The sequence below is a fragment of the Hordeum vulgare genome, chromosome 3H (genome assembly GCF_904849725.1).
Source record: "Hordeum vulgare subsp. vulgare chromosome 3H, MorexV3_pseudomolecules_assembly, whole genome shotgun sequence".
NCBI classification, from domain to species: Eukaryota; Viridiplantae; Streptophyta; class Magnoliopsida; order Poales; family Poaceae; genus Hordeum; species Hordeum vulgare.
In genome coordinates, this window is record NC_058520.1 from 324,247,652 (window position 1) to 324,319,740 (window position 72,089).

Sequence of the window (72,089 nt, forward strand, 5' to 3'; positions counted from 1 at the left end):
AGCTCCTTAATTGTTTGACTACTCATTGATCTTCACTTATATATTTTGTGAGTAGCTTGTTATTTCCTCTAATGCTTAACTTATACCTTTTTAGGGTTGAAATCTTTATGCTCTTGTTCTTCCTTCAAATTTGTTTGAGCATGTCGAAAAGGAAATAGCAATATATGAAACTAGTCCCAAAGTAATAGATATCCAAGAGGGATGTAATACAAACTTTCATGAAGATCATGGGACAAATTAAACTTGATTCTTTGTAATAGTTTTGAAACATGATGATAGTAATATGTGACTCATGTTAGTGAGTAATTATGCTTTAAGTAGGAATATTGGTGTTAAGGTTTGTGATTCCCTATGCATGCACAGAAGTCAATAATTATGCAATGAAGTTACATCTTACTGTGGTGCATTATTCGGTGTTAGTTATGACTCAATGCTCACTTTTGTGAATTTTCATTTCTTGGTTTCATTGCTTCCCAATCTATTTGCTAGCCTTCATTTGTATTAATTAGAAATACTACGTGTGCATCCAAAATCCTTAAACCATGTTTTGCCTCATCAGTCCACCATACGTACCTATATGCGGTATTTCCGTGCCGTTCCAAGAAAATTTCTATGTGCCATCTCTAAATTTTCAAAATAATTTTTAACTTTTGTGTGCCCGTACCGCTCATGAAACGATGGGGAGTATCCAATATTTTTCCGTGCTAGGTGGGTTATTCTCACGATATGTGTTGATTCACAATCATTCACGAGAAAGTGGCTGCTATTCGGGATGCCCATTTCCATGCTCAAAAATCAAATCAAATATAATGAAAAAAACTCCCCCATGAATGTTGTTGGTATGGACGGTACCCGTGGATTCGGCTCGTCGTGGAGTGTGATTGATTGGTGGAGGGAGAGTAAAAACTTTACCATTCTGTTTGGGAACCGCCTATAATGTATCTAGCATGGAAAGACTTGTGAGCTACTTTGTCGTTTTCATTGACAGGAAAAGCATGCTACTCAAAATATTTTTTCTCTCTCAATTCAAACCTTGAGCTCTGGCACTCTACAAATCCCTACTTCCCTCCGTGAAGGGCCTATCTATTTACTTTATGAAATTTTTATTTTTGCTTTGAGTGTCCATCTTCTGTTATAAGCACCAACTAGGGAACACTATGATCGTACTTGAGCATTGGGCATAGCTAATATTTGAGTGTGTTTCGTGAATGGATCAATGAATGAGCATGATGGGCTAGGGATAACTTTCTTTAGTGTTGATATTTTGAACATGGTTGCGTGATGACATGCTTGAGTATTGAAGTCATTATGTTAAAACTACTATTGCTTTGAATCACTTACAAGTCCAAATGTGCATGCTATACAAAGAAGAAAAGAATTTGATGAACATGTTACGCAACATTCCACATCAAAAATTCTGTTTTTATCATTTACCTACTCGACGACGAGCGGGAATTAAGCTTGGGGATGCTGATACGTCTCCAACGTATCTAGAATTTTTGCTTGTTCCATGTTGTTATATTATCATTCTTGGATGTTTTACAATCATTTTACTACAACTTTATATTATTTTTTGGGACTAATGTATTAATAGTTGCAAAATTGCACATGTTCTTGTTTCACACTTTGATTTGTAGGAATTAATTAGAAATTGTCAAAAAAACGCAAAAGGAGCCTTGTTGGAGGACTTTGAATCTCCTGAAATATGTCCATAAACAGTTTTAAGAGGTCGTCAAATTGACCCCCGACGACGGAGTCAAATGGAAAAAATAAAATGATAAAAGCGGGGGGAATTTTGTGGCAACAAATATGCACTACAAATTTGTCCAAAACGGAGTTCATATGCTATCTCGAGACCCATTTTACTGAAGGAAAATATGTGATTACGGTATCACGAGAATTGTTGACGTGATTGAGTCCAACTCTTAACATATCTGATATATTCGACCAAGACACGACTTTCGAGACTCATGAGTTCTGTGAGGAACCTTTAGGAAGGTTCTAGAGGTGCCTGAGAACCATTGGATCAACGGTCCATCCATCGGAGGGCCATAGAGCACCACAGAGGCTCATATAAGGAGAGAAAAACCCTAATTTTGGTAGAGCCACCAAGAGCCACGAATTTGCCTCTCCCTTGGAAGCCGCCAAGAAGGGGAGAGGCTCCTCCATTGCAGCACCAAGACTAAGGAAGAAGGAGGGGCAAGGGGCCGCCGGTCGTGGCCGGTGTCGTGGCCGCCATCACCTCCATCACTTCGGGGTTGCACCTCTCCATCGACAAATTTCTCTTTCTCACTATGATAATATGTGAGTAATCCTCCTCGTGGCTGAGGGTATGTACTAGTAGCTATGTGTTAAATCTCTCTCTATCTCATGTTCTTGAGATGGCACGATCTTGATGTATCACGAGCTTTATTAATATAGATGAATCATATGGAGTTTTCTTCTCTCTATCTTCTTGTGATGAATTGAGTTTTCCCTTTGAAGTTTTCTTATCGGATTGGGTCTTCAAGGATTTGAGAACACTTGACGTATGTATTGTGACGGGATATCTGTGGTGACAATGGGATGTTCTACTGATCCACTTGATGTTTGTTTTGGTGATGAACTTGCGGGTTCCGTGACCTTCGGAATCTATGCATAGGGGTTGGCACATGTTTACGTCTTGACTTTTCGGTAGAAACTTTGGGGCACTGTTTGAAGTTCTTTGTGTTGGATTTAACATGATGAATCTAGAATTATGTGATGCATACCGTATAAGCATGTCCATGGGTAGTTGTGGTGACATTGGAGTATCTAGGTGACATGGTTTTGGTTGATGTGTATTTTAAGGTGTTATTTTAGTATGAACTCTAGGGATGTTCGTGACACTTATATGGATAGCTCATAAGATTGATTAGAAAATATAACTTTGAGGTGGTTTCGTACCCTACAACAATTTCTTCGTTTGTTCTCCGCTATTTGTGACTTTGGAGTGAACTCTTTGTCGCACGTGAGGGATTTATATATGATTCAACTATGTTAGTATTGTTGAGAGAACTTGCACTAGTGAAAGTATGGACCCTAGGCCTTGTTTCCAAGCATTTATATAACGTTTTTCTCGTTGTTTACTATTTGTTACCTTACTGTTTTCATATTTTCAGATTACAAAAACCTATATCTACCATCCATATTACACTTGTATCACCATCCCTTCGCCGAACTAGTGCACCTATAAAATTTACCGTTGTATCGGGTGTGTTGGGGACACAAGAGACTCTTTTTTATTTGATTGCGGGGTTGTTTGAGAGGGACCATCTTCATCCTACGCCTCCCACGGATAAACCTTAGGTCATCCACTTGAGGGAAATTTCGTACTGTCCTACAAAACTCTGCGTTTGGAGGCCCAACACGAGTCTACAAGAAGAAGGTTGTGTAGAAGACATCGCGCCCTGCCGTGGCATCCGCACCGCCGGCGCCTCCCCGGCCTCGTCCCCTCATTGGCTCCCTCTCCTCTACAGCTAGACCGAGCCGGCCACGACATCGCTAGCGCCCCGCGAAGTCCCCGTCGCCGTAGGCTGCCACAATTCCCCCACGCCTACTGCAACCCCTCTGCACGTCGTGGGGGATCCCCCATCTCCTTCCCCCCTTAGCCGCGCCCCCTGCCACCACGCTACCGCATCCCCAGCCACGCCTAGCTCGCCGGCGCGGCTGGTTCATACCCGTGCTTCCCCCCGCTCGCGTTCCCCGCGCACACGCGCGTGCTCGCCGCGCTCATCGCAGCCCCGCGAGCCCCTGCCTGCGCCCAGCTCCGCCCACCGCTAGCACCTTCGGCCGCCGCTCACCACCACCATCACCGTCATCGACCCCCTCGCTGGTCACGGTCGCCGGTGGCCGGTGGCCTCACCCTTGGCCGGTTCGGTTAGTGGGGATTAGGCCCCCACTAACCCCCCCCCTCCCTCCGTGTGAAACTGGCAGTGGTGGCCCATGCCCTTAAACATTTTATAAAAATGTTTACATAAATAAACATGTAAATAGATAATTGGCTAAATTAATTAATTAATTAATTCACTTAATTAAGTTTAATTAGATTAATTAACCCGTATTAAGTTAATCGGTACGACAAGTGGGCCCAATCCAATTAGACTAATTATATTGGATTAATTAATTGTGATAATTAATTTAGCCTAAACAGTCACTTATAGGTGGGTGCCATCCACGTTATTAATCTGTTTAAATTAGGTTAAAACTTAATTAAAATGTGTCTAAGACAGGTGGGGCCCACTAGTCAGTTTTGACCAGTCAACCCAATGTTGACTGCTAATGTCAGCATGCCATCATGCTGATGTCATAAATGTTTATTGAATTAAAATAATCTATTTGAAATCCTTGATAATAATAAACTTTAAAAATTAATGTAAAATAATTCGTAATCCGGATGGAAATATTTTGTACATGAAAGTTGATGAGTAAAACGGAACGTACCCGTATACGTTGTCCGTTCGTTTGTCACGCGTCCCTAGCATAGCAAATATGGAACTTTTCCATCGTTTCGTTTGTCCGATAATAGCCAGAGACCCGAGAAATATCATGAGATATTTTCCCGATCCGTCCATGACGTATAGTACCGCGTTAGCTCATGCCTAGCGCTGTCTTTAGCCATGTCATACTTTGTGATGCATTTGATTGCTCTGTTATTGATTGTGTTTATCCTACGTTACTTCATTTCCGGTAGACCCCGAGACCGATGATGATCCGGTGATCGACTACTCTCTGGTCGAGGATCCGTTTTTGTTTTGAGAGCAACCAAGCAAGTAAACCCCCCTTAATCATTTCTAAATCGCCTATTTCTTTCTCCCTCATGCTTGCATTAGATTTTGCTACTATTATAGTTGGCTCCTACATCTGATGCATAGCCTGTTTTTTATGAACTGTTACCTTATTGTACCTATATCTAAACCATTAGTCCAGTTGCCCCTGCTTTTTCATCAAGTCTCGATCATCTGATCGACGATCCAAGACCCGTCACAGCACCCACACCCCCTTAGTTGTACGACACTGCGGAGCTACTATCTAGTATCGAGGGTGACACCTCGATACGTACTCCGGATGTTAGCTCTGTAGTGTAGTTGACCGGCGGTGGTTCTTGGAGGGTGATTCCTCCTTCACCACCTTCAATAAACGACTCTGTCGTACAACCCATCAAGCATGCACCATCGATGGTGATTCCTCCTAGGCCACCTTGACGGTTACATCGTTTGTAATCCATCGAGGGTGATAACTCGCATCCCTCTGATGTTACAGCCACACAGCTACTTGACCTTGTTACTGGGTACTTGATGAATGGTTTGTTGCGGGTGGATTCCCGCGTGGATGTGACGATGTGTAAATTAAAATGCCAATGCATTTGGGTATTTGATGTGGGTTGGTTGTAGACCTTTTCGCACTCACCGTCCACGTGGGAGAAGTTTTGGGTACTCGACGTCGTGGTATCACCCGAAGCTCTTTAGACGTCAGCATTGGAGCGGCGCGTGCCCGAGTAGTCTGGATAAGCATCGTTCTTGTATAAGAGGTGTCAGGACTGACATCGGCCGCCCACACAACGTGCAGGAACACAAAGGGTGATGGGCCTATGAACCTTGTGCGTTTAGGATTTAGACCGGCGGGCTCGCCTCTTTGTTGAGCCTAGGTAAGGCTGCTATGTGTTTATCTTCCGAGGCCGGGCATGACCCTAGAAAATGTGTCCGGCCAGAGTTTATCAAGCGTGACGAGTAAGATGGTGCACCCCTGCAGGGATGAAAATTAACTATTCGAATAGTCGTGTCCACGGTTACAGGACGACTTGGAGTTGTGCCCCGATCTTATACAACTACAACTGTTACTTAACTGGAATATTTGCTTCGGGATTGCTTCCTGGTAGGGAGTCGAGGAAGAATCTCTGGGTGTGACCTTAATTAATATTGCTGCAACAATATGACTATATTTTTGTGCTACTTCCTCTACTCTCGTCTATTGCTGCAAGACCGCCGAAGATGCTAGTCTTTGATAGGACTTGTCCTCTCTCTCTATTATCGCATTGTTGTAGTCAGTCCACATATAACCCCCTTTCCTTTGATACTGATGCATAGTTAACATAGTTCTGATGTCAGTCTTGTGAGTACTTTGGATGAGTGTTCACCGTTGCTTTGTTCCCCCTTTCCCCTTGATCTGATTGCTGCGACCAAATGATGGAGCCTAGGAGATGGCGTTTTCTGCCGATGACGACTGCTACCCTGGATGTCTTCTACTACGTGGAGGGCGATGGCGACCAGGACTAGTTTAGGAGGTTCCCAGGCAGGAGGCCTCGCCTCGTTCGATCGTTGTATATTTTATGCTAGCCTTCTCTAAGGCATTATCATGTTTCATGTGTGTACTCAGATATTTGTTGCTTCCGCTGACTCGTGCGTTTTTCGAGCTTCTGTATTTTAGCCCTCAAGGCCCCTGGCTTGTAATATGAAGCTTGTATGTTTTTATTTGTGTCTAGAGGTGTGTTGTTATATCTTCACGTGAGTCCTTGAGCTTGATCGTATGCATTTGCGTGTATGATTAGCGTACGATCAAATCGAGGGCGTCACGCATCATGAACATTCCCGAGAAACCATCGTAGACTTGTCAGTGTGGCGTTTCCATCTTTCAAATCCTTACCAAAAGTCTAACAAAATTCGTGGGTCACAGAAATGACCATTTAGATTCTTTATTCAAATGAAAGAGACCATGGCATTTCTAACCGAACCCCTACAAATAGTGGAGTGTAGGGTGGAGGAAACCCTTAGTGGAGTATATTTACTCCACTAAGTTTAGTCTCGACCTAGCCGATCCCCTATATTTAACAGGGTAAGCTTATATTTTTTCTAAACTTTGCAATTGTAGTATACATTGCAACTACATATTAGCACACATATAGAAACTAATTATAAACTTGAATGTTCAAAAAATCACAAATATAGTTTACAAACTGGATTCATAGTCTAGAAGCCGGATTATCCAAATTTGAACACGCTGAATGGTCCAAGTGTAGCAAATATCATGTGATAGAACAACTAGGACTTTAGCGAATGATGCTCAATAAGATCTTGTTGGAGATGTGCACGAACTTGTCGGTTCTCGATCTTGTGATGCTCCTCAAGAGATGTCAGAATCCTATTCGTATCATACTTTAGCTCAATCGGAGTCTCGTTGATGATGTACCAAAAGTTCTCAGACATAACCCTCTCATCTTCAATGATCATGTTATGCAATATTATGCAACAAGTCATGGTCCACCATATAACCTTGGAGATCCACTACTCGGTAGGGCCATGGACAATTGTAAAGCGCTTCTCAAGCACACCGAAGGCTCTCCCAACATCTTTCCTAACAACTTCTTGACACTGGTCAAAGTGAATGTTTTTGTTAGCTTTTGGGGGCAGAATTATTTTGACCAAGGTGGCATGTGATGGATAGATGTCATCCGCAAGGTCGTAACCCGTCGAGTAGTTGTGCTCTTTGACCGAGTAGTTGCAAGGAGGGGTTTCATCTGTAATAAGCCTAGAAAATGGTGGTGCTCTCGACAGCACATTCAAGTCACTGCGAGAGCGAGACAAACCAAAGAATGAAGGCCCTATCCAAAGATTTTTTGATGCAAGTGCCTCAAGTATGATCGTTGGATTGTCGGTGTGGCCTTTGCACTGACCCTTCCACTCCTCATGACAATTCTTCCGTGTCGAGTGCATATAGTCAAGTGATCCAAGCATCCCTGACCATCCTCTTGCTTCACTATCAGTCATCAGCCTCTCGGTGTCCTCCTTGGTCGGTGCTCTCAAGTATTTCGGGCGAAAGATATCGATCACTTGTTATGTGAACCTTCGATCAGCGTCCAAGCTTGTGGTTTCACAAATGCGGACTTGGTCATCAATTGCATAGGCTGAACATCCAAATGCCAAGACTTGAACAATCGCAATGCAATTCGTCAGAAGGCTTGCACTTATCTCTCCACATGCATTTCTCCGAAGCTTGAACGAGTCATCGTATCTATCAACGGGTTTGGTAATGGTGAGGAAAAGACTTGTGTGCATCCGAAAGCATCGGCGAAAGTACTTCTCCGAATAGGTTGGCCTTGGATCAAAGTAGTCCCCCGTGATCTTGGCATGTCCCTCGCTTTATAACAATGATATGTATGTGGCCAAGCCATGATCCTCTCCTAGGTCGTCGAACATCATCATTGAAAATTATGCCTAAAATACTGTCAAAGTCATCATCGTCTCCTTCCTCTTCGAATGTCGACGAGTCCTTTAAGACCATATCCCTCAACCATTTCATCTACAATACATAAAAAACTCACCTAGGCAATTCGCCAAACAGTTGCAGTGCGGTGATGGTGCACCAGCCAGACGGTGTCATTTGGACCAAACCGGCGGGCGGCGACGCGAGCAAATGACCTATGGTGGTGTGCAAGCAAGGTGAGATACGACAACCGACAGAAAAAATATGTTACAAAGCAATTCGACGAATCAACAATGCCGACACCAACGGCGTTTCACCTTGATTCCGGTGACAGGGGCCGAAACAGGCTCGACGTCGGGCAAAAGGCGACGGGGGTGATGGAGGCAACAAGGTAGCGGTGGGGCCAATGGGCGGTCGCAAGTAGGCGCGCCAGCAAAGATTGAGGGGGAGGGGTGACGGGAGGGAGAAGCCCGGCTTTTTACTCACCCATCAATGGATTATATTTTGAAAAAAGGTTATGACCGAAGTATATTTTTTTCTCCTTACATCGGATTGGAGATCGATTAGATACGCATTACTGGAATAAAACAAACTTTTCACTCTTTAGTGCACGATAGGAGATCGGTTATAAATGCCCTGGCATACTTGATATCATGGTGAATGGTCTAGCCGCTTATGTGTTGGGAGTCGTTGATCGTGTTGGTACTCTCCTTGTTGCGTGCTCTTCTTCCGACGAAAAGTTCAGAATTGATCGTTTTGGGGGTAACAGTAAGGATCAGTTATATTATCCTTTATCATAACTGTGAAAGAAACAATGCGTTGTAGCCACGAAGCTTTGGTGGTGTCAAGGAGTTCATACCGTAAAGAAGATTTTTAGAACATCCCTCTTTTAGAACATCTCTAGCAGATCATTTATATCATGAACCTTTATACTATGTTTACAGTTCGCGATTGTCTTTGGATATAAACGTCTTCAGATATAAACAAAAAACAGCCGTGACACATTAAAATCGAATATGAACTCTTGAAATTAAAAAACGCACATTCGTGCGTGAAATTAAACTAGTTCATAATAGTCGATCATCTTCAAAAGTCATACAAACTACAAACTGTAAAAATAATATTTGAAGACCCGCGTCATCATAACCCGAATGTATAAAATTTGGCTCACCGAACGATTGCGGTAGCGACGCTGCGGCGTCAGAGGAGTTCAATCCTCGTTGTCGGAGACGAGGTCAACGTAGAACTCATAGTGTTGCTTAGCTATGAGCCACCACTCTTCTTGGTTTGCGGTGAACTCATGCGCCGTCGCAGGCTCGTGCTCGAGGAAGATCTTGTTGATGTCGGTGTCCCGTCATTGCCGCTCCTCCTCCTCCTCCCGCTAGAGCGTGAGACGAGGGCCGCCACAATGGCGTCCGCCTACGTCGGGGGGGAACTAATCCTCCGACCCGTTCATGCCTCGCCACTCCGGCTCCGTCTCCCTCTTCAGCGCCCGGAGCGTCGGGAGATCCGCTGGCTCTCTTTTGAGTGGTGTGAGCGGCATCCGCATGCTCGAGGCACCGGCAGAGGAGCCGAAGGACAACCCACGATAGAGGAGCCGGAGGAAAGTCCATGGTGGAGGAGCACCTGCCTGCGGTCGTACTCCTCCGTCTCATGACGGAGGAGCGACGACAGCGGCTTGTGTATCTATTTGTGGCGTGCTTCCTCGCTGCATCGGATGTGACACACTGCTGTCGCTCGGGGTCGTCGCCACCGTCCACACGGCGGCTCGAGCTCCACATACCGCGCCACATGGTGGAGTGCGGCGGTGAACAATTGAGATGGAAGAGGGGGATTGCGACGACCGTGGGATAGGGTTTTGCCCCTTAAGTCAGCACAACCCATAGTTATACCGTGCTAGGGGGGTTTCTCGGCCATTGTAAAACTTTATAGGTCGGGGCGACTACGGGCTCTAGTCTCGCCAAAAATGAGCCAAACTTGTATAATCACTCACTTATTACAAGATGACCCTTTATACGGGTTTGCTAGAGTTTCTCTTAGGAGCAACTTGAACTGGGCGACCTATTTCATCCGTGCGTGTTTGTTTGGGTTGTCGTGGGACCAAAACTAGGCCCAACACGGGGACCCAAACGCAAACGCGTCTGTTTTTCGTTCACCCGTGAACCATTCCAGGCCCAAATTTGGGCCGCATTTGCGTAGGCGCGGACAAGAGACGGACGCACATGATGCCCGCCCTTCTCCTCCTCCTAGCTTGCCAGTCGGTGGCACAGGGCCACCATTTCCCCCCAGTACCCCAAAAAAACTCTCGCCCGCTCGCCCACGCGCCATGGACGACGATGCGCCGACCCTCGACGTCGCCGCGAGGTTTGCCTCCCTTGCCTTTACCGGCACCCTCTCTGACAAAGTAGTCAAGTCCTGCGGCGCCCGTAAAGACCCGGCGTCGACCAAGAAGAACAAGGTGCTAACATACAAGGAGTGCTTCGTCCAGTCGTCGAGGTGGAAGTACCGCCGACATGCGCAAGTAGCCAGTATCGACACCGCGGTCACGTCCGCCCTCGCCTACACCGCAGGAGCAAGAGGCTGACACCGTGAAGACTAGCCACCTCGTTCGTGAGGCCACAAGGCAGGCCCTGCTTATGATAGGGTTAAGGCCACGCCAGCAAGGGCTCGTCGCTGCAACTGTGCCCGCGGACACTACCGGCTCGTTGCCTGTTCGTCCCTCATGACCGGACTCGTCGCGCATGTCGACCACGTCATAGGCGCGCAACTTCGACTCCCACCACATGCAAGCCTCCCGTTTGTCCAACTCTACATGCTCCGATTCGCCGCAGGTGGTCGCGAGTGCCACGCCAGCGCCCATGGCCATCGATCTCAACGCGACACCTGTGGGCGATGGATCATACTCTGGGGTGGGGCGCACGGTAACGGTAGCGCGAGATCCTAGCCGACGCCATAGGGAACACCCGCAACCTGTTCGACAAAATGTCGGATGCGGACGACGAGGCTAGCCGCTTGTTCATGGAGATCATCATCTTGAAAGGTGGTGGCGGTGGCATTCCCTTTGATCTCGATGAGACACAAAGACAAGATGGCCGAGCCTCCTTCATGGATGGCCACGAGGGCATGTGCAGCATGTTTGGTGAGGACAATGGAGGCACGACCCACCCCTTCATGGAGGACTAACTCGGCATGGGCAGCTCTTTCCAGCTAGAGCACGAGTTCCCGAAAGACTATGGCGTATACAAAGAGTATGATAAACTAGACATAGATGGGGAGCCATTGTTTTCCAAGCAAGAGCTCACCACCCAAGCCAATGCAAACAAGAAGCGATAGAGAAAGCGGACCAAAGTATACACAAAGAATGAGTACAAACTCCTTTGTGAATGTTGGAGAAACATTGGCCAAGATCCCAAGATAGGCTTCAAGAAAAAGGCTTCGATATTTTTGCAAAGAGTGCATCGCGAGTTCCACAAACGCAAGAAGTTTAAGCCATACCAAATTGAGAGCAAGCGTGGTTTCGTTTCATTCGGCAAGCGTTGGAGGGCGATACAACAAGAGTGCAACAAGTTTTGTGCCATCCTTGAGAGCATCGAGGCCCGTCCCATGAGTGGCTTGAGCATCAAAGACATGGTATGCCGACATGCTTGTTCATTTTATTGCTCATTTGATTGTCCCGTAGCTAATACACTTCCTTGTATGCTTGCCGACAAGATTCCTCATATGCTTTCTTGACCATTTCTAGTCCTTCCAAGCTTTGTAAGCATTCAAGACCCAATATGAGGGCAAGTCCTTCAACCTCACCCATTGTTGGATGATCATCAACAGAGAAGAGAAGTTCAAGACACAATACGCCACCATCAAGGCGCGTGGAGGGAATGCAGCCGTTGAAGATCATGGTGAGAGGGAGAAGTCGTGGTCGTGGGGGAAGACCAACTTCAAGAAAGAGGACAAGTGTGAGCCGACGTCCCCTGCCTTGCAAGCTACTTTGCAAGGCATGATCACCAACAAGGATTCAACAAAGGAGAAGCACCGATAAGACAAAGAGGAGCAAATTAGGGCCTTCATGGAGATACAAAAGAAGAAACTCGCGTTTGAGGTAGAGAAGCAAACGAAGATGGTCAAGATAGAGGCCACCAAAGTCGCCGCCAAAGCAAGAGAAGTCGGGCTCGCTTGCATGACCAATGGGGTGGAGATCATGAAGGTCGACTTGAGCATGGTCTCTCCAAAAAAGCGGTCTTGGTTCGAAAAAATACAGACCCACATGCTCAACCTCGATGATGAGTCATCTATGGCCAACAACATCATGTTTTTAATACCCGCAAGTGTGTCGGCATGACTACGGCCAAGATGGCGTGGTAGAACTACAATCTTATTTTGTGTGTTGGCAAGTACATCCATCATGAACTGTGTACTTTTTTCAAGGCTGACATATATGCCGGCCGCTGGCATATTATCGATGTGAACTCTTAAAGATGGCATGACAGCATGCATGATCTATGGTCGAGGATCTTAAAAAAAACTATTTTGTACGAACGAAAAATGGGTCGCTCCATTGAACACACGACCAACTAATATGCATAAGAGCCTTGAAATAGGCTTTCATCCGACTTTATAAATAGAACAACGATCCATACAACCCGCACATAAGTTCACCCACACGTAGGAGCTGGGGCGACGACATAGTATGGCCTAAAAAAGTAAAATAAATGAGAAAAAAGCCATCTAGTAGCGTTAAAGCCTTGGTCCTACATGGAAGCCAGACGCCGCGCCGTACCGAGAAGAGCGTCAACCATACCATCGAGGAGCGTCCGGTCGCGCTGTCTAGAGAGTGGATGTCAATGTTGCATAAAAGCCAAGAATTTAAAGAAGAAATCAGACGTTTGCCTCGGAAAAATCCGCTCTATCACCAATTTGCATAAGAGAGCGGATAAATTAATTTAATCAAATAAAAAACAAACAAAACGCGTCCATTTGTATCGATTGGTTGAAGTTGGTCTAAGGAAGGCATGTCATTCGATCCTTCCGAAAGATGATACTACTACTCGTACCGCTGGTGTATTAGCACTACAAAGGGCAGCGCTCTGCGCTGACGCGCCAGTCGAAACTTTCGGCCGACGCGTCGGTCGAAACCGATCCGCCGGTCGCACGCGGGATGCACCGTTAGATCTTTCATGCAGCAAAAATCCCTTGATGCAGCAAATTTAGGTCACGCTACAACAAATTTCGTTCACGGTTGCAACAAAAATATGATTGTAGCAAAAAATATCAATGTGGTCATAGCAAAAAACAACGCTGATGATGCGCAGTAGCAAAACAGAATGTGGGTTGTAGCAAAAACAATCCGGTGAACTCGGGTTGCAACTCTCACGAACGTGTATGTAACTTTTTTTAGTAAATGGTTGCAGCAAAAAATGACACCGATTGTAGCAAAAATTAACACGGTTGTAGAAAAAATCAAACACCGGTTCTAGAAAAAAATCAACGAACTCGAGTTGCAATCAAACGTGGATGAATTTTTTTAATTAACAAATTATAGCAAAATAAGAAACGTTTATAACAAATTTAGACGTGATTATAACAAATCTGAACGAAATAATGTTGCATGTCTGGCCAGGTAGCCGCACGGACCTCGCGTGACCGGTCGAACGCGCGCTCGCTGCAAGCGTTTCCCCACTACAAAACGTTCCATTATTGCATGGGGCACCAGAACACTGAGATTTTCTCTCTACCTGCAGTAAAAAGAGCACACAGGCCCACCTACTGCTTTACCAAGGTAACACAATTTACAAGCTGAGTGTCACATGAAACCCTATAGCTATAGCATGCAGGCTCCACTCCGTAGCCAACTTTGGAAAATACGTCTCTATCTTTTTGAGGCACCAAATTTCCGCAGCACCCTATGGCGGTGTAGGCAGGTAGGCACACACCCTCCTATGTGTTTTGCCCCTAGCGGTACAAGTACCACTACTGTTGCTGCACACTGCTGCACTGAACGAGCCAAGCAACATCACACCATGAGCTAAGCACGCCGTGCATCAAATCGTCCCTAAATATCAACATGGAGTCTTAACACTTTAGGCCAACTCCATGGCACGATTCAAAAGGACGTTCATTTTATTCGGATTCTAATGTTTGGGTCGACCAGAGGGCCGCCATCTTCTATTTGAGTGGGTACTGCGCTTTCGCTCCGTCCGTCGGCGGTCAAATGCGCATTTTTTAATGCAAATGTCTAAACTAAAAGAGATATTGAATACGATTTTCTGCAACCAAATAAATCACGTAGTACCACAATAATAAGTATTCCTACCGTTCTAAAATAAATATCTTAAGATTCGTATAATTTTATACTAAAACTAGTATAAAGTTGAGACAGTTATTTTGAGACGGAGAGAGTATAAGTCTTTGTAACGATTTAATTAAGAAACTACACACGGCGTAAAATGAGTGAATCTACATTCTAAAGTGTGTCTATATACATCCGTATGTAGTGACCTAGTAAAACATTCAAAAAAACTTATATTTAGAAATGTAGGTTGTAATCTACAACTGAATAAAAACCATAAAGTTCACAACTGAATTTAAATTGTCATAAGTTAATTGAAATTAAGTAAACCAATACACCTATTGGTTGTCAAGGTAAGTCCATATATGCCTAGCCAAGTCATTTTAGAGTTAAACGTGAGTTACCCAATCGTGTATTTCTATATGAAATTGGTTAAGCTGTGAAGAAGTTGTGAGTTCTTCGTGCTCAGACACACCATTTTCATTTTAAAATTAAAACCCTTGATCGTAGATGATGTCACCATGTCTATCCTCCATGATCACGTTGTGCATGATCTCATAAGAAGTCATCATCATCCAGAGCTTCTTGTTGTTCCATGTTCTCATATGGTGTTGAACAATAGCCCATCAAGATTGAAGCACATCAAAAGCACGTTCCACATTCTTTCTAGCATTCTCTTGTGTTTGGGCAAATCTATGCATCTTCTCTCCTTTCGAATTGGATATTATCTTCACAAGAGTTGACCACTGGGCAGAGATACCATGAGCTCGCAGTACCCCTTGTTGTACTAGTGGTCATTGATCTCACAGTTGACCTCTGAAAAGTGGCCTTCTGCAAGCATTGCAAACACTGGAGAAAGCTCACAAGAACTCCCCCAAAGCAAGGGGCGGGTGGGGCAGTGTGTGGATGTATGGCGACAAGCATGGGCAGCAACGGAGCGACCGAAAAATAGGTATTGGCGGCTATGACATCGAGGGCGGGAGGATGTAGGGCGTGTAAAGAAGGGAGGAACGCGTACATTTCGCCAACGGGCGGGCTAGAGGAAGGACAAGGAGAGCACCCACGTGTGTCTGCTTCGTGTCCGTGCAGACACGAAGACTTCCCAAACTTGCGCTAGATATAGGCCATGGGCAGACAAAAACGGAAGTCGTCCATTTGGGTCATCTTGTAGGGACGATATTTCTGTCTGTTTTAACCTAAACGAACGTGCGCGAAGCAAATGGCATCGTGCGTTGGAGTTGGCCTTATGTTATCCAATGTTGTGCATCAAACATGTGACCGACTTTCGCTAAACCGGAAATAAACTTGTGAGGGTTTGGGGGAGTCCGACCGTGTATCACCTTGGACTTGGACACAACCGACACACCCAAAACTCCCCCTTCCAGAGCCGCTTCCCCTACTTCATAACTCCGGTCAGCGTCCAGTTCTTTCTAGGCAACCGTTGTTGCACCCAGACGCCTTGTGCTTCACCGCCTTTGTACCCCCGGATATGTCCGCACTTCAGTTATCGTCCGCCCCTATCACTGTCGTCCATGGAAAACACCATGCCCTACAAGTATTCGATCAAATTCCATTGATAATTTGTTTACTTCCTCCTTGTTTAACATGAAGCATGCACAATGGTAGGGTACTCGATGATGGAGGATGCATTGTTGTGCGGCGCGTGGTTGGCCACAACTCGGGGGGTTTGTAGGCATGAAGCAAGAGAGCACGATATTATTTGGCAACACGTGCATTCTTTATTGCACGAGCACAAGCAGTGCATGCTTTACAATTTGGATGTGATTCATTATCGCAACGCAAAGTTGTTTCCATTGGTGTTACGTCATTCTAAACGATGTCATGAAGTATTACGGTGTGATTGCACAAGTAAAAACAATATGGCCAACGTGCACGCCAATCATGAAGATTGTAACTTTTGCTCCTAGTTTCTCTAGGTGTTTGTCAACTCTTCAATTCACTCAATGTGGCACCTTGTTGATCATGTCATTGAGGGCAAGCCCTTCACTCGTTGTTGGATGAATATGATACCGAGGGGGGAAGGGGCATCTAGGTGAACAACATGCATCGTCACTACAGGAAACTAAAGATTTACATCCACTACTATTCTTTGCCGTCATCATTTTGTCGGGCAAGACGACAAAGACAAATTTTGCTGACACCTCCCGACAACAATAAACAACTGACGACAAAGATACTTTCTCGTCTGGCTTTTCTTTTACAAACGGCAGAGAGCTCACTTTGTCGTTTGTAAAGAGAAAGGCAAACGACAATGATACTTTGTCGTGTGTCTTTTTATTTACACAGAGCAAAGAGCTCACTTTGCCATGTGTAAAGAAAAAGGCACACGTCAAAGACTTTGTCGGTTGCCTTTTTTTACAAACGACAAATTGAGCTCTTTGTCGTCTACAAATAAAAAGGCAGACGGCAAAAAGAAAGCACATCCCACGGATCCAGCCCATGGACGAGTGACGTGGCAAAGTCTGCTCGACACGCACTTCACATATGCCCATGATCTACACCACATACTCCCCACCCACCAGCCACCACAGCCCACCCACCATGCTGCATAGCCCACCCCACCACTAGTCCCTTATCCTCCCTGCCCCCACACCACCACCACCACGTTGCACTCCTCGCCTCCACCGCTCGCACTCCTCGCTCCACCGACCGTCGACGGTGCACGCCCACCGGAGCTCCATGCCGGCCTGCCACCACCATAGCTCCATGCCGGCCGGCGCCATCGGCCGCACTTCCACCACCCTTCCATGGCCGACCCCATCGGAGCTGGCCTGCCCCAGATCCACCTCCGACCCGCGAGCATCTGCGTCGCCATCCACCATGGATGCATGCCCCGTGTCAACCACTTCGAGGACCTCGAGACCGCACCGCCATCCGTCATGGATGCATTGCCTGCATCGCCGGCTGCCATGGATGCATGCCCTTGCCGCTAACCACCATGGATGCATGCCCGTGCCGTCGAACGTCGTGGCTGCGCGCCTAAGCTCACCACACGTGGATTCCGCCCGGCATAGATGCACCTCCACACCCTCTCTCTTCCTTTGATTTGGAGGCAGGGGAGAACACCAGCTGCTCGTGGTGTTGACCGGGCCAAGGATGCGGGGCTCTACCGTGACCGCTCGAGGGATACACACTTAGGGGAGATCAACAACAGGGCAGGGGCGCGACAATGGCAGAGCTTTTTTTTCTTTTCTGTATATCTTCTGTGTAAATTGATATATACAAAATATTGTAGTAGAGTTTTGTATTTCGATCTATGGAAAATGTTCATGTTCACATGTTTCAGATGTGTAAATTTTGTAAATCGATCTATGAAAAATGTTGTAATAGAACTTTGATCCGCGTGTTTCGATGTTCATGTGCCTTGTGTATTCTTTTAAAACTAAAAAACTCTTTGCCGTCTATAGTGTAGTGTGCCTTACGCCAACGATGTTCACCTTGTCGTCCGTTGGTTGAACGGTTGACGGCAAAGATGATTACATTTCCATCTGTTAATAAGACAGTTGACGGTAAAGCCGAAGCTTATCTGACTGTAAAGATGCTCCCTTTGCCTTGTGTTAACAGAACGGCTGACGACAAAGCCAAAGTTTGGCTGACGGCAAAGCCTTTGACATCTGCTTGATAAAAAGTTAACGACATAGTTTTTTTTACCCATTCATAATATGCCATCAAGCTGATGGTAAAATCTGCGTCGTCTGTATATCAGCACTTGCTGTGTGTTATTGTCTAACGGTAAATTGCTTGATTTTCGTAGTGCGTTGAAAAGTTCAAACTCATGGGAGGCTTTTTTTTAACATGGTCCTTCATACCTCCCATTTTGACATGAAAGGTAAGACTATAAAATCGACCTAGCCGTGGATTCCATTAAATATCGGGTCTGATTAACTTTTACATTTTTACCTACCATGTCAAAAGATGGGATAGGAAATACCATGTTAAAGTTGCTCAACTCATGAAAATAAAGTTTGACATGAAGGTTGCTCTCGAGGTGCATGGTTAAATTCGAGATTGATTAAATTTATAAACTTGTTGAACATCCCATGCTTTTATGACGATTTGAATTTATGGTTGAATTACTATTGATTGGTAATTCAAAGCGAGGCTACACGACAGACATTTGTTTTAGTTTTTCTTTTAAAAAGAAACAGACAATTAGGTGTCTATGTACACGTTCGGTTTAGGGTGTGAGTTTTGATGCACCGCGTTTTAGATGCCCAAGCCCGTATAATTATTCCGTAATCTCGCTGCTCTGGTTGACATGCACGTGTGCTAGCACAGAGAATCCAAGGAGAGTCCATCGTTCTGTCTGCTGTGTTAAAATCTTCTGTGAGGGCACCTCACGGGATTAGAAACCTGAGTTTATTCACTTCTTCCTTTTTTCCATTGGCGACCTAGTTAGAAATTAAGTATCTTTAAATTTCAAGCACATGTTAGAGCAACTCTAACTGACCGACCCAAACAGACGATGATTTTGTCTGTTTTTTGTTCGTTTGGATTGTCCGTCGGTTTTGTGTCCGCCCGGTTTAAATTTTGAATTGACAGCGCGTCCAATGCACCGATTCATATTTGTCCACGTGGCCGGCTAGCCATTGGTTTTTAACAAATACAAACATTTTGCATATTTAAAAAAAATGATATAACATAGTTTAACAACCGAAAATAAAATATAGCAAAGTTTTACAAGCCCAATAAAAATTAAATTGTCTACAAGATACATCTATTGATTGTCAATATGATCTCATATATGCTCAACCAAATCATCTTGCAACTGGATATGAGTTTTCAAATCACGCATTTCATGATGAAACTGGATGAATTGTGCAAACGATGCCGCTTCTTCACCATGCTGAGGCATCACATTGTCATCCTGAAACTCAAACCCTTGATCATGGAGACGTTCTGGGCGCTCATCCTCTATAATCATATTATGCATGATCACACAAGCAGTCATCACTTTTCACAACTTCTTGGTGCTCCAAGTTCTAGAAGGATACCAAACTATGCCCCATCGAGATTGGAGAACACTAAAGGCACGCTCGACATCCTTCCTAGCACTCTCTTGCTCTTGGGCAAATCTTTTCCTCTTCTCTCTGACAGGGTTAGAGATTGTCTTCACAATAGTGGTCCACTGTGGATAGATTGTGTCAGCTAGATAGTATCCTTTGTTGTAGTTGTGACCGTTGATGTTAACATTGACCGACGGGCTATTGCCTTCGTCAAGCCTTGCCAACACCGATGATCGTTGAAGCACGTTGATATCATTGTGCGATCCGGCCATGCCAAAGAAAGAGTGCCAGATCCAGAGATCTTGAGAGGCCACGACCTTAAATATGATAGTGCAAGCCTTGGCATGGTCCTTGTACTGGCCTTGACAAGCAGAAGGGTAGTTCTTCAACTCCGAGTGCATGCAGTCTATGTTGTCAAGCATCCCTGGGAAACCCCGGCTGGCATTGATCGCCAACAAGCGGGTTGTGTCTACAACAGTCGGCTCTCTCAAGTACTTAGAACCAAACACTGCAACCACAGCCTTGCAGAATCTGTACAACGACTCTAGGAACATAGGCTCACTCATACGGACGTACTCATCGATAAGATCACCGGGAACTCCGTAAGCAAGCATTCAGATAGCTGCAATGCATTTCTGATAAACTGAGAAGCCAATCTTTCCAATGTCATCCTCTTTGCACTCTGAGTAGTCATCGTATCTGACCACCCCCTCTCGAATTTGGTTGAAAACATGCCTAGCCATACGGAAACGATGCTGGAATTTCTGATGTTTGAAAAGCGAATTGCTTGTGTCAAAGTAGTCCTTCCATATTAAGGTGGTCATGGGCCAAAACATGCTCCGGAATCGAGCCCCGGAACAACGGCCGCTGCCTATTAAGGTGGTCATGGGCCAACATGACAAGCAGCATCTCCTCATCGTCGGATGAGGAGTCGTCGGAGTCGCACATAACATTATGGAAAAAGAACTCGTTGGTGCAATCCATTTGTAACTTGAGGCAAACTGTCGAATAGCTTGCGAGCATGGACGACGAAGTTAACCGACGACGACGGATTGGGATCGGGGAAGCTGCGGTGGCCCAGCGGTGTGGGTAGGCGTTGGACAGGTACGGGAGGAGGGAGGAGTCGCCGGAACTAGGCTGCAACGACGAAGCTGTGGGTGAGGCGAGGGCTAGTTGTCGGCGCTGTCGGTAGGGATGGAGAACGACCAATGTGCCATCGACTGGCGGGTCAGGGGATGAAGAAAGCATGTGTCGTCCCCCGTTTGCTTTGTGTCCGTACCGACCCAAATCAGACTCAAAAATGACCCGGAAATGGGTCGGCACGTGGACGAAAAGCGGATGCGCGTCCATTTGGACCGTTTTTTCTATCCGCACGGATCCAAACAGACGGTGACGGACGAAATTAATCATCCCATTGAAGTTGCTCTTAACACAACTATGTATTTTTATTATCAAATAATATTTCCATAACAAATGTAGTGTTAATTAGCATCGTTTTATCAATGAGCAATTATATTTTGTTAGAAGTTTATTTTACCGTGGGTCATAGAAGCAAGCAAGCAAGCGTCAGCTCTCATGACCCATGTACATACTGGCCCGTGACATCAAGAGGATAGGATTTCTATTTCTGAATTATGAGCACCCATGATATGCATGCATGGGGTCCAAGATGACTCATCAAGAGAAAATAGAGAAGAAAAGGCAGATAAATCACATGGCATGGAGCTAGTATGTCTATGATGCATGCATGTATGCACGCATACATTGTGGTTGGTATACAATATACATATACATATATACATGTAGCAGACATCATCACATATTATTTCTATGATGTCCAACATGCATTCCCTGTGATTAACCAAAAACAATGGTTAAACTTGAGAATCTATGCAGTATCCATCTAATCTAATAGTTGTGAGAGGATTGATGGTCTATGGTGTACCAACCGGGTGGGTGTACAGTAGTGATTACATAAAGAAAAGCAGGAATTCAGAGAGGTAGGATGAGAGAGAAAGTATCTACATTTGTAAGACAAGGGAAAAGACAGAAAGCTCAACATCGGTGCAGCATTGCTACCAGCGTGGTGTGTCGCTGTGATCCACAATGTTATCTACAGTGCTTGATTTCAAATACTTTCCACTTCTACTATTGTACTTAATTATCATCATCTTTAAATATATTATTACATGGAGGACAGAAGGGTTGCCTACTATTTTGTTTTGTTTTAATTTCTATTTAATTTTAATTTTGCTTTTGCAGTTCTCCCCTAGAGAGAGCATGAAAGGAAGAAGGATCAATTGCTGACTTGGTCAGGATTTTTCTTCTTTTTGGCCCCTAAAGCAAGGAAGCAGATAAAGGAGGGGTTTGGTTTGGTCATTTGCTCAGCCTTCTTCTCCTCCCCCTTCTTCCCCCCTATGGCTGCCAACACTGTGCCCTCTACCTTTTTCTCTCTCATGGCGGCCGTCTTCTTCCAGCTTGCATAGCTCTGGATCTCCGTTCTCTCTCTCTCTCTCTCTCTCTCTCCCACCCTGCACTGCCAGCCAGCTCTTGAATTCTTGCTCTAGTGTTGTACACTTGTACTGCTGCAGAGAAAGAAAGTAGAGAGAGAAAGAAGAAGGGGTTGCAGTGCAGGAAGAAAGGAGCGAGAAGAGAATCTGAATTTGCTCTTCAGTCATTGACCAACCCCAGTTTCCCCTTGTTTGTCCCCTTCCCCTCCTTGATACCTGTGTTATTCCCTGAGCTGCTGCCTGACGACTCTCTGAACTCTCTCCTCTTGTCACTCTCTTGCCCCCCATCCTGTTCCTCCTCCTCTTCCGATCTTGAGTTAATGCCCCCTCTGTAGCAGCATCGATTTATTGCCACCCCCCACCTTGGGCCTTGGCTAAGTTATGCTTAGAGGGAGGGAGAGAGATACAGTATAACCTAAGGAAACCAATAAAGATCAAGGCCTGAATCAAACCCCTAGGGAGCACTACAAGTTTGCCGCTTTATGTATCATCACCATCTTCAGCAGCGTGGAGAAGCGGAAGAAGCGGCATCGGCATCGGCAGATCAGGACAGCAGCATGTCCAACCTCACCACCTCCGCCTCCGCTTCTGCCAACCCTCCTCCTCCTCCTCCAACCACGGCTTCCAACAAGCGCAAGCGAAGCCTACCCGGCAACCCCGGTAGGTCCCGTCCTTCTCCTCGGACCTCGGTTTAATTTCTTGTTTATTTTCTCTCAAGTCAAGTCAAGTGACGACGAGTTGCTGATGCGCATGTTTGTATCTGCTGGAGGATTGTTGCATGTTACTAGTGTATTAATCTTCTTTGTCCGGCCGTATTCTTCATGGAACCGATGGATGCAAATGCAATTGCAGACCCAGAGTCGGAGGTGGTTGCGCTGTCTCCGGCGACGCTGATGGCGACGAACCGTTTCCTGTGCGAGATCTGCGGCAAGGGGTTCCAGCGTGACCAGAACCTGCAGCTGCACCGGCGCGGGCACAACCTGCCATGGAAGCTGAAGCAGCGCGGGAGCAAGGAGGTTGTGCGGAAGAAGGTGTACATCTGCCCGGAGGCGTCGTGCGTCCACCACGACCCGTCGCGCGCGCTCGGCGACCTCACCGGGATCAAGAAGCACTTTTTCCGCAAGCACGGCGAGAAGAAGTGGAAGTGCGACAAGTGCTCCAAGAAGTACGCCGTGCAGTCCGACTGGAAGGCGCACTCCAAGATCTGCGGCACCCGCGAGTACAAGTGCGACTGCGGAACCGTCTTCTCCAGGTGCTCATCTTATCCGTTTCTTCCTAGCATGCATCTCGATCCACCTCTTCCTTCTATTCCTATTCCTAATTTCCTATCCTATGCATGCATGCATGATGAAATCTTTCTTCCTTGTCTTGTCTTGTTGATTTCTCGTTACTACTGTATATATTCTTGAGTCTTGGCTTGGCAACCTAGCTAGCGAGTGTATTAGCTAGGTCGCAATTAACCAGAGAGAAGGGAGGCCGGGGCTCATTGTGATTTGTGGTGGCGATCGAGTTGGATCGTGAACTCATCAGGGCCAGGTCAGGCAACGCAACGCACAAGAAACATGGATGGATGCAAAGATGGACCACTTTTACACGGGTCCTCTTTCTTTTTGTTTCGGCCATGGATGGCCGTGTGGAAGGAGAGAGAGATGCTGTGATGATGAGGATCGAGCTTTGGGAGACGAGAATTCAGACATGTGAATCTCTTTGCAGTTGCAGGGCCGAGCTGCCTTTCCATCTCACTCCTCCTGCCTAGCCTAATTGCCTACGCATGCTTACACTATTCTCCTCGTGTCACTTCCATGCGTCCTCTCCTCCCTGATTCTCTCTCTCTCTTTCTCTCTCACCGCCACGGCACGGGAGCGTCGCGTAGCATATGACAAATGAACAAAGAATCGGGGGAAAGTTAGCTTTACCTTTTCTTCTCATGGCTTTCTTTGCTGCATTTCTTCTCATGGCTTTCTTTGTTGCATTGCATGCAGGCGGGACAGCTTCATCACGCACCGGGCCTTCTGCGACGCGCTAACCGAGGAGAGCAACAAGGCCATCAGCGGCCTGCCACTGGCACCACCCATGGCGCACGCCCAGCACCACGCCATGCTCTATTCGCCGCACGATCTAATGCAGCAGCACCAGGAGCTCGCCGCCTTCCAGGACCACCACCATCCCCAAGTGATGCAGCAGCATTGCAACTACGATGTGAAGCCGGAGATGCAGCCGTGGCCAACGATGCCCTACGACGATGTCCACCACCCGCTGCTGCAGCCGCTCTGCAGCGCCACCGCGCAGGGCTCTGCCACGTCCGTGCCGACGCCTGCGGCAGCCGCGCACCTGTCGGCCACAGCGCTGCTACAGAAGGCGGCGCAGATGGGCGCGACCATCGGCGGGGCCGGCGCTGGCGGGGCGGGAGTGCACTACACGCAGATGGCCGGTTCGGCGACCAGCGCCACCGGCAGTGCCACGTTCGGGCTCGGCCTCTCGTGCCTCAGCAACCAGCAGATGATGAGCCTCGCCAGGACCGCCTCCCAAGGCCGGAGCGGTGAGGAAGGCGCTTCGGGAGGGGCCAACGACGGCATGACCAGGGACTTCCTGGGGTTGCGCGCCTTCTCGCACCGCGACATCCTCGGCCTCGCCGGCTTTGACTCGTCGTGCATGGGCGCCGCCGTGAACACGGCCAGCAACAACATCAACATGGCGCCCTGCTACGACCCACAACAACAAGGGCAGCCACAGCCGCAGCAGCAGCAGAGCAGCAACGAGCCATGGCATGGCATGGGTAGCCATAGCTAGCCATCATAACAGTTGCATAGTCGCATCTCATCACCGCAGACGCTGAGTACTGCTTGCTGCTACCCTCTACATTCAGCAGGGGATACGTCCGTTTTGAACTGGGTAACCCCCTCTCTCTCTCTCTCTTTGATCTTGATCTTGCAAGTTGCAAGTTAAGCAAGCTTTGGAGTTTCTTTTGGGGTAGAAGCCAACTGTAAGGTAAAGTTCGGATCAACGAAACCTACGTGAAAATAATACATGCATCCGTCGTCTCTCTTCTCTCTCTCTCTCTCTCTCTCTCGCACTCAACTGGATCAGCTGGTGCATTGCCTACATACATATCTACTCTCCGTTTGCTGGGTAATATATCTAATTATGCGTACATGTCTCATGGCTACACACTACAAGTTTTATATTCTCTGACATGGGCAAAACAAAGTTTTCTCTATCTAACCAAGGTCTCATTGTTAGAGAATATAAAACTTGTTTTCTCTACGTGTATAAGGAAAATCCATATATACTACTTTGTTTCTTCGGGGAAAAAAAGAGGAGAGGCAAAATATATTTGAAAATACTATATTCAATTAGGAAAAAGTAAATTCGGTTGAACTGAACTGATTGTGCTGATAGGTGGTCGCTTGGGAGCTCTTGCTACAAGAGCTAAATGTGGCCTAGGATGATATCAGTAGTTTATCGATGCATGCATATGAGTGTCTGTGTACTGTGTCGTGCAATCAGTCGCTGTACTGTACCCGGCTACTGTTCGTCCGTGACAAGGTTTTGTCTGTAATTGGTCGTGGGCCGGCATTATTCCATGCTTGCAAAAAATAAAAAAATCTTTATCTATTTTCAGATTTCTAAGATAGAAAAACACATCTAATTATGTTCCTTTTCCCATATGTTCGGCTCCTGGTACTATTCGTACGTACCGATACATTTTTTCCGACAAAGGGTGCTCTTTGCTCATGAATTTCTTCATGAAATAAGAAGTGTTTTGTTGTAATAAGTGTTTACGTAAACCTTGAGCTTTGAGAAACAAATCACTACCCTTATCCGACAAAGATTGAATTAAGTTTTTGCCCTCTAGAAATAAACCCAAAAGGTCTCGGCTGTTCTTAGTGCATACACTTGTGATCATTTCCCAAACTTTGTGTAATTATACTACTTCTATTAGAAATTGAGGTATAAACACTCGTAGGTTGGTGAAGCATAATCCTACTCGCGTCTGCCCGACTAGGATGCATATAACCAATAAGGAAAACTAATGTGGGTGAATGACCGACCACAACAAGCGATGGAGAACATCAACTACTAGCACCGGTGTTGACAACACTCGTGATGAAAAGGTTCCCAAACAATATTTTCTTCAGTAACACAACAATGCATGAACACCGTCTTCCTGATTTCAACCACATACACTAGGATTTTGAGTTTTCACTCGCAAGAGAAAGACAATGTAAATTCCGGACAATGCCATCAAGGGAGCGTAAACCGTCACTGTAACGTACAACCAATGAAGGTTAGACCAAGAGTTTTCACCGTGAAACTCGAGAGCGTGGATCAGAGGTAACACTACATGTTGCACACTTCTTGAGACGCCAATCTGCCAAAGCAGACAATGTTGAGCATGCTAAAACCAACCTCAATGTGAGGGACAGCCTTCCCATCGTCATCGGAATATGAATAATATAGCTGAGACAATACGTTGAGTACGCATGTAACATTGGATAGTCTGCATGCAAAGTCCGGTCGCCAATTCTCGCGCACCACCACTAACATTCACCATCGTCAGTTGGAAGTCTACCACATGTACCCTTGTCGATGAATGACCACCAGACACTACAAAACACATGATTTTAGCGATGAAATCCTCGTGGTAGGGAAAGAACCATCACCTAAGATCTTTTTTTGCTAATGGTGACCATTACAAGTTGATGCCCCGTCGGATCAATCTAACTTTAGGTGACGTGGTTGGGTGTCACAAGGCATGTGCATATTTAGTAATGGCTTACTGTGTCACCAAAATTGTTGGGAGGGCCATTTTTTGAAATACAAATAGTAAAATAACTAATTAGTCTTGCAGCTGGTTTATTTTGGATATGTCCCTTGTTAAGAGCTGAAAATTTCTTGTAGTAGGGATCGTTCAGTTCCCTTGTGACAAAGAAATTGGGAATGGCGGTACATTAAGCATCACGTGTGCCCTCCACTCCGCTTTATTCTATGCTAGAATTAGACCTTTCATGTTGTTGATGTGCTCGATATCTTGCAACATGTATACTACGTAGTCCATTTGTGTCCATCACAGTCGCATAGCCGGGCATTTGTGAATACTCACTACTAGGTAAAAACCTATATGCAGATGCTTAATAGCAGCACGGGCCAGTGCGCTACTTTTAGTTAGTAGCAGCGTGGTGCCAGACCCAACACTACATATACGACATAGTAGGAGCATGGGTTGAGCTGCCCGAGGCTACTACTAAGTGGTCCCAACGGTAACCCTCAGGGCACACCACCGGGGCAACGTTGGCCCTAGGACTTGCGTTGTAACTAACCTCACATCACTGGGGCCGAGTACGTGCCCCACGTTGTGAATATTTACACACGGAGCTAGCTGGTGGACCCCACTTAGTAGCAGTGCGAGCTCATATGCCCATGTTGCTTGTAATGGCGTTGGAATTTTCCTTGAAGATGAAGGGTGATGTTGTGAAGTAGCAATAAGTATTTCTTTAAGTTAATAACCAATGTTTATAGAACCAATAGAAAACCGCGAACCAACAATCAACAGTACATGCACACACAAAAGCAAATATCATTGTGTAGGATAGATAAATATAATTAAAAAGATAAAAAAATGCAGCACCTATTTTTATATATTTTTGGAATATATAATAGGTGAATGGACCCGGGGGCTATAACGTTCACTAGAGGCATCTCTCCCATGAGCAAAGTAGTGGTGGGTGCATAAATTACTATAGGGCAATTGATAAAAAAACAAATAATTATGTTGTTATTCATGGCATAATCGATACACAGGAATTGCGTTCGTGATAACTAGACCGTTAAACTTACGAAGTCCTACTACCATTACTCCACCAATCGATCGATATTCAACATGGATCTACGATATTAAGTTCATAACAAATAGAGTAATGCTTGTGCCAAGATGACATAATGTAGGTAAAATAATACCAAATAATATGTTACTAGCAACAATGCAAATACGTGCCTTGCTACTCCTCCTGTGATAGAGTGAGGACACCGCAAGATTGAACCTACTAATATGCGCCACCCTATTTGAAGATCTACTCATCTACTTGGCCAAAACAAACTTATAGATTGGAAAGCATACATAGCTATATGAAATCACACATAATAAATCTCATATCGTATCAATTACTTGAATGAATAATCTGAACATAAACTCATAATGCATCGAATCCAAAAACACACTCTGGAAATTACATCGAATAGATGTCCGAAGAGATCATTGTATTGAAGATCAAATAGGAGAGAGAGAGAGAGAGAGATCTTGCTACTGCTATGGACAAGTTGGTCCTGGTGGAAGTACTCACACATCACTAAAGAGGCAATAAGGTTGATGAAGAAGGCCTCCGTGATGGATTCCCCCTTCGACAGAGTACCGAAAGAGTCCTCCAGATGGGATCACAGAGGAACAGAGACTTGCGGCATTAGAAAAATTGTTTGGGAGCTCCCCTAGGGTTTTGGGGATATATGTGAATTTATAGTCCAGAGAGGCGGTAACTTGGATCCACGAGCGACTCACAAGGGGGAGGGCGCGTCCTACCCCGAGGGTGTGCCTTGTGCCTTGTCGCCTCCTCATGCAGTTTCTGGTCTCCCTGTGAAGCTTCCAGGTCTTCTTTTGTTGTAGAAGAATCATAAATAAATTCGTCCATGTTTGGACTCCATTTGGTACAAATTTTCTAAAAAGCAAAAAACACACACAAAACAACAACTCGCAGAGCACTGGGTTAATAGGTAAGTTCTCAAAAATTATATAAAATGGTGCATAAAGCATACAAGATTGATAAAATAATAACGTGAAACAATAAAAAAATATAGATACATTGGAGACGTATGATCATCTCTAAGCTTAATTCCTGCTCGTCCTCGAGTAGGTGAATGATAAAAACATCATTTTTGATGTTGAATGCTACCTAACATGTCTATTATGTGATCGTGTGAGTATAAATGTTGAGAAACGATAACTAAATAAATATTGGAGCAATAATACATCATCATTGCCTTTCAAAATAACTACACTAACGGACGTTATCCGCTACTCGTTTAACCATGTAAGAAGTGGCATAACTCCATCTTCTTAATGAGAACCATAAATCGTGATCGCCCCCATGCCTAACCAATCACTTGACTCATACCCTTTTACGCACTTCAACTTTTTAAATTCACTCACACTACAAGAAATATGTTAAATTTTGACCCTCCATATTGGTCGTTGAAAGGTCATTGTTTTTCATTTGTGACCTTTTTGTGACCAAAACAGTTGGTCAATAGCTGATCGTCTTTAATGAAACTTAACGACCAAAATGAAAGGTCGTTGGTTCTACGACCAATTGTTTTGGTCACTAGCAGCCCGCAGAGGCCACGTCGGATCTAATATGGAAAAATTGCAACCAATTGAATTGATCGTTGATAAGAAGCAACCCGGTCCAGTTTAGCCGTTTATACGGGCCAAGCCCAATAATTCAGCCCATTTAATATATATTTTTCTTATTAATAGTCAATCGCTTGGGCCAAGCCCAACAATTTGGCATTTTGATTTTCTAGGCCATGGCCTTTTTGTGGACCATTTCATTGAGCCAATTTGTTTGTTTTTTCATAAATGCACGTGCCATAGCCTTTTCAGAGCCCAAATATTATTTTGCCGGGTAGAACATTTGGTGCACAGATTTCAATTTACAGTTTTGATCAGCAAACAATTAGGATTAAATTCAAAAATAATTCAATCAAATACTCACAACAACACAATACACGTGTGCACGTCCAACAAGTGTACATACAACCAAAAACAGATATAGAAGCACCAAAACATTGTGGAACCATCAACTAAAACTATGGTGCACATCTCCAAGATTCTTCTAATCTTCTGTGAGAGCAGCAGCATCCTCAACGACATTAGATCCCGAGATCAAGATAAACTATAAGTGAAATACAATGGAAGTAAAGAATATTTATTCGAGAGACTAAAATGTATACATACATCCCCAAATGCCTGAGTTCAATAATTAAACACTAAGGATAGCATATCAAAACTTCCAACAACCTGAATGCAACAGGTTAACCTGATGTTGTTCTACAAAAGTAACCTACAGGTACCTACATGGTATGTTGGTACAAGTGTAGGTAATGCAATGAACATTATTGTAACATATTCACAATTCAATGCATTTCAAGGCATGGGGGCACCGAACTGTATAACAATGCATGCCCAAAGGAAGCAAACAACACAAATAATGGCGTTTAACAAATGCACCAATAATTGCATTTAAGGAAAACATGAGATCCATAGCAAAGTGCAAGAGAATGATAGCAGAATTTTTCAACATTATATCAGGGTCAAATCGAACCACACCCAACAGTAGTTGCAGCTACACCCAAACTAGAGCAGCTACAGAAGCAACACATATGGCCATGATACGAGGAAGAAGCGATGGACCGAGGAAATTGTCTCACCTGCAATAACAGCGGGCAACATGCGAAGTTGAGGTGGGTCGATGGCAAGAGCAGCTCGGGGACGTGGTCGGGAAAGATAGCTGGCAACAACAGCTCCGTCACGTCCATGACCTGCCTACCGTCGGATGCCCCCGTGAAGACGCTAAAGGAGGTGGTGGAGCAGCTCAATAAAAGGTACAGAGTATGATTAACACAGTACATCTGTAAAATATTAAATAAGTAATTATAGAGAAGGAAAAAATAATTCCAAGAATTTTACTTTTACATGATTATCTATAATGGTTACTTATTTATTGTGCAAAGCACCACAACATATTTCTGCATAAAAAGAACATGTATCCAAACCAATCACCAAGCAAATAACGAGCGAGCTCATCATATACCAGAATAAAAAAAACAAGGAATAGAGGTATTTCTTGGGTTTCAACATGGCACATACGACCATATATTGTTTGTGCGAGGAACACGTGTACCATGCCTAAGGCTTCATCACAAGCCAGCAACCACACACAATAAATATATTTGCTATCAAGAAGAATTAGACCATGAACAATGGATGAAACAAATGCGGTTGAAAGCATTTTTATGTGCGTCGTAAGCAACACCTATGTGGCTCAAATGACATTTTAAGAACCTGTGACTTGAAAAATAATTGGGCGGACCACTGATACGTTCATTTTGCATCATGCTTTCATGTTGATATTTATTGCTTTATGGGCTGTTATATTACTTTGTGGTACCATATTTATGCCTTTTCTCTCTTATTTTGCAAGGTTTATTTGAAGAGGGAGAATTCAGGCAGCTGGAATTCTGGACTAGAAAAGGAGCAAATCTTAGTCCACTATTCTGCACATCTCCAAATGCCCTGAAAAGTTACGTGGATTTTTTTGGGATTATATAAAAAATACTGAGCTAAAGAAGTACGAGAGGGACCTACCAGGGCACCACAAGCCTGGTAGCCGCCACCCCCCTGGTGGCGGCTAGCAAGCTTGTGGGCTCCCTGACGGCCCACTCGCTCCCTCTTTTGCTATATGAAGGGTTTTGTTCCAGAAAAAATAAATCGGGAGTTTTTTCGTGGTTTCGCCGCTGCCACGAGGCGGAACTTGAGCAGATCCAATCTAGAGCTCCGGCAGGACGATCCTGCTGGGGAAACTTCCCTCCCGGAGGGAGAAATCGTCGCCATCGTCATCACCAACACTCCTCTTGTCGGAGGGGAGGCATCTTCATCGACATCTTCATCAGCACCATCTCCTCTCCAATCCCTAGTTCATCTCTTGTAACCAATCTCCGTCTCACGACTCCGATTGGTACTTATAAGGTTCCTAGTATTGTTGATTACTCTTTGTAGTTGATGCTAGTTGGATTACTTGGTGGAAGAGTTTATGTTCAGATCCTTGATGCTATTCATTGTAGTTACTTTTGTTCTTGAGGACATGAGATAAGTCATGCTGATAATAGTCATGTGAATTTGATATTCATTCGGTATTTTGATATGTTGTATGTTGTTTTTCCTCTAGTGGTGTTATGTGAACGTCGACTACATAACACTTCACCATATTTGGGCCTAGAGGAAGGCATTGGGGAGTAGTAAGTAGATGATGGGTTGCTGGAGTGACAGAAGCTTAAACCCCAGTCTATGCGTTGCTTCGTAAGGGGCTGATTTGGATCCACTAGTTTAATGATATGGTTAGACGTTGTCTTAATTCTTCTTTCGTAGTTGCGGATGCTTGCGAGAGGGGTTAATCATAAGTGGGATGCTTGTCCAAGTAAGGGCAGTACCCAAGCGCCGGTCCACCCACATATCAAACTATCAAAGTAACGAACGTGAATCACATGAACATGATGAAACTAGCATGACAGAAATTCCTGTGTGTCCTCGGGAGCGTTTTTCCTCCTATAAGACTTTGTTCAGGCTTGTCCCTTGCTACAAAAGGGATTGGGCCACTTGCTGGACCATTGGTACTACTTGTTACTTGTTACTTTTTGCTTGCTACGTTTCACCTCACTACACCATCACTTGTTACCGCTACTTTCAGTGCTTGCAGTTATTACCTTGCTGAAAACCGTTTATCAGAGCCTTCTGCTCCTCGTTGGGTTCGACACTCTTACTTATCGAAAGGACTATGATTGATCCCCTATAATTGTGGGTCATCAAGGCTCTTTTCTGGCGCCGTTGTCGGGGAGTGAAGCGCCTTTGGTAAGTGGAAATTGGTAAGGAAACATCTATATACTGTGCTGAAATTTATTGTCACTTGTCACTATGGAAACTGCTCCTTTGAGGGGTTTGTTCGGGGTATCTTCACCACAAACGGAAGCACGAGGAGTTGTTCCTCAAACTGAGGTACCTACTGAAAATATCTTTTATGAAATTCCTTCGGGTATGCTTGAGAAACTGCTGGCTAATCCTTTCACAGGAGATGGATCTTCACATCCAGACTTGCATCTGATCTATGTAGATGAAGTTTGTGGTTTATTTAAGCTTGCAGGTTTGCCCGAGGATGAGGTAAAGAAGAACGTATTTCCTTTATCTTTGAAGGATAAGGCGTTGACATGTTATAGGCTATGTGATGATACTGGATCATGGGACTTCAATCGGTTGAAATTGGAATTTCATCAAAAGTTCTATCCTATGCATTTAGTACATCGTGATCGGAACTTTATTTATAACTTTTGGCCTCATGACAGGGAAAGCATAGCTCAAGCTTGGGGAGGCTTAAATCAATGCTATATTCATGCCCAAATCATGAGCTCTCGAGAGAAATTATCACTCAAAACTTTTATGCTCGGCTTTCTCATGAATATCGTACCATGCTTGACACTTCTTGTACCGATTCTTTTATGAAGAAGGATATTGACCACAAGTGGAATTTATTGGAAAGAATCAAACGTGACTCTGAAGATTGGGAGCTGGAGGAAGGTAAGGAGTCAGGTATGAATTTCCAGTTTGATTGCGTTAAATCTTTTGTTGAGACAAACACTTCTAGAGATTTTAGCGCTAAGTATGGACTTGACTCTGAGATAGTAGCTTCTCTATGTGAATCTTTTTGCTGCTCATGTTGATCTTCCCAAATAGAAGTGGTTTAAATATCATCCTCCTGTAGAAAGCAACATAGTCAAAACCAATTTAGTTGAGGAGAAAGTCATTGCTTTTAGTGATCCTGTTGTTCCTTGTGCCTACACTGAGAAACCACCATACCCTGCTAGGATAAAGGATTATTCTAAAGCTCCAACTGTGATACGTAGGGGTTACATTAGACCACTTGCACCCCCTGAGGAAATTAGAGTTGAACCTAGTGTTGCTATTATCAAAGATCTCTTAGCCGAAGACATAGATGGGCATGCTATCAAATTCTGTGAGGACTCCGCTAGAATTGCTAAACCTCACGGGAAAGACAAACACGGACCTGTACTTGGCCTGCCCGTTGTTTCTGTCAAGATAGGAGATCACTGTTACCATGGTTTATGTGATATGAGAGCTAGTGTTAGTGCAATACCCCGTTCTCTATATGATGAAATCAAAGATGAGATTGCACCTGCTGAGCTAGAACCCATTGATGTCACTATTACAGCTAATAGAGACACTATCCGCCCTCTGGGAATTGTGAGAGACGTAGAAGTCCTGTGTGGTAAGATGAAGTATCCTACTGATTTCCTCGTCCTTGGTACTGCACAAGATAGCTTTGCTCCCATCATATTTGGTAGACCCTTTCTCAACACTGTCAATGCTCACATTGATTGCATTAAGCAGACCGTCACTGTTAGTTTCGAGGGTGTGTCTCATGAATTTAACTTCTCCAAGTTTGGAAGACAACCCCATGAAAAAGAGTGGTCTAGTAGGGATGAAACCATTGCTCTTTCCTCTATTGCCGTACCTCCTACGGATCCTTTAGAGCAATATCTGCTTGAGCATGAAAATGACATGCATATGGAGGAGAGGGATGAGATAGATAAAATTGTCTTAGAACAATATCCTATTCTCAAGAATAATCTGCCTGTTGAACTGCTTGGGGATCCTCCCCCACCAAAGGGTGATCGTGTGTTCGAGCTTAAACTGTTGCGTGATACTCTTAAGTATGCCTATCTTGATGAGAAGGAGATATACCCTGTTATTATTAGTGCTCTCCTCTCAGAGCACGAAGAGAAGAAGTTACTAAAAACTCTGAGCAAGCACCATGCTGCTATTGGATATACTGTTGATGATCTTAAGGGTATTACCCCCACTCTATGTCAGCACAAGATTAAAACCGATCCTGATTCTAAACCAGTTGCTGATCATCAAAGGAGATTAAATCCTAAGATGAAAGAGGTCGTTAGAAAAGAAATATTAAAGCTTCTGGAAGCAGGAATCATTTATCTTGTTGCTCATAGTGATTGGGTAAGTCCAGTACATTGCGTACATAAGAAGGGAGGTATCATCGTCGTTCGTAATGATAAGAATGAACTAATCCCACAAAGGATTATTACTAGCTATAGGATGGTGATATACTTCTGGAAACTGAACAAGGCAACCATGAAAGATCATTACCCTTTGTCGTTTATCGACCAAATGCTAGAAAGGCTATCCAAACACACATACTTCTGCTTTCTAGACGGTTATTCAGGTTTCTCGCAAATACCCGTTGCACAATCCGATCAGGAGAAAACCACTTTCACCTGCCCCTTCGGTACCTTTGCTTATAGACGTATGCCTTTTGGCTTATGCAATGCACCTGCCACCTTTCAAAGATGTATGATGGCTATATTCTCTGACTTTTGTGAAAAGATTGTCGAGGTTTTCATGGATGACTTCTCCGTTTACGGGTCTTCCTTTGATGATTGCCTCAGCCACCTTGATAGAGTCTTACAAAGACGCGAAGATACCAACCTCGTCTTGAATTGGGAGAAGTGCCACTTTATGGTTAATGAAGGCATCGTCTTAGGACACAAAATCTCTGAAAGAGGCATTGAAGTTGATAAGGCTAAGGTTGATGCAATTGAGAAAATGCCTTGACCCACAGATATCAGAGGTATACGAAGTTTCCTAGGTCATGCTGGTTTCTATAGAAGGTTCATTAAAGACTTCTCTAAGATTTCTAGGCCTCTTACCAACCTCTTGCAGAAGGATGTTCCTTTTGTTTTTGATGAGGATTGTGAGGAAGCCTTCGAAATACTTAAGAAGGCTTTGATAACCGCACCTATCGTTCAACCACCTGACTGGAACTTGCCCTTTGAAATCATGTGCGATGCTAGTGATTATGTTGTTGGTGCTATTCTAGGACAAAGAGTTGACAAGAAGTTGAATGTTATTCACTACGCTAGTAAAACTCTAGACAGTGCCCAAAGAAATTATGCCACTACGGAAAAGGAGTTTTTAGCAGTCGTGTTTGCATGTGCAAAGTTCAGATCTTATATAGTTGACTCCAAAGTCACTATTCACTCTGATCATGTTGCTATTAAGTACCTTATGGAGAAGAAGGACGCTAAGCCTAGGCTGATCAGATGGGTTCTCCTGCTACAGGAATTTGATTTGCACGTCGTTGATCGAAAGGGTGCTGATAACCCTGTAGCATATAACTTGTCTAGGCTAGAGAATGTCCTTGATGACTCACAACCTATTGATGACAGCTTTCCTGATGAGCAATTAAATGTCATCTGCACTTCACATAGTGCACCGTGGTATGCTGATTACGCAAACTATATCGTAGCCAAATACATACCACCCAGTTTCACCTATCAGCAAAAGAAGAAGTTCTTCTTTGATTTGAGACACTAATTTTGGGATGATCCTCACCTTTATAAGGAAGGAGTAGATGGTGTTATTAGACGTTGTGTGCCTGAACATGAACAGGGACAAATCTTGCAGAAGTGTCATTCCGAAGCCTACGGAGGACACCACGCTGGAGATAGAACTGCCCATAAGGTATTGCAATCAGGTTTCTATTGGCCCACTCTCTTCAAGGATGCTAGTAAGTTTGTGTTGTCTTGTGACGAATGCCAAAGAATAGGGAATATCAGTAAGCGTCAGGAAATGCCTATGAACTATTCACTTGTCATTGAACCGTTTGATGTCTGGGGCCTTGATTATATGGGACCCTTCCCGAGTTCCAATCGGTACACTCACATCTTAGTTGCTATGGATTACGTCACTAAGTGGGTAGAAGCTATCCCCACTAAAAATGCTGATCACCACACCTCTATTAAGATGCTTAAAGAATTCATTTTCCCAAGATTTGGAGTCCCTAGATATCTGATGACTGATGGCGGTTCACACTTCATTCATGGTGTTTTCCACAAGATGCTCGCTAAGTATGATGTCAACTATAGAGTTGCATCTCCTTATCATCCTCAGTCTAGTGGTCAAGTGGAGTTGAGTAATAGGGAGATCAAATTGATCCTACAAAAGACCGTCAATATATCTCGAAAGAATTGGTCTAACAAACTTGACGATGCACTATGGGCTTATAGGACTGCCTATAAGAATCCCATGGGCATGTCGCCGTATAAAATGGTTTATGGTAAGGCTTGTCATTTACCTCTTGAGCTGGAACACAAAGCTTATTGGGCAATCAAAGAGCTCAACTTCGATTTCAAACTTGCCGGTGAGAAGCGGTTGTTTGATATCATCTCATTAGATGAATGGAGGGCCCAAGCATACGAGAATGCCAAGTTGTTCAAGGAAAAGATTAAGAGATGGCATGACAAATGAATATAGAAACGAGAGTTCAATGTAGGTGATTATGTCCTGCTATACAATTCTCGTTTGAGATTCTTCGCACGCAAGCTTCTCTCTAAATGGGAAGGTCCTTACGTTATCGAGGAAGTATATCGTTCCGGTGCCATCAAAATCAATAACACGGAAGGAAATTTTCCTAGAGTGGTAAATGGGCAAAGAATCAAGCATTACATCTCTGGTACTCCCATAAATGTTGAGACCAATATCATAAATGTCATAACTCCATAGGAGTACATAAGGGATGTTTATCAGCCTGTTTCAGACCCTGAAAACGAAGAGGTATCTGTTTCGGTAAGAAATTAGACTCCGATGCTTATCCAATAGGAAATTTCCTCCGTTTTGGAATTTTTGGAAAATTAGAAAAATAAAAAGCAGTCGAAGAGCGCACGAGGCGGCCACAAGCTTGGAAGCCGCCACCTACCCCCCCTGGTGGCGGATGGAGGGCTTGTGGGCACCTCGTGTGCCTCCCGGACTCCGTTTCCTTGCGGAGCACTCCTTCTGGTCCAGAAAAAATCAATATATATTCGCCCGAAGGTTTTGATCTCCGTATCGCGCAGTCTTCCTGTGTTTTCATTTCGAGCCTGTTTCTGTGACAGATCTAGATCATCATGACTTCCCCAAACGCTCCTAAGGACAAGATCTTCGAGAAGGTCATCAATCCCTACCTCACGGAAGTGCTGAATCACCCTTAATCTATCAAGATGAGCGAGGGGATGTTGCACATCCGTGATGTTGAGGGGCCTAAGAAGACCGGAAGCGTGGAGACGAGGCTCAAAGCAATGGAGAAACAAGTCTCCAAGTGCCAAGGGATGGTGGAGCATGGACTCAATGCCAACCACATGATGATCACGGAGTTCACCAGCAAGCACAAGATGGACGCCATTGACATTGGGAAACACCTCTCCAGGCTCTATGACAGGGTTGATCAACTTCAGGGCCAGATTTATGACCCGCAGAACCAAAACTATGAGTATGAGTATAGATTTAAATCAATAAGGTTGGCTGCAGATTTGAGGATCTCGGCGACTCGTTCATCTTGCCATGATGGAGCACCTATGCCTTGGAAGACGGAGGATCAGACTACTTCAACAACTCCACCACCATCACCACCAAAGGAAGACAACTAAGCATTGGTATGGGCAATCCCCTTGGCTTCTGCCAAGCTTGCGGGAGTTGCCTTGGTATCGCATCACCTTCATACATTTTGCTTTTACCTTTGTTTTAGTTCTTTCCTTTTCAGTTTTTATTTCTTCTCTTAGAGGAATAAGTCTTTAGTTTTTAGTTTAAGTCTTTTGCTTTTGTCTCTCCCCCGATGTATTCGAGCTTGTGAGCTATATAATAAAGAGTATCTTAGTCAAGGGCTTCGCTTTGTGCCATGATCAAAAGTATGAAAAGAATGATAGCATGAAAGATCATGAGATGATCTTATGGGAAGTGATAGCTTCACATATGACACGTATGATGATTAAAACTTGTTGAGAACAAATCAACATAGACCTCAGTCATTGTTGCAATTAATAAGAAGTAATAAGGAAAGAGAGGTTCACATATAATTATATCATCTTAGACACTTTTTACAATTGTGAGCACTCACCAAACTATTACATGCTTAGGAGTAGATGTTGGACAAGAAAGACAACATAATGAATTGTGTTTGCTTGGTTCCAAACAATGTTATGTGATTAGAGATCCCTTAGCATGTGACGATTGCTTCCACCTCATATTAGCCAAAACTCCCGCACCAAGTAGAGATACTACTTGTGCATCCATAAACCTTCAACCCAGTTTTGCCATGAGAGTCCACCATACCTACCTATGGATTGAATAAGATCCTTCAAGTAAGTTGTCATCGGTGCAAGCAATAAAAATTGCTCTCTAATATGTATGATCTATTAGTGTGTGGAAAATAAGCTTTGTACGTACCTGTGATGAGGAAGACATAAAAGCGACAGACTGCATAATAAAGTTCTTTATCACAGGAGGCAATATAAAGTGACGTTCCTCCGCACTAAGAGGACACACATTCAAACCTCAAAAGCGCATGACAACCTCTGCTTCCCTCTGCGAAGGTCCTATCTTGTACCTTTACTTTTTTCCCTTGTAAGAGTCATGGTGATCTTCACCAATTCCCTATTTTTGCCTTTGTCTTGGCTACCGTCACATGCTTGGGAAAGATCTATATTCATATATCAACTTGGAATTGAGTACTTATGCTTTATTATTGTTGACTTTACCCTTGAGGTAAATCGTTGGGAGGCAAAACTATAAGCCCCTATCTTCCTCTGTGTCCAACTGAAACTTTGACACCATGAGTACCACATGAGTTGTAACAATTGTGGAAAACAAAAGAGATGATTGAGTATGTGGGTTTGCCTTACAAGCTCTTATTTGACTCTTTTCTGATGTTGTGATAAATTGCAATTGCTTCAATGACTATGGACTGTTGTTGGTTACTTCTCGATAAGGTTTTTTCTTCATACTTTGCTTTGTGAAGGAATTGTTACTTTCCCATAAGAATCTTTATGATGTATTGTTGTTCTATGTGTCATCATGATGCCCTCATGTCTGTATTATGTTTTATTGACACCTTCGTCCCTAAACATGTGGACATGTTTATGGAACTTGGTTTTGGCTTGAGGACAAGCGAGGTCTAAGCTTGGGGGAGTTGATACGTCCATTTTGCATCATGCTTTCATGTTGATATTTATTGCTTTATGGGCTTCTATATTACTTTATGGTACCATATTTATGCCTTTTCTCTCTTATTTTGCAAGGTTTATTTGAAGAGGGAGAATTCAGGCAACTGGAATTCTGGACTAGAAAAGGAGCAAATCTTAGTCCACTATTATGCACATCTCAAAATACCCTGAAAAGTAACGTGGATTTTTTGGGATTGTATAAAAAATACCGGGCTAAAGAAGTACCAGAGGGGAGCTACCAGGGCACCACAAGCCTGGTAGCCGCCACCCCTTGGTGGCGGCTAGCAAGCTTGTGGGCTCCCTGACGGCCCACTGCCCCCCTCTTTTGCTATATGAAGGGTTTCATTCCAGAAAAAAAATCAATCAGGAGCATTTTCGTGGTTTCGCCGCCGCCACGAGGCGGAACTTGAGTAGATCCAATCTAGAGCTCCGGCAGGACGATCCTGCCGGGGAAACTTCCCTCCTGGAGGGGGAAATCGTCGCCATCATCATCACCAACACTCCTCTCGTCGGAGGGGAGTCATCTTCAACAACATCTTCATCAGCACCATCTCCTCTCCAATCCCTAGTTCATCTCTTGTAAACAATCTCCATCTCACGACTCTGATTGGTACTTGTAAGGTTGCTAGTAGTGTTGATTACTCTTTGTAGTTTATGCTAGTTGGATTACTTGGTGGAAGAGTTTATGTTCAGATCCTTGATGCTATTCATTACACCTCTGATCATGATTATGATTATGCTTTGTGAGTAGTTACTTTTGTTCCCGAGGACATGGGATAAGTCACGCTGATAATAGTCATGTGAATTTGATATTCGTTCATTATTTTGATATGTTGTATGTTGTTTTTCCTCTAGTGGTGTTATGTGAACTTCGACTACATAACACTTCACCATATTTGGGCCTAGAGGAAGGCACTGGGGAGTAGTAAGTAGATGATGGGTTGCTGGAGTGACAGAAGCTTAAACCCCAGTCTATGCGTTGCTTCGTAAGGGACTGATTTGGATCCACTAGTTTAATGCTATGGTTAGACGTTATCCTAATTCTTCTTTCGTAGTTGCGGATGCTTGCGAGAGGGGTTAATCATAAGTGGGATGCTTGTCCAAGTAAGGGCAGTACCCAAGCACCAGTCCACCCACATATCAAACTATCAAGTAACGAACGCAAATCACATGAACATGATGAAACTAGCATGCCAGAAATTCTTGTGTGTCCTCGGGAGCGTTTTTCCTCCTATAAGACTTTGTTCAGGCTTGTCCCTTGCTACAAAAGGGATTGGGCCACTTGCTGCACCATTGCTACTACTTGTTACTTGTTACTTTTCGCTTGCTATGTTTCACCTCACTACACCATCACTTGTTACCGCTACTTTCAGTGCTTGTAGTTATTACCTTGCTGAAAACCGTTTATCAGAGCCTTCTGCTCCTCGTTGGGTTCGACACTCTTACTTATCGAAAGGATTACGATTGATCCCCTATACTTGTGGGTCATCAAGCACGCATGCAATATTTGTAACAAAAGAAGTTGGAAATGTAGAGGCTAAGTAAATGAACACTATGGATGAATAAAAGTTTGGATGATGAGCTCACATGGATTGCTGGATAAATCTAAAATTTTGCGGAGAGTGATTATTTGAGCATATGAAACATTTGGAAAAATCTGAGATCATTTGGATAATCCTAGCCAGTACTTCCTTCACAAAGCTTCTCTTTGGATATAAGCTTTGGAAATTTGCTGACGAAGCTTTACTAGGAAAATGGAGCTGAATATTGGCATGTAGCAATGATTTGAATATGTAAGAGAGCCCCAAAAGTTTGAGGGAAATAGGAGGGGTCTAGATAGCACTTGCTTTGCAATGTGCCAATTTGGACAAAAAATAGAAATTGATGCTGGTCTCACATAGACGATTGGATTGAGCTGCAATTTGGAGAAGTATCATAATTTGGGCATATGAGGGCGCTGTAAAATTTCATACCATTTGGATAAATGAAAATGTTACTTCCTTCACAATACATATAAAAAGGAGGTGGCCTTAAGTACCAATGCATCCACGTTCACAACCTCATGACCATTTATATTGGTCGTAATCAGGTAGAAATAATGTCATCGACCACTGTTATCTACTTTGTGACCATTTGATGTAAGGAAATTTCAGGGTTTGAGCCTTCCTAGTGAAATGGCCATGGATTTATGACCAATTCAGCTGGGGTCACTCAGAGAAGGTCACAAGTTGACATATTTCTTGTAGTGTCAATACCTGAGCATGAGCCATGGGCTTTCATCACTTTGGGTAGAATAGAACGATGGTAGCGATTGATAAGGGAAGTCAAATTTTTTATAAAGTCTTGCACCAACTCAGTGAATTGTTAGGCTATGAAGATGCCTTTCAATCTATATCGGTTTGAAGAGTAGGGATTTCCATGCAACTTCTGATGCACTAGAGCTATAAGTGTATGTAAGATCTTTATTAAAACTAAGTGGGTGTGCAACTAACTCTCTTTCTCATGAAGAACTCACGAATTGTAGGAAGCCCGTCAATGGAATATGCACGGGAAGTTCTCTATTGATTCCCTCTAGTATATGAAAGTGATAAAACAGGATGATTCTCTATTTGAAGAACATGGTGGTACTTTGAAGCACAATGTGGTAAAGGATAGTAATGATTACCCTCTCTCTTTTTCTCTCATATTTTTTCTTGTTGGTCACTCTTTTTTGGCCTCTCTTTTTTATATCCTCACGGGTAATGGCAACACTCAAATAATGATGATCATCACACTTCTATTTACTTACAACTAGATAAAAATTGAAAAATTATATGACTACATATGAATGCCTCTAGTAGTGTACCAGGATGTGAAATGATACTATTGTAACATGTATGCAATGATGAATAGTGGCTTTGCCACAAATATCATGTCAACTATATGATCATGCAAAGCAAAATGACAATGGATGGTCGAGTCATATGAATGGTAACCGTGGAAGTTGCCTGTCAATATATCTCGAAATGGCTATGGAAATTCCATGATAGGTAGGTATGGTGGATGTTTTGGAAGATATAGTGAGGCTTATGTCTGATAGAGCATACCATTTCACGGGGTTTGGATGCACTGGCAAAATATGCACCAAATATCGAGGTGAGAATGGGGAATGCATGGTACTCAAGAGGCTACGAAAATATGGAAAAAGTGGCAGTGTTTATGGTCCACGAACTCAGATTAAACACAAGGAACTTTGGTACTTATTGCGTCGTCTATTAGTTCTCTTGAAGCAAAGTACTACTCGCATGACCCTAGGGAGGAGGTTGGGAGGAGTTAACCACCCCCTCGGCCAGACAACACACAAGGCTTTCAATCCAGGATACTCAACACTCCAACTTTCTAGTTATGCCACGACCGACATTTTAAACACAAGGAACACAAGAAAACGGTAGCAGTGTTTATGGTCCACGAACGCACATTAAACTAAAGGAACTTTGGTTCTTATTGCATGCTCTATTAGTTCTCTCGAAGCAAAGTGATATTCGCATGCCCCTAGGGAGGAGGTTGGAAGGAGTTAACCCCCCCTCGGCTAGACAACACACAAGGCTTTCAATCAAGGATACTCAACAATCCAACTACCTAGTTATGCCACGAACGACATTTTAGTGAATTGTGAATCAAAAATCTTAATATCATTATTCTTACTAATCAACTCTTACCAACTAGTAAGCCCCTATATTATTACCTCAATATCGTTGATCATATGTTTCACATTTAGTGATCTACATGAACGTTTTTATTATACCCCCCTTGCATACCTATCATTTTCCGACTACACAAATAACTCGTGTAAAATTACCACAAAGACATAAGTGAATTATGAGAGCGCACATGATTTCAATAAAATGTAATTTCCGCCATCCTCTCCAGATTTAAGTGAAGCATATGAGCATAAATTGCCTTAACGCAAAAGGTATAAATGAAGCACAATGACCATTCTAATAAATTCCAATGAGTGTGTGTCTCTCATAGTAGGTGTGTGCAACAAACAATGATGGTGACAAACTAAAAAGAAAATAAGAAAAAATATAATACACGACGATCCAAGCAAAACACATATCATGTGATGAACAAAAATATAGCTCCAAGTAAAATTATCGGTGGATTGGAGACTAAAGAGGGGATGCTAACCAAGGCATCCCCAAGCTTAGATGTTTGGGTCTTCCTTGGATATTACCTTGGGATGCCTTGGGCATCCCCAAGCATAGGTTCTTGCCGCTCCTTATTATTTCATCCATCGTGATCTCACCCAAAACGTGAAAATTTCAGCACACAAAACTCAACACAAACCTCATGAGATCCATTAGTATAATAAAGTAATCAAACACCTTAAGTATAAATAGATTTGTAATTATTCTTGCATAATACCTAGTTTATTGTAACTACTCCATGATTTATACCCCTCGATACAATCCATAGAATCATTAAAACAATAACTTTTTTGCAATAAAAAAATAATTTATCTAGAACTGAATAGTTCATAATGATCTGTACTAAAACCATACTTATGTATGTACGAAAATTTTGAAAACTTAGAAAAATGTGGGAAATTTGTATCTCAATAACGTGTAAAAGTTTTAGCAATTTATAATGTTCCACTAAAAATGTAAATACGAATACTAACCATAGAAGTTTGTGTTTCTGCATCGTATCAATTGAATTATCATCCAAATCATCCTAAAGGGTTTACTTGGCACAAAACTCAAAAGGAAAGATACAAACATAATTACTATAGTATAAATAACCATGTTGACTCAAGAGAAATAAAAATAGAGAAACTCATAACTATTGGGTTGCCTGCCAACAAGTGCTATTGTTTAATACCCTTTAGCTGCGCATAATGCAAGGTTTCATGTTTTGTTATCGTATAAAGTAATGCCATATGCAACTGTCATAACTGATTCGTAAGTAGGTTAGCGTTACATCCCTTTATTTAGTGGGAACAAGAATCTTATATTACCTTCTTTCATATCAGTAACTTCACCGATGGTTTGTAGGAACAATTTACCAAGTATTATAGATTGCATTCAATATCAAGTACAATGAAATCCACGAGTACATAATTTTTATTAGAAAGTATGAGGACATCATTCATCCTACCCAATGGTTTGTTAATTGTTGAATCTAGTAAATGCAAGTTGAGGGAATATTCATCCATATCGGTGAGACCTAGTACATCACATAAAGATTTCGGTATAGTGAAGACAATAGCTCCTAGATCACACAAAGCACTACATCCATAATCTCTAACCTTAATTTTACTAGTAGGTTACCACTCATCATGCAACTTTCTTGGTATAGACACTTCTAGTTCAAGTTTTTCTTCATGAGCTTTAGTAAGAGCTTCTAAGACATGTCTAGTAAAAGCTTTGTTTTATCATAAGGACTAGGTAAATTGATCATATATTATGACAAGGAAATGCATTCAATTATAGAGCATCTATCAAAATTAATATCCTTATAATAGAAAGTAGTGGGCACATTACTATCTAAAGTTTTGACCTTTTCAAACCCACTTTTTTGTTTTTTAGCATCAAGATCATCACCCTCCGAAAAATTGGGGCGCCTTCTAATTAAAGCTGACTTATCTCAAGTACCTTTAGCATCAATTTTTATGTTACTAAATAGAGATTCAATAGGTGTCACACCAATCATTTTAGTATCTTCACGAGTGTTGTCATGAAAGTTTGATGGGAATGCCTTTTTTAAGATTTCTGGCTTAGCTCGCATCCTTTTTATTATTTTCTACTTTAATCTATGGAGACTTGCATAGCTTTTAAAGTTTTATAAATATCGTTTTAGGTGGCAAGAATGTAATTCTAAGAGTAGCCACATCATTCAGAAGCCTATCCATGTTTCTAGAAAAATCGTCTACTTTACTCAATTTTTCCTCTAGCATAGTGTTGAAAGTCTTTTGAGAACTATTAAATTGTTTTATATTGTTCTCTAGTTCACTAGGTATCTGATACGTCTCCGTCGTATCTACTTTTCCGAACTCTTTTGCCCTTGTTTTGGACTCTAATTTGCATGATTTGAATGGAACTAACCCGGACTAACGCTGTTTTCAGCAGAATTGCCATGGTGTTGTTTTTGTGCACAAATAAAAGTTCTCGGAATGACCTGAAAATTTGCGGCGATTTTTTCTGGAATTAATGAAAAATACCTGCGCAAAGATCCACCGAAGGAGGTGAGCCAGTGGGCAACAAGCCTAGGTGGCGCGACCACCCCCCAGGCCACACCAACCAGGCTTGTGGGGCCCACAGAGCTCCACCGCCTCCAAACTCAGCTCTATATATTCCGTTTCGCCCGGAAAAAATCAGGGAGAAGGATTCATCGCGTTTACGATACGGAGGCGCCGCCACCTCCTGTTCTTCATCTGGAGGACAAATCTGGAGTCCGTTCTGGGCTCCGGAGAGGGGAAATCGTCGCCATCATCATCATCAACCTTCCTCCATCGCCAATTCCATGAGGCTCTTCACCGTTCGTGAGTAATCTCATCATAGGCTTGCTGGACGGTGATGAGTTGGATGAGATCTATCATGTAATCGAGCTAGTTTTGACGGGGATTGATCCCTAGTATCCACTATGTTGTGAGATTGGTGTTGCTACTACTTTGCCATGCTTAATGCTTGTCACTAGGGCCCGAGTGCCATGATTTCAGATCTGAACCTATTACGTTGTCGCCAATATATGTGTGTTTTAGATCCTATCTTGCAAGTTGTAGTCACCTACTATGTGTTATGACCCGGCAACCCCGGAGTGACAATAGCGGGAACCACTCCCGGAGATGACCATAGTATGAGGAGTTCATGTATTCACCAAGTGTTAATGCGTTGGTCCGGTTCTTTATTAAAAGGAGAACCTTAATATCCCGTAGTTTCCATTAGGACACCGCTGCCACGAGAGGGATGGACAATAGATGTCATGCAAGTTATTTTCCCTAAGCACGTATGACTACATACGGAATACATGCCTACATTAGATTGACGAACGGGAGCTAGTTACATATCTCTCCGTGTTATAGATGTTACATGATGAATCACATCCGGCATAATCATCCGCCACCGATCCAATGCCTACGAGTCTTTTACTACTGGTCCTTGCTACGTTACTTTGCCGCTACTGCTGTCACTGCTGCTACTGTTGCTGTGTTGCTACTGTTGTTACTTTGCTGCTACTGGTTACCATTGCTACTGCTGCTATCATACTACCTTGCTACTGATACTTGCCTGCAGATACTAAGTCTTTCAGGTGTGGTTGAATTGACAACTCAACTGCTAATACTTGAGAATATTCTTTCGCTTCCCCTAGAGTCGAATCAATAAATTTGGGTTGAATACTCTACCCTCAAAAACTGTTAAGATCCCCTATACTTGTGGGTCATCAAGACATTTTTCTGGCGCCGTTGCCGAGGAGGCACAACTATATTCTCTGAGTCACTTGGGATTTTCGTCTGCTGGTCGCTATGAGGAATCCGATAGATCCAAGAACTAAAGTCTTGCCTTCCACTATGAGGACAGGTAAGGAAGTGCCATCTAGCTCTGCACTTGATTCACCTTCAGTTATGAGTAAGTTTGCAACATCACCTCCTGCTAGAAATCTTGATATGTCGCCTGTGCTTGATGATGCTACTTCTGCTGCCCATGATGCTTATGATGATGCTATGCTTGATACTGCTTTGCTTGATGATGCTATGCCTGATACTGCTTTGCCACTAGGTGCATTCCTTGATGCACAAATTGCTAGAGTTGCTGCTAGATGTGATGATACTTCTGAAACTGCTGATGCTATTGAAGTAGAACCTGCTATTTTGCATGCTAGAAGTAGCTCTCCTGATATGCCTGAATTGCCTGTTATGCCTGAACGTTATGTTATGGAGGGAGAGATAGCTGAGGACTTTCTTGCGTGTAAGGATAGCTATGATGTTGAGAAATTACTGCTCAAGTGGAAAGAAAAATCTCTGAACGCTAGGATGAAATACGACCCGAAGTTTGCTACTTCGCCTATCTTTGTGACCGATAAGGATTATGAATTCTCTGTCGACCCTGAGTTAATCACTCTGGTCGAATCTGATCCTTTTCACAGTTATGAATCTGAAACGGTTGTAGCCCATCTTACCAAACTGTACGATATAGCCACCCTATTCACTAGTGAGGAAAAGATCCGCCACTACTATATCCTCAAGCTGTTTCCTTTCTCGCTAAAGGATGATGCTAAGACCTGGTTTACTTCTCTTGCTCCTGGTTGTGTGCGTAGACCCCAGGATATGGTCTACTACTTCTCTGAAAAATATTTCCCTACCCATAAGAAGCAAGTTGCCTTGCAGGAAATATACAACTTTGCTCAAGTTGAGGAAGAGAGTCTCCCACAAGCTTGGGGGAGGCACATCCAGCTACTGCATGCTTTGCATGATCACCCTCTTGAGAAGAATGAAATACTTGATATCTTCTATAATGGATTTACCGATGCTTCCAAAGACCACCTGGATAGTTGTGTTGGTTGTGTTTTTAGGGAACGGACTGTAGAACAAGCTGAGATCCTATTGAATAACATCTTGTGCAATGAGAATGCTAGGACTATTCCCGAACCAGCTCCTAAGCCAACTCCGAAGAAAAGAGGTATTCTATTCCTCACTCCTGAAGATATGCAAGAAGCTAAGAAATCTATGCGAGAGAAAGGCATTAAATCTAAAGATGTCAAAATCTACCACCTATCGAAGAGATCCATGGTCTTTATAACCCGATACAGGTAGTAGAAGTAAATTCTCTGCGTAGGTTTGATGAGAGTGATATTCCTTTTGATAAACCTTCTAGCCTATGCCTGGATGAATTTGATAACTTTGTTGCAAAACAACAGAGTTTCAATGATTATGTTAGCAGACAACTGGAACAGAATGCTCGTATGCTTAGTCATTTAAGTGCTTGTGTGGACAGAAATGTCAATGATCTTAAACTTATGAGTAAGCATGCCTCTATGGTTACTACTTAGGTAGAACAAGTACTTAAAGCTCAAAATGACTTGCTCAATGAGTTGAATGACAATTCTGTCAGAGTCGTCACTAGAGGCGGTAGAATGACCCAGGAACCTTTGTATCGTGAGGGTCATCCGAAGAGAACTGAACAAGATTCTCAAGGAGTTAGCACTAATGCACCTAGTCATCGTAGAAAGATGATAGGAACCTGCACGATAGCAACCCTGTTGCTGCTACCCCTGAGAGTCCAAACGATGTCTCTGTCTCTGATGCTGAAACACAATCTGGTGATGAACATGAGCCTAATGATGATATCAATAGTGATGTTCATGTTGATGCTCAACATAGCAATGATAAGGATGTGGAGATTGAACCTGTTGAACTTGATAACCCACAGCCTAAGAATAGAAGATACGATAAGAATGACTTTGCTGCTAGGAAGCATGGTAAAGAAAGGGAACCATGGGTTCAGAAACCCATGCCCTTTCCTCCCAAACCATCCAAGAAAAAGGATGATGAGGATTTTGAGCGATTTGTTGAAATGATTAGACCTGTCTTTCTGCAAATGTGTTTGACGGATATGCTCAAGATGTCTCCATATGCTAAGTACATGAAAGATATTGTGACTAATAAGAGGAGGATACCTGAGGTTGAGATTTCCACCATGCTGGCTAATTATACCTTCAAGGGTGGAACTCCTAAGAAACTAGGTGATCCCGGTGTGCCCCCTATACCTTGCTCCATTAAAGGTAACTACGTTAGAACTACTTTATGCGACCTTGGAGCCGGTGTTAGTGTTATGCCTCTCTCTCTTTATCGTAGAATTGAACTGTATAAGTTGACACCTACTGAAATCTCTCTGCAAATGGCCGACAAATCAACTACTTTCCCTATCGGCCTTTGCGAGGATGTGCCTGTTGTGGTTGCTAATGTCACTATCTTAACAGACTTTGTTATCCTGGATATTCCTGAGGACGATGCCATGGCAGTCATCCTCGGAAGACCCTTTTTAAACACTGCAGGGGCTGTTATAGATTGCAACAAAGGCAATGTCACTTTCCATGTCAACGGTAATGAGCATAGGTGCACTTTCCGAAGAAACAATATCGAGTAGATTGCATCAATGCTATCGAAAAAACTTCATCGATTCTTATGGGGAGCTTTGAATGCCCTATTCCTCGTGTTAAGATGAAGTATGATTTGCTTGTTGGGGAGATACACATCCCCATTGAGGTAACCTAGTGACTATTCGAAAATTCTCTGTCTTCTTTTGCGATTCGAAAAAGTTTGTCAAGGAGACTTGATCAACCTCATTGACGGATTTCTTTCGATGACCATGAGATGGATGAATCGAGGAGTCACAAACCTGTGTGCCAAGCTTTCACCTTCGGTAGATTAGAAGAAAAATGATAGATTTAGTTTAGTTTTCCCTGTTTTCTATTTTAGCGTCCGATGGAAAAGTACCCTGAAAATAGAAGTTCTCCGAACGTCCTGAAAATAAAGTATGATTTTTTCTGGAATTTTTGAAAAATTCTGAGACAAAGAGCTTGTCTAGGGGCTGCACGAGTGGGCCACAAGCCCTGGAGGCGCGGGCACCCCCCTAGCCGCGCCACCCATGCTTGTGGGGCCCACAGGCACCCCCTCCACTCATTCTTGATCTCATATGGTTGTCCTACCTCTAGAAAAAAAATCGTTTCGTAGCTCAAACCCGTGTTCTTGCTCCTCTTGCTGGGATTTTGAATCTCTTTGCTCAAAGCACCATTCTCCGAACTGTTTTGGGGAAATTACTCCTTGGTAAGTGACTCCTCCATTGGTCCAATTAGTTTTTGCTCCAGTGTCTTATACATCACGTATTTTTGCTACCTTGGTGACCATGTTCTTGAGCTTTGCATGCTAATTTTAGCTGGTCCGAGGTAGTTTTGATGCGTAATATGGACTCTAGGCACTTGTGGGAGTAGTTGCTATGAGTTTTGTTGAGCCTTGTTCACTTTTCCTTAGAGTCACTAAAAATTTCAGAAATTTTCAGAGATAGAAAAGGGAAAAGATGAGGAGGTTCTTAAGAGGCTCTTCAAGCCGTGACCCCAAGGATGATGAAAGTGAGAAGAAGCCCAAGTATTTGGTCCCTCGAGTCGCAGAAGTTCGAGAGTGCGAGTGGCCAAGCGACATGTTCTTACGCGCCGCTGGATTTTATGAGGACTTTTATCACTTGGTGGAGAACGCAGGCCTTACCGCCTTCGTTGAAGATAATTGTCCGCAATACCTCCTCCTCACTAATATCTTCGTACAAAGCTTTAACTTCTATCCGGGGAAGAATCCTCCTATGGTTGAGTTAAAACTTTATGATATTCCCCAGCGCATGTCACTCTAGGATTTTTGCAATGTTTGCAAATTGCCTTTTGTTGGGGATATTCATGAACCTCGTCCACGGGACTTGGAAGCTTTCATCGATACTATTGTTGTAGGAGAGGAGAGAGGAGTGTCTTGCGCTAGAGCTGCTAGCATTCATTTTCCCATGCTTCGGTACTTCTCATTATTTGTGGGAAAATGTTTGATTGGCCGTGGGAAAGCTGGGTCACTTAGTTCCCCAGATCTTGCGGTCTTGCGTGAAGCCCTTTGTAACGATAAAACTTATAGCTTGGGCGCTATAGTAGCTCAACGTTTGAACACAAACCGTTCTAAGGGCATTGTCTATGGAGGTATCTATGCTACTCGTATTGCTAGACACTTTGAGATACCTATTATACTGGATGAGGAAGAAGAGATTCTTCTTCTTGAGAGATATCTAGATTACGATAGCATGGTTCGCCATGACTTTCTTGATAGAGATATAAATAGAAGGATGATTTATAACCTGGGGTTTAGTCAGGGTATTCGTGAGACTATTACATTGCCTGCTCCTTCTTTGTTCAATCTTCATGCAGGCAGGTACATTATTATGCCCTCGGACATCTACGCATATTGGGGCCTAGCCCAACCACAGGTGCCCGTGCCCGAGCCACCAGTCGAGTACCACACGCCAGTTTATTAGTGGGAGCCAGAGGAGCTCACACAACAGTGGCATCCTCAGTCCACTCCGGAGTACCCCGGAGCTGGTTATTTCCCTCCTTGGGAGTAGACCAACTTAGGCCAAAAGCCTAAGCTTGGGGGAGTATGTGTTTCTCACCGACTTTACATTCTTGCTTATGCTTTCACTTTGTTCGTCGGTGTTCACACTTTGCCACTGTATCATCCATGCTAGTTTATTTTTCTTTTTCTAGTTTTCTTTTCGTGTGTCTGTATAGTTTGAAAAAACCCAAAAAGATTTTCTTGTTCTTCTTTTGCTTGTTGGGAGCTTTCCCGTGTAAATAGTTTTCTTTTTCTTTGGGTCAAGGTAGAAGACCATGGTTACAATGTCTAGTGGCTCTTGCATGCATACCTGTTTAGCTGTCATAGAGCCACATTACTTTGTCTTCTCCTTTGTGTTTGCCTGCAAATTCCAGCTTCAGTCCAATACACGAGCACACTTATTGTTGTTCACATCTTCTGGTCGTGCAAGTGAAAGGCAATAATGACGATATATGATGAAGTGACTGAACCTGGAAAAGCTGGTATGAACTCGGTCTATTTTGTTTTTGTAAATATGACTAGCTCATCATGCCTGATTCAGCTTTGTTGTGTGAGAAACATGTTTGCAATGACAACTTAGAGATCATAGTTGCTTATGCCATGCTTTCTTAGCTAGGAGCTTATAATGGTTTGTCTTGGATGCCCACATGAATGTTGAGATGACTGTGATGTAGTATGATAGAATGGTATCCTCCTTTGAATGATTCAAGTGGCTTTACTTGGCGCATGTTCATGCATGTAGTTGAAACAAAATCAACATAGCCTCTATGATGTTCATGTTCATGGTGATTTATGTACCACTCATGCTTGCACTCAATGTTAGTTAATCTCAATACATTTTGATGACTGTTGTCGCTCTCTAGTTGGTCGCTTCCCAATCTTTTGCTAGCCTTCACTTGTACTAAAAGGGGAATACTGCTTGTGCATCCACTTCCACAAACCCAAAGCTGTTCCATATGAGTCCACCATATCTACCTATGTGCGGTATCTACCTGCCGTTCCAAGTAAATTTGCATGTGCCACTCTCTAAATCTTCAAGAAATAATCTGTTTTGCATGCCCGAACCGCTCATGTGGTGACAGGGGGCTATCAGTATCTTCCATGCTAGGCGTGTTATCCTCGATATGTGTTTATTCACTATCATTCACGAGAAAGGGGCCCGTAATTGGAATTCCTAGTTCCATGCTCAAATCGAAAATATAATTGCAAACAAAACTCCCGCAGGCTTGATGTTGGTATGGACGGTACCCGAGGATTCGACTAGCCGTGGAGTGTGATTGATTGGTGGTGGGGGAGTCAAAACTTTATTTTCTGTTTGGGAACCGCCTATAGCATGTTTAGCGTGGAAGATGTTGAGAACTCTTAGTCATTGCGTTGACAATGAAAGCACGCCACCCAAAATTATTATCTCTGTTGTAAAAGCTTGAGCTCTGGCACCTCTGCAAATCAATGCTTCCCTCTACGAAGGGCCTGTCTATTTATGTTCTTGTTGAGTCATCCTCCTCTTATAAAAGCACCAATTAGAGAGCACCTCTGTCATTTTTATGCTTTGCTTTTAACTGTGTTGAGTATGACTGTGACTGGATCTTCTTTGCCATGAGTTACATTGTTTAGTCATCCCTTGGTCTTTGAAGGTGCTCTGCATTTATGTTTTGCGGTCTCAGAAAGAGCTAGCGAGATACCATCTATTCGCACTGCTTCATGATTGTTTTGATTGAAGTGTTGACGTTTGAGACTTATTATTATTTGCTCGCTAGTTGATTATGCCATTGATATGAGTTTACCGTGAGACCTAGATGTCATTTGCTTGTGATCTTGCTGAAATTCTGGTTATGAGTTAGACATAGTTGCAACAACAAGATCAAATAGAGTTCGTCAAAGTTTTTCTTTTGTCTCTTTCAGTTTGTCAACTGAATTGCTTGAGGACAAGCAAGGCTTTAAGCTTGGGGGAGTTGATACATCTCCGTCGTATCTACTTTTCCGAACTCTTTTGCCCTTGTTTTGGACTCTAATTTGCATGATTTGAATGGAACTAACCGGGACTAACGCTGTTTTCAGCAGAATTGCCATGGTGTTGTTTTTGTGCAGAAATAAAAGTTCTCGGAATGACCTAAAAATTTACGGAGAATTTTTCTGGAATTAATGAAAAATACCTGCGCAAAGATCCATCGGAGGAGGTGAGCTAGTGGGCCACAAGCCCAGGTGGCGCGGCCACCCCCCAGGCCACACCAACCAGGCTTGTGGGGCCCACAGAGCTCCATCGTCTCCAAACTCAGCTCTATATATTTCGTTTCGCCTGGAAAAAAAATCAAGGAGAAGGATTCATCGCGTTTTACAATACGGAGGCGCCACCACCTCCTGTTCTTCATCTAGAGGACAGATGTGGAGTCCGTTCTGGGGATCCGGAGAGGGGAAATCGTCGCCATCGTCATCATCAACCTTCCTCCATCGCCAATTCCATGATGCTCTTCACTGTTCGTGAGTAATCTCATCATAGGCTTGCTGGACGGTGATGAGTTGGATGAGATATATCATGTAATTGAGTTAGTTTTGATGGGGATTGATCCCTAGTATCCACTATGTTCTGAGATTGATGTTGCTACTACTTTGCCATGCTTAATGCTTGTCACTAGGGCCCGAGTGCCATGATTTCAGATCTGAACCTATTATGTTGTCGCCAATATATGTGTGTTTTAGATCCTATCTTGCAAGTTGTAGTCACCTACTATGTGTTTTGACCCGGCAACCCCGGAGTGACAATAGCTGGAACCACTCCCGGAGATGACCATAGTATGAGGAGTTCATGTATTCACCAAGTGTTAATGCGTTGGTCCGGTTCTTTATTAAAAGGAGAACCTTAATATCCCGTAGTTTCCATTAGGACCCCGTTGCCACAGGAGGGATGGACAATAGATGTCATGCAAGTTCTTTTACCTAAGCACGTATGACTACATACAGAATACATGCCTACATTAGATTGACGAACGGGAGCTAGTTACATATCTCTCCGTGTTATAGCTGTTACATGATGAATCACATCCGGCATAATCATCCATCACCGATCCAATGCCTACGAGTCTTTTACTACTGGTCCTTGCTATGTTACTTTTCCGCTACTGCTGTCACTGCTGCTACTGTTGCTCTGTTGCTACTGCTGTTACTTTGCTGCTACTAGTTACCATTTCTACTACTGCTATCATACTACATTGCTACTGATACTTGCCTGCAGATACTAAGTCTTTCAGGTGTGGTTGAATTGACAACTCAACTGCTAATACTTGAGAATATTCTTTCGCTTCCCCTTGAGTCGAATCAATAAATTTGGGTTGAATACTCTACCCTCGAAAACTGTTACGATCCCCTATACTTGTGGGTCATCAGTATCTCATCATCGTCGTCATCATCATCATCATCATCATCGTCATCATCATTATCGTCATCATCATCATCATCATCATAATCATCACCATCATCATATTAATTCCAGCAAAATATCATAATTGTAGAGGGATTACGGGGATACGGTCTAGGATTATTGAAATTCGTTCTATAAACATTTTTTGAAATTATTCATAGCAATGGAATTCACATAAATACCATCATTATTTTTATCAAGCAAGTGGATTATGGAATATCATTTGGATCAATTTGAGTATTCTTACTAACAAGCATATTCATAATAGCATCCATTTTATCACACAAAGTTGAGATTTCTTCTATAGAAGTTACCTTTTTACTGGTTGGAGCTCGCTCGGTGTGCAACTAGGAATAGTTTGCGATCATTTTCTCAAGAAGCTTCGCGGATTTTCCTAATGAGATTCTCATAAATGTGCCACCTGCAGCTGAATCTAGAAGGTTTATCAAGACAAAGTTTGATCCATCTTAGAAATTTGTATTGGCATCCATGACTTTAGTCCGTTCATGGGACAATTTCTAATTATTAATTTCATCCTATCCCAAGATTGTGCAACATGTTCTTGCTCATGTTGTTTAAAATTCATAATTTGAATTCTAAGAGATATTATCTTAGCGGGAGAGAAATACTTGGCAATAAAAACATCCTTACATTTATTCCATGAATCAATACTATTGCGAGGTAAGGACGAGAACCAAGTTTTAGTTATATCTCTTAGCGACAAAGGAAATAATTTCAGTTTCAAAATATCATTATCCGCATTTTTTTGCATATCACATAATTCAACAAAGGTATCAAGATGGGAAGTAGTATCCTAATTAGCATTTCGAGAGAATTGTTCTTTCATAACAAGATTTAATAATTCATCATTTATATTATATGACTCCGCACTAGTGGCGGGATGTATTGGTGTACAAATCAAATCATTATTACTAGTATTTGTGAAATCACACAACTTAGTATTTTCTTGAGTAGACATAATGGAAATTCAAGAAGAATAGGACACAAGATATTATTGTATTTTTAATTTTTATATAACCGAAAATAAAATCAAGTAAAAAATAGAACAAGTAAATGATAATGTGTGGGAACGTACCTTCCGTTAGTTTGATGGCTTCCCTGGCAATGGCGCCGGAAATTCTTCTAGTACTTGTAATGGAGTTGGGATTTTCTCCGAAGAGGAAGGGTGATGTAGTAAAGTAGAAAAACGTTTTTCCCTTATTTAAGAACCAAGGTTTATGAACAAATATGAAACCACACAAACCAACAATCAATAGGAGTTGCGCACACAAAAACAAATACTTGCATCCAACCCGGGCAAGAGAGTTTCCAAGCCCCTTGTACTCATTAATTGCAAGGATCAAATCTCCTAGTGCAGGATTGATAAATATAAATAAAAATGCAATAAAATACATAAACTATTTTTATATGTTTTTGGAACATATAATAGGTGAATGGACCTGGGGGGCATAGCATTCACTAGATGCATCTCTCTCATGAGCATATTAGCGATGGGTGCACACATTACAATTGGAAAATTGATAGAAAAACAAATAATTATGTTGTTATTCATGCCATGATCGACACATACATATTACATATTTGGTAAGTATACAACAAGAGAGAGAGAGAGAGAGGGAGAGGGAGAGTGAGAGGGGGAGGGAGGGTGAGAGAGAGACAGAGAGAGAGAGAGGGAGAGAGAGAGAGGGAGGGAGAGAGAGAGAGAGGGAGAGAGAGAGAGCGAGAGGGAGAGGGAGAGGGAGAGAGAGGGAGCGAGAGAGAGAGAGAGAGAGAGAGAGCAAGGGGGAGAGAGCGAGAGGGAGAGAGAGAGAGAGCGAGAGAGCGAGAGGGAGAGAGAGAGAGAGAGAGAGAGCGAGAGAGATGGAGAGAACCATCTAGGTCCTGCTATGGACCCGTAGGTCCTGTAGGAACTACTCACACATCCCGTGGAAGGCATCAAGGTTGATGAAGATGGCCTATGTGATCGATTCCCCCTCTGACAGAGTACCGACAAAGGCCTCCAGATTCAATCGTGGAAGAACAAGGACTTTGAGTGGTGGAAAATTAGTTTCGGGACTCTCCTTAGGGTTTTTCGGACATTTAGGAATTTATAGGACGAAGAGGTGGTGTAAGGACCCACAAGGGGCGAGAAGGGCATAGGGCACACCCTACCCCCTGGGCGGGCCCATTCCCTTGTTACTCCCATGTGTGGCGTCTTGTATCCCTTTGAAGCTCCCGAATCTTATTTGGGTCCAGAAAAAATTGTCAAAAAGTTTCATCGCGTTTTCACTCCTTTTGGTACTGATTTTCTCGAAACCCAAAAACACACAAAAAACAACAACTGACTGGCACTAAGTTAATAGGTTAGCTACCAAAAGTGATATAAACTGGCATATAAAGCATAAACGATTGATAAAATAGTAGCATTTAATAATTAAAAAAATAGATACATTGGAGACGTATCAACATCCCCAAGCTTAATTCCTTCTCGCCCTCAAGTAGGTAAATGATAAAAATGTAATTTTTGATGTTGAATGCTACCTAACATGTATACAATGTAATATTTTAGGTATAAATGTTGAGAAACGATGACTTGGTAAGTATTGAAATGACAATAAACATGAATGCTACAAATGATAATTGCCTTCAAAAATAACAACATTAAATAATGCAATACCCCAATTCATTTAACAATGTAAGCAATGGCATAACTCGGTCTTCCTAATGTCAAATATAAATCATGATCATCTTGTTGCCTAACCAAGCACTTGACTTGTACTTCTTCATGCAGTTTAGCCTTTTCAACTTCACTCAATACCTGAGCGTGAGCCATGGACTTTCAACACTTTAGGAGGAATATAATGATGGTAGGGATGGATAAGAGAAGACAAAAGTTTGGATAGTCTGACACCAACGATGCGGATCACTGGACTATGGAGATGCCTTCCAATCGATATCGGTGTGAGGTGTAGGGATTGCCATGCAACTTTTGATGCACAAGAATTCTAAGTACATTAAAGATATCTACTAAAACTAAGTGGTTGTGCATGTAACCTAACCACATCATGAAGAACTCGGGCACTTGAGGAAACCGTAAATGAAATATGCAAGCTAACTCAATATTGATTCCTACTAGTATATGAAAGCGGCTAAACATGAGGACTCTCTATATGAACAACATGGTGCTACTTTGAAGCACAAGTGTAGAAAAAGGATAGTAGTGATACCTTGTCTCTCCTTTTCTCCCATTTTCTATTAGCTATTTTTTGGCCTCTCTCTCTCATAATTACAATGTTGATCGTCACACTTCTTTTTTACTTACAACTCAATAAAACTGAAAGACTATATGACTGCAAATGAATGCCTCTTGCAGCGTACCAGGATTTGCAATGATACTTGCTAACATATATGTAATGATGAATGGTGTCCTTGACACAAATATCATGCGAGTTATATGATCATGCAAAGCAAAATGACAGGGAAAGCTCAAGTCATATGAACAATAACTATGGAAGTGCATGTCAATATATGTAAGAATGGCTATGGAAATGCCATGATAGGTAGGTATGGTGGCCTTTTTGAGGAAAAGTAATAAGGCTTATGTGATAAAGCATATCATATCATAGGTTTGGATGCACTGGCAAAGTATGCGCCAAATCTTGAGGTGATAATGGGCAATGCACAACACCGATGAGGCTAGCAAAATAGGGAAAGACGGGAAATACTTACGGTCCACAAACTCGCATTAGTCACAAGGAACTCAATTGCTTATTGTGTGACGTGGAGCATCCTATGGTCATCCCATAAACACTTCATCTACTCCCCAAGATCCAAGTGACATTGGACATAAGGTGAACTTGTTCCTAAGTGCTTCCTCTTTGAATTCACTTGAGACATGGATGCTACGTGAAGTACATACATTGTGTATACTCACGTGCATCATAGAAGATCATGGAGACACTTGGAGTGGTGTACAAGGCACCACAAATGCAGATCGAGAAGTGCCTCAAGGGGAGTCATCGCCAAGCTACAATGATCAGACATCCGGCCAAAGCCCGAATATCCGACGCAACCATATCGAGGAAGACCACAGGAAGATAGGGCCAGATGACTCTACAACGGTCGGACATCCATCATCCCAAGACAGACCGGACATCTGACACCACCCGAAAATTCGGCGTGAGGTCACCCGAACATCACCGACATGGCTATGCCAAGCCAAGCATTCGTCCCTTGCCCTGGACATCTAGTGACTCATGAAGCCCCGGACATTCGGATTCCTCCGGCCAGACACCCCGCCCCTGTGCGGGTAGATGAGGGCCAAAGGCCCATGTATCCCTCCCTATCACCCCCACCTCGCCTTGGACTATATATAGACAACCCCCTCCTCATTTCCAGGGTTAGCAATGGTTTAGCTCATTTCTAGTTGAGCATTGCTCCTTCCACTACCTCCTTCCCCATGGATATGACATCTATGTGAGAAGATCCCCTAGTGGATGTGAAGTCCCCTTCTTAGGTAAGATCCCTAGTGGATTCAAGACCTCATCTCCCTTGATTTGGGATGAACTTTACCATGTATCTTACTCTCCCTTTGTTTTTCATGTACCCTTATGGATCTTGTGTTGTCTGAATCTAGTGGATGTGTGATTGGACTTGTTCTTGAGTGTTTCCCCTTGTGATTCTCCCCGTTCTTCCCCGTGTTCTTCTAGGTTTTCATCTCCATGAAAGATCAACATCTAGGGTTTCACCCCATATCATCTTGGACTAGAGCTTTGGTTAATACGAAATTGGGTTCATCCCCTTTGTTTTTAGCCTAAGTTTGTTTGTTTTTGTCCCAATTCCAAAAAACCCACCAAAAATAGCCATACCAATTTTTTGTGATTTGTTCGTTTCGATGATATATTGTTGATTTTGACCCATGGAATGCGTGTTTGGCAAGTGGATCTAGATTCCCCTCCACGAAATCCCCCAAAAAATTCTTTTCCCCATCAATTTTGACCCCCACAAATAAAAAATTCCACCCAAATAGAGTTTCGGAGCCCGAATCGAGATTTGGAATCATCGAGCCGGACATCCAGGCCATCGGGGGAGACATCTGGGTACCTTGCTGGACATCCGGCTCCTGGAGTGCAAAATAACACAAGTTTCTTGACACCAGGCCCGAGTAATCCGTCTCCCTCCGGATGTCCGACCCGTGTAGGTTTCAGCCTCCCGTGTTTCACCATTTCCGCCATAACTAATTCATCTAGAGCCTCCACATTGGCAATGACCACTTCGCCTTTTAGCATCCCAAACCATAACCAAGGATGGTAATCTCGACGATATCATTGTCCATTTCATTTACATTGCTTTGATTGCCTCGACCCTATTGCGTACCTTACCCATTGTGACTAGCGAGTTGATAATTACCGGGCCATTACACCATAGTGATATGCTTATTCTGCATAGCTACTTTTACCGTGCAAACATCTTTCTATCTACATTGTGCCATAAGTCTCTTCTGTGCATATCCAACATACTTGTCTCATATCCTGGTTTGAGCATCAAGCATATCATATCAAAAAAGAAGAGAAAGCATTTATGCGAAAGAGGAGATACAAAGGAGCTTGTAAGCAACAGAAATAGCATTGAAATATTTTATGTAGTACATACACTTGGATTATACATACATAGCATACTTGGGATTGAAAATGACACGTTTACTCTCATAGGTTGGTGCACAAGCATGTATCTATCCCATTTAAGCAATCGAGTTATTACCTCTCTAGATTCCTTCCAACACAAGCTTTTTTTAGGTCTCACATTTTGTGCTCATTCCTTGGTTGGGCGGATCCCACATATCTATCCGTGTGTGTGTTTCGAGTGCCACCATAGTATTGATCTATTTGCTTCGCATTGCAATTTTGTGAATCTTGCTCAATATTTTTGATATCTTGACTAACAATTGCTTGAATTTTGTGACACTTTTCCTAATCGATCCATTTGATAAGTTTTATTTTGTAGGTGTGAGTGAACAAGTCCGATACCAATTCCACTAGTCTCTCGGGTCAAATTGAGTGAAACGAGATACATCCTCAACTTAGAGAATGACATCTTGGTATTTTTTTTTATCTCATTTCCTACTCACCTTTTATTGTCTTGTGATGCCTATACAAAGCACACTATCTCCGGTACTCGGCGACAATGACGACGCGAACAACTTAACCAATGAAAAAGTCGTGTGACTCACTATCGACGTACGACAATCCGAAGCTCGGAAAAGAGACTACATCGACAACAAGTTGACGTCTCACATGGATTGTCTTCGATGCATGTTGGACAATTAAAAGTCTTCTTCCCCTTCATCATCTTCAAGGCAGAGACATGAAAGACTTACATATTAGGAAGGCCCATTCGATGCAATCTCAAGCCAGCCACGTCCTTATCTTTGAGACGACCGCCATGGCAACCATCATGTTCGTGAAATACATCATCGCGAAGGGAAAGCCACCTCCAAGAAACAAGTGCGCAAAGATGAAGAATGCCATTGAATACAAGCTCTACATCACACTACCCACAACCTTCATGAGCACAAGAGTATATCGCGTGATCATTGCAAACAAGGACAAGCTTTGACATCAACATTAAGGCGACCGACTAAAGCACGTATGGGTGACCCTTCCATCTTCGGAAGTATCCCAAGGAAGATGGAAGAGCATGGGATTCTCCCTTTGGTCATAGAGGCGCTCGACGAGGTGCCATATAACATGGCCTTCATACAATTGCCTTTCTCCTTTGCCGTTTTCTTTTGCCTTTGCCGGTTTTCTTGCTTGTGTGCTTGTTTGTTTGTTGAAGTCATCATGGCTAAAAACACCAAACTTTGCGACTTCTAGAGCACTAATAATAATGATTTTATTAGTACTCCGATTGCTCCCGCCACTAGTGCGGAATCATATGAAATTAACGCAGTTTTGCTGAATCTTGTTATGAAAGAGCAATTCTCTGGCCTTCCTAGTGAAGATGCCGCATCCCATCTCAATACCTTCATTGAGATTTGTGATATGCAAAAGAAAAGAGATGTGGATAATGACGTGATTAAGTTGAAACTTTTTCCTTTCCCGTTGCGAGATTGTGCAAAAACTTGGTTTTCTTCTTTGCCTAAAAATAGTATCGATTCTTGGGATAAGTGCAAAGATGCTTACATATCCAAGTATTTTCTGCCCGCAAAGATCATCTCCTTACGTAACGACATCATGAATTTCAAGCAACTTGATCATGAACACGTTGCACAATCTTGGAAGAGGATGAAGCTTATGATTAGAAATTGTCAAGCTCATGGCTTGAGTTTGTGGATGATTATACAAATCTTTTACGCTGGCTTGAATTTCGCTTCTCGCAATATCTTGGACTCCGCCTCAGGTGGAACGTTCATGGAAATCACGTTAGGAGACGCTACAAAACTCCTAGACAATATCATGACCAACTACTCTTAGTGGCACACTGAAAGGTCGCCTGCTAGCAAAAAGGTGCACGTTATAGAAGAAATTAACTCGCTTAGTGCTAAGATGGACGAGTTGATGAATTTGGTTGCTAGTATAAACGCTACTGTAGATCCTAATGACATGCCACTATCTTCTTTGATTGAGAGTAGCAACGCTATTTTGGACGTGAATTTTGTTGGTAGGAACAATTTTGGCAACAACAATGCTTTTAGAGAAAACTATGTTCCTAGGCCTTTTCCTAGTAACTCCTCTAACAATTATGGCAGTTCCTACAACAACACTTATGGAAATCACAACAAATTACCCTTTGATTTAGAGAGTAATATCAAAGAGTCATCAACTCTCAAAAGATTTTCAATGTGTCCATAGAGGAAAAACTACTCAAAATAGACGATTTGGCTAAGAGCGTTGATAGGATGTCTTGTGATATTTATGCTTTGAAAGATAGATGCGCTCCTCCCAAGGTCAACTTGGATGAAACTTTGAAAGCTATGTGTGTCTCCATGAATGAGAGCAAAGAAAGAACCTCCCAAATTCGGGCTACGCATGAATGGTTTAAAAGGGTGCGTTCTAGTGATGCAAATCACGAAGATCTTAAAGTGCTTGGTGTGTCTCCTCTTGAATCTTTGTTTTCGCGTGTCAAACCTATTTATGGAGGGGCTGGATATGAATCCACTTTGGTTGAAAAATGCCCCAATGATTCGGAGTCCACCTATCTTGATGATAAAGGTGTGGAGAGTGGAGTAGAAGAAGTCAAAATTTGGGTAGTAATGAAACTCCCACTTTGGATTTCAAGGAATTCAATTATGATAATTGCTCCTTGTTTGAATGCATTTCTTTGATGCAATCCATTGCAAACTCTCCACATGCTTATAGCCAAAGCAAAGCCTTTACCGCACATACCGTAGATGCTATGATGAAATCTCTCGAAGAGAAGCTCGAACTAGAAGTCTCTATACCTAGAAAACTTCATGATGAGTGTGAACCTACTATCAAAATCAAGATCAAAAACTATGAGTGCAATGCTTTGTGTGATTTGGGTGCTAGTGTTTCCGCGATTCCAAAGTCTTTATGTGATATTCTTGGTTTTCATGTGATTGAAGAGCGTTCTCTTAATTTGCATCTTGCGGATTCTACTGTCAAGAAACCCATGGGAAGGATCGATGATGTTCTTATTGTTGCAAATAAGAATTATGTACCCGTGGATTTCATTGTACTTGACATAGATTGCAATCCTTCATGTCCCATTATTCTTGGTAGACCTTTCCTAAGGACTATCGGTGCTATCATCGATATGAAGGAAGGGAATATTAGATTTCAATTTCCTTTAAAGAAGGGCATGGAGCACTTTCCTAGAAAGAAAATAAGATTTCCTTATGAATCTATGATGAGGGCTACCTATGGTTTGAGCACCAAAGATGACTATACGCGATTCCATCACTTTTTGCCTACCTAAGGGCGTTAAACAAAAGCGCTTGTTGGGAGGCAACCCAACAAATCTATCCTTTTTCTTTCTGTTTTGTGTTTTCCACACTTTCATAATTCTGTTATGATTGTGTTTTTTGTGTTTCTTTTTGCGTTTGTGCCTAGAAAAACCGTTATGATTAGTCTTGGGGATGATCGTTTGCTCATGCTGGAAAAGACAGAAACTTTCTGCTCAGGAAAATAATTTTCATTTTTTTTTCTGTAAGAGCTTTTGAGTTGATTCATTTTGCTGCTGATTTCTACGCAAATTCTTCAGACTGTCGTAATGTTTCAGAATTTTTTAAGTACCAGAGTTATATGAAATATACAGATTTACACAGACTGGTCTGCTGTTAACAGATTCTGTTTTTGTTGTGTTGGTTGCTTATTTTGATGAAACTATGGATAGTATAGGGGGGTATTAGACATGGAAGATTGAAAATACAGTAACCCAACATCAACATAAGTAAAATTTAGGTTTGCTGCAGCACCTAAGGAAGTGGTGGTTTGCTTTCTCATACTAATGTTATCACGAGTTTCTGTTTAAGTTTCGTGTTGTGAAGTTTTCAAGTTTTGGGTGAAGTTCTTATGGACAAAAAGATAAAGAGTGGCAAGAGATCAAGCTTGGGTATGCTCAAGGAACCCCAAGAGATTCAAGGATGTCGTAAAATCCTAAGCTTGGGGATGCCCCGGGAAGGCATCCCCTCTCTCATCTTCAATCCATCGGTAACGTTACTTGGGGCTATATTTTTATTCACCACATGTTATTTTTTTTTGCTTGGAGCGTCTTGTATCGTAGGAGTCTTTTATTTTTGTTGTGTCACAATCATCCTTGCTGCACACCTAGATAGAGAGACATGCAGTCACCGTGATTTTGTCGAGCTTCACTTATATCTTTTGGTAGACAATTCAGCTCACATGTGCTTCACTTATATCTTTTGAGCTAGATACTTTTGCTCTATGTGCTTCACTTATATCTTTTAGAGCACAGCAGTGCGTAGCTTGGTAGTTGATCTATGCTTTGAAAGTAGTCTCAAAAGGGGTAGTTATCCAAAGGGATACAAAAACTTCCACCTTCATGTACATTGAATAGTTAGAGAAGTTTGATTCATCTCAATTAGTTTTGAGTTGTGGTTATGGTAATATTGAAGTCATGCTAGTAAGGTGTTTTGGATCTAGAAATACTTGTGTTGAAGTTAGTGATTCCCGTAGCATGCACGTAAGGTGAACCGCTATGTGATGAAATCTGAGCATGATTAGTATATTGATTGTCATCCTTTGCGTGGCGGTCGGGATCGCGCGATCGTTTATACCTACTAACCCTTCCCCTAGGAGTATGCGTTGAATGCTTTGTTTTGATTACTAATAAAACTTTTGCAACAAGTATATGAGTTCTTCATGACTAATGTTGAGTCCATGGTTTAGATGCACTTTCACCTGCCACCATCACTATCTTCTTAGTACCGTGCAACTTTCGCCGGTGCACAAAACCCACCATTAGCCTCCCTCAAAACAGCCACCATACCTACCTACTATGGCTTTTTCAAAGTCATTTCGAGATATATAGCCATGCAAATACCACCATGACATGTGCCACCACGTCTACATTGCCATTGCATGATCGTAAGATAGCTAGCATGATGTTTCCAATAATGTCTATGCCAAGCTAGATTATTGTCACGGTACACTACCGAAGGCATTCCATATAGAGTCATCGTTGCTCTAAGTTTTGAGTTGAAAGTGTGATGATCATCATTACTGGAGCATTGTCCCATGTGAGGAAATAAAAGAGGCCAAAGAAGCCCACCAAAAAAAAGAGGCCAAAGAGCCCACCAAAAAAATAAAAAAAATGAGAGAAAAAGAGAGAAGGGACAATGCTACCACTTTTTCCACACTTGTGCATATTAAGCACCATGATCTTCATGATTGAGAGTCTCTCGTTTTGTCACCACCATATAGCTAGTGGGAAATTTTCATTATATAAATTGGCTTGTATATTCCAATGATAGGCTTCCTCAAAATTGCCTTAGGTCTTCGTGAGCAAGCAAGTTGGATGCACACCCACTAGTTTTCTTTAAGAGCTTTCACATACTCGTAGCTCTAGTGCATCATTTGTATGGTAATCCCTACTCATTCACATTGATATCTATTGATGAGCATATCCATAGCTCATTCATATGCCTAGTTAATGTGACTATCTTCTCCTTTTTGTCTTACAACCTCCACCACACTCCACACCATCTATAGTGTTATAACCATGGCTCACGCTCATGTATTGTGTTAGAGTTGAAAAGGTTTGAGAAAGTAAAGGTGTGAAACAATTACTTGGCCAATACCAGGGTTGTGCATGATTTAAATTCGTTGTGCAATGATGATAGAGCATAGCCAGACTATATGCTTTTGTAGGGATAACTTTCTTTTGGCCTTGTTATTTTGAAAGTTCATGATTACCTTGCTAGTTTGCTTGAATTATTATTGTTTCCACGTCAATAGCAAACTATTGTTTTGAATCTAATGGATCTGAACATTCGCGCCACATAAGAGGAGTTACAAAGGACATCTATGCTAGGTAGCATGAAAGCATCAAAAATTCATTCTTTATCACTTCCCTACTCGAGGACGAGCAGGAGTTAAGCTTGGGGATGCTTTATACGTCTCAAACGTATCTATAATTTTTGATGGTTTCACGTTGTTATCTTGTCATCTTTGGATGTTTTATGTACCTTTTATATCTTTTTTGGGACTAACTTATTGATTCAGTGCCAAGTGCTAGTTCCTGTTTTTTCTGTGTTTTTCGCTCTTTTCAGATCTGATTTTGGAACGGAGTCCAAACGGAATAAAATCCCCGAAATTATTTTTTCCCGAACAAAAGAAGATCAGGGGGCCTGTGGGCCAAGCCAGGAGGGCTCCTAGGAGCCCACAAGCCCCCACTCCACCACCAGGGGGAGACGGCAGTGGCAGGGCTTGTGGCCTCCCTGGCCGCCCCCTCACCTGGATCCTTGGCCTATATATTCCCTAAAATATAGCAAAAAATCAGGAGAGCCTCGAAAATACTTTTCCGCTACCACAAGCTTCCGTTTTCGCGAGATCTCATCTGGAGACCCTTCCCGGCGCCCTGACGGAGGGGACTTTGGAGTTGGAGGGCTTCTTCATCATCATCATCGCCCCTCTAATGACTCATGAGTAGTTCACTTCAGACCTACGGGTCCGTAGTTAGTAGCTAGATGTCTTCTTCTCTCTCTTGGATCTTCAATACAAAGTTCTCCATGATCTTCACGGAGATTTATCCGATGTAATCTTCTTTGGCGGTGTGTTTGTCGAGATCCGATGAATTGTGGATTTGTGATCAGATTATATATGATATATATTTGAGTCTTTGGTGATTTCTTATTTGCATGATTTGATATCCTTGTAAGTTTCTCAGAGTATTGGGTTTTGTTTGTCCAACTAGATCTATGATTCTTGCAATGTGAGAATTTCTTGGTTTTGGGTTCTACCATGTGGTGAAATTTCCCAGTGACAGTAGGGGCAGCAAGGCACACATTAAGTAATTTCCATCAAGGGTAACAAGGTGGGCTATGTCGTTGATATGAGATTGTCCATCTACATCATGTCATCTTGCTTAAGGCGTTACTCTGTTCTTTTGGACTTAATACACTAGATGCATGCTGGATAGCGGTCGACGTGTGGAGTAATAGTAGTAGATGCACACAGTATCGGTCTACTTGTTTTGGACGTGATGCCTATAGATATAATCATTGCCATAGATATCGTCACTACTTTGCGCGGTTCTATCAGTTGCTCGACAGTAATTTGTTCACCCACCGTCTACTTGCTTTCATGAGAGAAGCCACTAGTAAACACTATGACCCCCGGGTCTATTCACATCTATCGTTTACACCTCCGCTTTTACTTTGCTTTGTTACTTTGTTGCTTTCAGATCTCACTTGGCAAACAATCTATAAGGGATTGACAACCCCTTCATAGCGTTGGGAGCAGGTTCTTTGTGTTTGTGCACGATCTTGTGATACTCCTCCACTGGATTGATACCTTGGTTCTCAAATTGAGGGAAATACTTACCACCGCTGTGCTACATCACCCTTTCCGCTTCGAGGGAACACCAACGCAAGGCTCCAAGGTCACGGGGGAAATCCTTTGCATATTTGCCTAGGAAGTCCCTTAAGGCGTAGCCACAGCAGAAGGATTCCTGGTGCCGTCGACACGACTATTCCTGGCGCCGTTGCCAGGGAAGCACAGCTGACATCAGTCGACTACAGCAGCCTCAAGACAACCCGCCCGAGCTACCTATGTAGAACGCTCAGGCGCTTGTGAATGCGGCCCAAGCCACCCGACAGGCAGAGGCAGAGGCGGCGATGGTGGGTCAGGTGGTTCCGACTTACGTCCATCCAGCACCTGCATATAGTGAGTTGGGAGGAAGGAACATAGGCATCCCCTGATTGTCATTTGCTCTTCGCAATGAGCACACGCCGAGAGATTTCAAAGGCCCTCGCAAGGTACCGAACTACACACCCAATCTTGAGCCGGATTTGTGGATTGAGAGCTACGAGCTTGCTATGGATATGCTCGATGTAGTGATACAGTATGTGCCAAGTACTTCACTATGATGTTAGAAGGGCCAGCTCGCACGTGGTTGAAAATTTTACCACCCAACTCCATCAAATCGTGGGCGGAATTGAAGGAGTAATTCATGAAGAACTTTCGTGGAACTTGCAAACGCCCGATGACGATTGTAGAGTTACAACATTGCATTCAGCGCACGGATGAGTCGGCCCACCATTGGACGCGGCAGGTTGCAGAGATTACCGACTCCTCAGATGGTATCACGACGGCTGAGGTTGTGCTGATCTTGGAGAAGAACTGTCACTTTCAATCTCTAGTATTGAAGGTTGGTCGTCTTAAGCGTGAGATGCAGGATATGGGCGAGTCGATGAACACCCTCACCAGGTATGCCAAGTCGGACGACACGAAGGACGCCACATCCAAGCTCAAGGACGTACTGGAAACCAGGGAGGTCAAGGAAAGAGAAGGCACCAAGACGGCGCGTCTGATTTTGTTGCCAATACCAGCACCGGGCCAAGAAACCAGCGTCAGAACACTGGCCAGAATCGGGGCTTTAGCGGGCAAAAACCACGTTATTACGAGGATATGCCCAAGGGGCATTGTCCTAAACACAGTACCCCGGATGCCCCTGCTTCGTCGACAGAAACCTTCTGTTGTCTCTTGAGCTTGCGTTATTTTCCCTTGAAGAGGAAAGGGTGATGCAACACAGGAGCAGTAAGTATTTCCCTCAGTTTGAGAACCAAGGTATCAATCCAGTAGGAGAATCTCGTCAAGTCCAGAGTACATGCACAAACACAAAGAGCTTGCACCCAACGCTATAAAGGGGTTATCAATCCCTTCAAGATTGATTGCAAAGTGAGATCTGAAGGTGGAAAGTGGAACGAAGTAAAAGTTAAGGCTGAAAATATGGTGTGGAGTAGACCTGGGGGCCATTGTGTTCACTAGAGGCTTCTCTCAAAATAGCAAATATTATGGTGGGTGAACAAATTACTGTCGAGCAATTGATAGAACCGCGCAAAGTCATGACGATATCTAAGGCAATGATCATATATACATATAGGCATCACGTCCGAGACAAGTAGACCGATACTTTCTGCATCTACTACTATTACTCCACACATTGACCGCTATCCAGCATGCATCTAGTGTATTGAGTTCATGACGAACAGAGTAACACCTTAAGCAAGATGACATGATGTAGAGGGATAAACTCAAACCAATGATGAAAACCCCATCGTTTTACCCTTGATGGCAACAACATGATGCGTGCCTCGCTACCCCTTCTGTCACTGGGTGAGGTCACCGCACGGTATGAACCCAAAACCAAGCACTTCTCCCGTTGCAAGAATCATAAATCTAGTTGACCAAACAAAACCCACAACTCGAAGAGAATTACAAGGATATGAAATCATGCATAAGAGAGATCAGAAGAAACTCAAATAAGATTCATACATAATCTGATCATAAATCCACAATTCATCGGATCTCGACAAACACACTACAAAAGAAGATTACATCGGATAGATCTCCATGAAGATCATGGAGAACTTTGTATTGAAGATCCAAGAGAGAGAAGAAGCCATCTAGCTACTAGCTATGGACCCGTAGGTCTATGGTGAACTACTCACGCATCATCGGAGAGGTCATGGTGTTGATGAAGAAGCCCTCCATATCCGAATCCCCCTCCGGCAGGGCACCAGAACGTGCCCCGGATGGGATCTTGCGGAGACAGAAGTTTGCGGCGGCGGAAAAGTACTTTCAATGATTTCCTGATTTTTTCTGGGATTTTAGGGAATTTATAGGCGAAAGACCTAGGGCAGAGGTGGCCCAGGGAGCCCACAAGCCTGGGAGACGTGCCCCTGGCTGCGACTAGGGGGCTTGTGGGGTCCCTGCTGGCCCCCTGCCCTGATTCTCAGGCTTCCCGATCTTCTTCTGTTTCGGAAAAAATATTTTCGGCAGTTTCGTTCCGTTTGGACTCCGTGTAAAATTCTCCTGTGAAAGGGGTTAAAACATGGAAAAAATAGGAACTGGCACTTGGCACTGAGTTAATAAGTTAGTCTCAAAAAAGATATAAAAGGCATACAAAACATCCAAAGTTTGACAAGATAATAGCATGAAACCATAAAAAATTATAGATACGTTGGAGTCGTATCAGCCCCGTCTAACCATTCTTGGGAAAAACTGCTTCGTAATGCAGGAATTTCGTCTTCAAGCGTCTAGAGATCTCCAATGGGGAAACGGTGGCGGACATCTGAGTCAGTTTGGTCCTGACGGATCACAAGGGGGCTCGTTCGGCGGCTTCCCTAGTTTTGGCCCTCAGGGACAAGGCAGCTCAAATAATAATGGTGGACAGTAGTCTGGTCAGGGTAATCAGCACTACAACAACCAGGGCGGCTTTCAGCAGCAAAACAACCAAGGCAGGTTTCAGCAGTCAAATAACCAAGGCGGTTTTTAGAGCAACCCTAAGCAGCTGAACAATGGTTAGTATCATGTTTTCACCACTAACACTTGTAAAAGGGACAAGAAAAACAAACAGAGGCAATCAACATGGCTGAGCCGGCGGTTCCCAGATATCTCAATTGGTCTGAACAGCCCATCACGTGGAGTAGAGTTGATCACCCGCCCTAGGTTGATAATCCTGGCGACTTAGCATTGGTGGTGGCACCACAGGTTGGAGGATACACCCTCTCTAAGGTCCTCATGGATGGAGGTAGCAGCATCAACATCTTGTACTACGATACCTTTCGGCGGATGATTTTTTTTAGAATGACTTGATGCCCTGGACTACGGTCTTTCACGGAATCGTCCCTGGCAAGTCGGTGTATCCAATTGGGTGGATCAAGTTGAATGTGGCTTTTGGCGACAAATCCAATTACAGGAGTGAGGATCTGATGTTTGAGGTGGTCAAGATAAAGAGTCCTTACCACCGTTTTGTTTGGATAGCCGGCTTACACCCACTTCATGGTTGGGCCTTGCTATGTGTACCTCAAGCTCAAAATGCCCGGTCTTAAAGGTACCATCACAGTCAACAGGGACCGAAAGATAGCGCAGGAATGCGAAGAAGGGGACGTCGCATATGCTGAGTCGGTGTGCGCTGCTGAAGA

The 72,089-nt window shown here is 43.2% G+C and overlaps 1 protein-coding gene across 1 annotated transcript; it reads left to right on the top strand.

The window, feature by feature from the left end:
* Positions 1–21,870: 21,870 nt before the first annotated feature.
* On the top strand, positions 21,871–25,085 carry LOC123443743 (protein indeterminate-domain 7-like). The gene is made up of 3 exons (XM_045120261.1): positions 21,871–22,697; positions 22,890–23,289; positions 24,020–25,085. The coding sequence occupies exons 1-3, from the start codon at positions 22,520–22,522 to the stop codon at positions 24,825–24,827; spliced, it is 1,386 nt and encodes a 461-aa protein (XP_044976196.1). The 5' UTR covers positions 21,871–22,519; the 3' UTR covers positions 24,828–25,085.
* Positions 25,086–72,089: the final 47,004 nt, after the last annotated feature.

Coding starts and splice junctions, on each gene's coding strand:
- LOC123443743 (XM_045120261.1), top strand. CDS start 22,520: ATGTATCATCACCATCTTCAGCAGCGTGGAGAAGCGGAAGAAGCGGCA. Junction 22,698..22,889: donor AAGCCTACCCGGCAACCCCG/GTAGGTCCCGTC, acceptor ATGCAATTGCAG/ACCCAGAGTCGGAGGTGGTT. Junction 23,290..24,019: donor TGCGGAACCGTCTTCTCCAG/GTGCTCATCTTA, acceptor CATTGCATGCAG/GCGGGACAGCTTCATCACGC.